Here is a 72,089-nt window from a genome sequence, read left to right on the forward strand (position 1 = left end):
TACTACATGGCAACTCATGTGGGTCTCATACCCATCTCCCTCGATGCATTATCTATCACAACACGTGATAGCCCTTTCGTAAAGGGATCTGCCAAATTCTTAGCCGTATGGACATAGTCCAACGCTATCACTCCGGAGTTTCTTAATTTTCTGACAGCTTTTAATCTCATTCTTATGTGTTTGTTGGACTTCATGTTGTCCTTTGAACTCTTCACCTTGGTGATGACAGTATGATTATCACAGTTCATAAGGATAGCCGGAACCGGTTTATCAACCAATGGCAAGTCCATCAAAAGATCTCGAAGCCATCCTGCTTCAACACCAGATGTGTCTAATGATGTTAATTCTGCTTCCATTGTCGATCTCATTAAGATCGTTTGCTTGCAAGACTTCTAGGAAACAGCGCCACCTCCAAGAGTAAACATATACCCAGTTGTGGCCTTCATCTCATCAGCATCAGAGATCCAATTCGCATCACTATACCCTTCAAGTACCGACGGGTCTCCGGTATAGTGAAGTCCATAGTTCATAGTACCTTTCAGATAGCGCATAACTCTTTCAACAGCATGCCAATGTACATCACCCGGTTTGGAAACAAACCGCCTTAATTTGCTCACAACAAACGCGATGTCAGGCCTCGTTGCGCTCGCTAGGTACATCAGTGAACCAATAATTTGAGAGTATCTCAATTGATCTTTAGCCGTGCCTTTGGACTTTCGAATCAACACGCTAGGATCATATGGTGTTTGAGATGGTGCGCAGTCCGAATATCTAAAACGATTCAACACCTTCTCAACATAGTGGGATTGCAGAAGTGTAATCCCACCCTCATTATCTCTCAGTAGCTTGATGTTCAAGATAACATCAGCCACACCAAGGTCTTTCATCTCAAAGTTCTGAGATAGAAACAATTTGACCTCCTCAATGACTTTGAGGTTTGTTCCGAATATCAGTATGTCATCAACATACAAGCATAGTATAACTCCTTCGCCCCCACCATGGTGATAGTATACACATTTGTCAGCCTCATTAACAACGAAACCAACAGATGTCAGAGTTGTATTAAACTTATCATGCCATTGCTTAGATGCTTGCTTCAGGCCATATAAAGATTTCAGCAACCTACACACCTTTCTTTCCTGACCATCTATCACAAAGCCATCTGGCTGTTGCATGTAGATTTCCTCGTTTAGCTCTCCATTCAGAAAAGCCGTCTTAACATCCATTTGATGGACGAGAAGACCATGCGAGGCCACCAACGAGAGTAATACTCGAATGGTGGTTAGTCTAGCCACAGGTGAATAAGTATCGAAGAAATCTTCCTCTTCTTTCTGGTCATAGCCCTTGGCCACAAGCCTAGCCTTGTACTTTTCAATCGTACCATCAGGCCTAAGCTTCTTCTTGAACACCCACTTACATCCTAATGATTTGCAACCATAGGGACGGTCAGTGATCTCCGATGTCCCGTTAGCCATGATGGAGTCCATCTCGCTACGGACCGCATCCTTCCAGTAATCAGCTTCTGGAGAGGCATACACTTCTGAAATAGAAGTGGGAGCATCATCCATGAGGTACACGAAGAAATCACCACCAAAGGTCTTTGCAGTCCTTTGTCTCTTGCCCCTACCAAGGGTTTCCTCGTCATCCTCCTCAGGATTTTCATCATGTGTTTGTTCATAATATTCCATAGGGATGGCAGGTTCAGGAGTCTCCTCAAATTCATGTCTAGAAGTGCGTTGCATATCTCTCATAGGAAAAATATCCTCGAAGAATGTAGCATCCTTAGACTCCATAATCGTACCGACCTTCTGGTCAGGTACCTCAGATTTGACTACTAGAAATCTATAGCCAACGCTGTTCTTAGCGTATCCCAAATTAACGCAGTCCACAGTCTTGGGTCCAAGCTTACGCTTTTTGGGGATCGGCACATTGACTTTCGCCAAACAGCCCCAAGTGCGCAAGTACGAGAGTGTTGTCCTTCTCTTCGCCCATTTCTCATAGGGAGTGATCTCATTATCCTTTGTCGGAACTTTATTCAGGACATGACATGCCGTCAATATAGCCTCCCCCCACCATGCATGCCTTGGATAAACCCGATGTATCTAACATGGCGTTAACCAAATCAGTTAGAGTACGGTTTTTCTGCTTGGCAACCCCATTTGACTAGGGTGAATAGGGAGGCATCCTCTCATGAATAAGGCCGTGTTCCGCACAAAAGGAATCAAACTCACTCGAGAAGTACTCTCCACCACGATCTGATCGGACTCGTTTAATTTTCTTTTCAAGTTGATTCTCAACTTCTGCCTTATAGATTTTAAAGTAGTGTAGAGCCTCATCTTTAGTATTTAACAGATACACATAGCAATATCTGTTGGGGAACGTAGTAATTTCAAAAAAATTCCTACGCACACGCAAAATCATGGTGATGCATAGCAACGAGAGGGGAGAGTGTTGTCCACGTACCCTCGTAGACCGACAGCGGAAGCGTTATCACAATGCGGTTGATGTAGTCGTACGTCTTCACGATCCGACCGATCAAGTACCGAACGCACGGCACCTCCGAGTTCTACACACGTTCAGCTCGATGACGTCCCTCGAACTCCGATCCAGCCGAGTGTTGAGGGAGAGTTTCGTCAGCACGACGGCGTGGTGACGATGATGATGTTCCACCGACGCAGGGCTTCGCCTAAGCTCCGCAACGGTATTATCGAGGTGTAATATGGTGGAGGGGGGCACCGCACACGGCTAAGAGATCTCAAGGATCAATTGTTGTGTCTCTGGGGTGCCCCCCTGCCCCCGTATATAAAGGAGCAAGGGAGGAGGAGGCCGGCCCTAGGAGGGGGCGCACCAAGTGTGGAGTCCTACTAGGACTCCCTAGTCCTAGAAGGATTCCACCTCCCATATGGAATAGGAAAAGAGGAAGGGAAAAAGAGAAGGAAGGAAGGGGGCGCCCCCCTTCCCTAGTCCAATTCGGACCAGACCAAGGGGAGGGGTGCGGCCACCCTTGAGGCCCTTTTTCTTCTTTCCCGTATGGCCCAATAAGGCCCAATACGTATTCCCGTAACTCTCCGGTACTCCGAAAAATACCCGAATCACTCGGAACCTTTCCGAAGTCCGAATATAGTCGTCCAATATATCGATCTTTACGTCTCGACCATTTCGAGACTCCTCGTCATGTCCCCGATCTCATCCGGGACTCCGAACTCCTTCGGTACATCAACATACATAAACTCATAATAAAACTGTCATCGTAACTTTAAGCGTGCGGACCCTACGGGTTCGAGAACTATGTAGACATGACCGAGACACGTCTCCGGTCAATAACCAATAGCGGGACCTGGATGCCCATATTGGCTCCCACATATTCTACGAAGATCTTTATCGGTCAGACCGCATAACAACATACGTTGTTCCCTTTGTCATCAGTATGTTACTTGCCCGAGATTCGATCATCGGTATCTCGATACCTAGTTCAATCTCGTTACCGGCAAGTCTCTTTACTCGTTCCGTAACACATCATCCCGCAACTAACTTATTAGTCACAATGCTTGCAAGGCTTATAGTGATGTGCATTACCGAGTGGGCCCAGAGATACCTCTCCGACAATCGGAGTGACAAATCCTAATCTCGAAATACGCCAACCCAACAAGTACCTTTGGAGACACCTGTAGAGCACCTTTATAATCACCCATTTACGTTGTGACGTTTGGTAGCACACAAAATGTTCCTCCGGTAAACGGGAGTTGCATAATCTCATAGTCAGAGGAACATGTATAAGTCATGAAGAAAGCAATAGAAACATACTAAACGATCGGGTGCTAAGCTAACGGAATGGGTCAAGTCAATCACGTCATTCTCCTAATGAGGTGATCTCGTTAATCAAATGACAACTCATGTCTATGGCTAGGAAACATAACCATCTTTGATTAACGAGCTAGTCAAGTAGAGGCATACTAGTGACACTCTGTTTGTCTATGTATTCACACATGTATTATGTTTCCGGTTAATACAATTCTAGCATGAATAATAAACATTTATCATGATATAAGGAAATATATAATACTTTATTATTGCCTCTAGGGCATATTTCCTTCAATATCTAGTGGAATCATCTATCAATGTCATGAAGTATTTCTTTCCACCTTTAGTCAACACACCATTCATCTCACAAAGATCAGAATGTATGAGTTCTAATGGTGCCAAGTGTCTCTCCTCCGCGGCCTTGTGAGGCTTGCGAGGTTGCTTAGCTTGCACACATGAAAGGCACTTAGAACCTTTGGCTAAAGTGAAACTCGGGATTAAATCCAACTTAGCTAGCCGTGTCATAACACCGAAACTAATGTGACAAAGACGTGAATGCCAAACTTCAGATTCATTAACATTCGAATGAATATGGTTCACGACTTTATTACAGAAATCTGCGAGGGAAAGGCGGAACATCCCTCCGCTCTCATAACCTTTTCCAACAAAGAGTCCATATTTCGTAACAACTAATTTATTAGACTCAAAAACCAACTTAAACCCTTCTCTACATAGAAGGGAGCCACTAACGAGGTTCTTCTTGATGGCGGGGACATGCTGCACGTTCTTCAGCTGCACGATCCTTCCTAAAGTAAACTTCAGATCGACCGTGCCAACACCATGAACAGAAGCACTCGCGCCATTCCCCATCAATACGGACCCGTGTCCTGTGATCTGGTAAGAAGTGAACAATGAAATGTCAGCACACACATGAACACCTGCACCTGTGTCCACCAACCAATCGGTAGGCTGAAACACTGAAAAGGCAGTAAATAAATTACCATACCCAGATGCACCATTCTCATTGTTGCCCACAATCATGTTGACAGACTTGGAGTCCTGTCCTGACTTCTTGTACTTGTTTGGGCACTTGTTGGCCCAATGTTCAACCGAACCACAAGTAAAGCAGCCCTCGTCCTTCTTGTTCTTCTTGAAGGTCTTCTTACCCTTCTTCTTAAAGTCGGTATTGTGTTGGACACCGTTCTTTCCCTTGGACTTGTGGGAGTTATGGTTCCTCTGGTTCACCATGTTGGAAAAAAATTTCCTTCGACCCCTTTTCCATGCGAGTCCTTTGCCCTTGAATTCTACTCAACACTCAGATGGCCAATGACATCCTCTACAGAGAATTCACGCCTCTGATGTTTCAGAGTGGTGGCAAAGTTCCTCCAAGAATTAGGGAGCTTAGCGATTATGCAGCCCGCGACAAACTTGCCCGGTAACTCGCACTTAAGAAGCTCAAGTTCCTTAACAATGCATATTATCTCATGAGCCTGCTCCAATACAGGACGGTTTTCAACCATCTTGTAATCATGGAACTGCTCTATAATATACATCTCGCTCCCTGCATCGGCGGCCCCGAATTTAGATTCGAGCGCCTCCCACAAGTCCTTGGCGACATGCACATGTAAATATGCGTCGACCAGTTTATCTCCGATCACGCTAAGAACTGCTCCGAGAAACACAACAGTAGCCTCCTTGAACGCCTTCTCCTGTTCAGGAGCAATCGTTCCCGTGGAGACACCGGTGACCCAGAACACGTTCATAGCCATGAGCCATAACGTGGTCTTAGTCTGCCAACGCTTAAAGTATGTACCGGTAAACTTATCCGGTTTCAGTGTGCTACCTCTTGAGCACTGCGTTGGTTTTCCCTTGAAGAGGAAAGGGTGATGCAGCAAAGTAGTGTAAGTATTTCCCTCAGTTTTTGAGAACCAAGGTATCAATCCAGTAGGAGGCCACGCACGAGTCCCTCGCACCTACACAAACAAATAAATCCTCGCAACCAACACAATAAAGGGGTTGTCAATCCCTTCACGGTCACTTACGAGAGTGAGATCTGATAGATATGATAAGATAATATTTTTAGTATTTTTATGATAAAGATGCAAAGTAAAGAAAGCAAAATAAAAACGGCGCCAGAAATAGCTTGTTGTCGGGAGATTAAATAAGATGGAAAATTGACCCGGGGGCCATAGATTTCACTAGTGGCTTCTCTCAAGAGCATAAGTATTACGGTGGGTGAATAAATTACTGTTGAGCAATTGATAGAATTGAGCATAGTTATGAGAATATCTAGGTATGATCATGTATATAGGCATCACGTCCGAGACAAGTAGACCGACTCCTGCCTGCATCTACTACTATTACTCCACACATCGACCGCTATCCAGCATGCATCTAGAGTATTAAGTTCATAAGAACAGAGTAACGCTTTAAGCAAGATGACATGATGTAGAGGGATAAACTCATGCAATATGATATAAACCCCATCTTGTTATCCTCGATGGCAACAATACAATACGTGCCTTGCTGCACTACTGTCACTGGGAAAGGACACCGCAAGATTGAACCCAAAGCTAAGCACTTCACCCATTGCAAGAAAGATCAATCTAGTAGGCCAAACCAAACTGATAATTCGAAGAGACTTGCAAAGATAACCAATCATACATAAAAGAATTCAGAGAAGATTCAAATATTGTTCATAGATAAACTTGATCATAAACCCACAATTCATCGGTCTCAACAAACACACCGCAAAAGAAGATTACATCGAATAGATCTCCACGAGAGAGGGCGAGAACATTGTATTGAGATCCAAAAAGAGAGAAGAAGCCATCTAGCTAATAACTATGGACACGAAGGTCTGAGGTAAACTACTCACACATCATTGGAGAGGCTATGGTGTTGATGTAGAAGCCCTCCATGATCGATGCCCCCTCCGGCGGAGCTCCGAAAAAGGCCTCAAGATGGGATCTCACGGGTATAGAAGGTTGCGGCGGTGGAATTAGGTTTTTGGCTCCGTATCTGGTAGTTTGGGGGTACGTAGGTATATATAGGAGGAAGGAGTACGTCGGTGGAGCAACAGGGGGCCCACAAGGGTGGAGGGCGCACCCCCCTACCTCGTGCCCTCCTGGTTGATGTCTTGACGCAGGGTCCAAGTCCTCCGGATCACGTTCGTTCCGAAAATCACGTTCCCGAAGGTTTCATTCCGTTTGGACTCCGTGTGATATTCTTTTTCTGTGAAACTCTGAAATAGGCAAAAAACAACAATTCTGGGCTGGGCCTCCGGTTAATAGGCTAGTCCCAAAAATAATATAAAAGTGTATAATAAAGCCCAATAATGTCCAAAACAGAATATAATATAGCATGGAGCAATCAAAAATTATAGATACGTTGGAGACGTATCAAGCATCCCCAAGCTTAATTCCTGCTCGTCCTCGAGTAGGTAAATGATAAAAACAGAATTTTTGATGTGGAATGCTACTTGGCATAATTTCAATGTAATTCATCTTAATTGTGGTATGAATATTCAGATCCGAAAAATTCAAGACAAAAGTTCAATATTGACATAAAAATAATAATACTTCAAGCATACTAACTAAGCAATTATGTCTTCTCAAAATAACATGGCCAAAGAAAGTTATCCCTACAAAACCATATAGTCTGTCTATGCTCTATCTTCACCACACAAAGTATTTAAATCATGCACAACCCCGATGACAAGCCAAGCAATTATTTCATACTTTTGACATTGTCAAACTTTTTCAATCTTCACGCAATACATGAGCGTGAGCCATGGACATAACACTATATGTGGAATAGAATGGTGGTTGTGGAGAAGACAAAAAGGAGAAGATAGTCTCACATCAACTAGGCGTATCAACGGGCTATGGAGATGCCCATCAATAGATATCAATGTGAGTGAGTAGGGATTGCCATGCAACGGATGCACTAGAGCTATAAGTATATGAAATCTCAACAAAAGAAACTAAGTGGGTGTGCATCCAACTCGCTTGCTCACGAAGACCTAGGGCATTTTGAGGAAGCCCATCATTGGAATATACAAGCCAAGTTCTATAATGAAAAATTCCCACTAGTATATGAAAGTGATATCATAAGAGACTCTCTATCATGAAGATAATGGTGCTAGTTTGAAGCACAAGTGTGGTAAAAGGATAGTAGCATTGTCCCTTCTCTCTTTTTCTCTCATTTTTTATCTGGGCCTTTTCTCTTTTTTATGGCCTCTTTTTTTTTTGTTATTTAGTCCGGAGTCTCATCCCGACTTGTGGGGGAATCATAGTCTCCATCATCCTTTCCTCACTTGGGACAATGCTCTAAAAATGATGATCATCACACTTTTATTTACTTACAACTCAACAATTACAACTCAATACTTAGAACAAAATATGACTCTATGTGAATGCCTCCGGCGGTGTACCGGGATATGCAATGAAACAAGAGTGACATGTATGAAAGAATTATGAACGGTGGCTTTGCCACAAATACAATGTCAACTACATGATCATGCAAATCAATATGACAATGATGGAGCGTGTCATAGTAAACGGAACGGTGGTAAGTTGCATGGCAATATATCTCGGAATGGCTATGGAAATGCCATAATAGTAGGTATGGTGGCTGTTTTGAGGAAGGTAGATGGTGGGTGTATGATACCGGCGAAAAGTGCGCGGTATTAGAGAGGCTAGCAATGGTGGAAGGAGGAAAAGTGCGTATAATCCATGGACTCAACATTAGTCATAAAGAACTTATATACTTATTGCAAAAATCTACAAGTTATCAAAGCAAAGTATTACGCGCATGCTCCTAGGGGGATAGATTGGTAGGAAAAGACCATCGCTCGTCCCCGACCGCCACTCATAAGGAAGACAATCAATAAATAAATCATGCTCCGACTTCATCACATAATGGTTCACCATACATGCATGCTACGGGAATCACAAACTTTAACACAAGTATTTCTCAAATTCACAACTACTCAACTAGCATGACTCTAATATCATCATCTCCATATCTCAAAACAATTATCAAGCATCAAACTTCTCATAGTATTCAACACACTCATAAGAATTTTCTTTTTTCTTTACTAATCTTGAATGCCTATTATTGTTAAAGCAAACTACCATGCTGTTTTGTAGGAATCTCAAAATAATCTAAGTGAAGCATGAGAGAACAATAGTTTCTATAAAACAAATCCACCACCATGCTCTAAAAGATATAAGTGAAGCACTAGAGCAAAAACTATATAACTCAAAAGATATAAGTGAAGCACATAGAGTATTCTAATAATTTCCGAATCATGTGTGTCTCTCTCAAAAGGTGTGTACAACAAGGATGATGGTGGTAAACTAAAAAGCAAAGACTCAAATCATACAAGACGCTCCAAGCAAAACACATATCATGTGGTGAATAAAAATATAGCTCCAAGTAAAGTTACCGATGGAAGTAGACGAAAGAGGGGATGCCTTCCGGGGCATCCCCAAGCTTTGGCTTTTAGGTGTCCTTAGATTATCTTGCGGTTCCATGGGCATCCCCAAGCTTATGCTCTTGCCACTCCTTGTTCCATAATCCATCAAATCTTTCACCCAAAACTTGAAAACTTCACAACACAAAACTCAGCAGAAAATCTCGTAAGCTCCGTTAGAGAAAGAAAACAAAAGACCACTTCAAGGTACTGTAATGAACTCATTATTTATTTATATTGGTGTTAAACCTACTGTATTCCAACTTCTCTATGGTTTATAAACTATTTTACTAGCCATAGATTCATCAAAATAAGCAAACAACACACGAAAAACAGAATCTGTCAAAAACAGAACAGTCTGTAGTAATCTGTAACAGAACAGTCTGTAGTAATCTGCGTTGGTTTTCCCTTGAAGAGGAAAGGGTGATGCAGCAAAGTAGTGTAAGTATTTCCCTCAGTTTTTGAGAACCAAGGTATCAATCCAGTAGGAGGCCATGCACGAGTCCCTCGCACCTACACAAACAAATAAATCCTCGCAACCAACACAATAAAGGGGTTGTCAATCCCTTCACGGTCACTTACGAGAGTGAGATCTGATAGATATGATAAGATAATATTTTTGGTATTTTTATGATAAAGATGCAAAGTAAAGAAAGCAAAATAAAAACGGCGCCAGAAATAGCTTGTTGTCGGGAGATTAAATATGATGGAAAATTGACCCGGGGGCCATAGGTTTCACTAGTGGCTTCTCTCAAGAGCATAAGTATTACGGTGGGTGAACAAATTACTGTTGAGCAATTGACAGAATTGAGCAAAGTTATGAGAATATCTAGGTATGATCATGTATATAGGCATCACGTCTGAGACAAGTAGACCGACTCCTGCCTGCATCTACTACTATTACTCCACACATCGACCGCTATCCAGCATGCATCTAGAGTATTAAGTTCATAAGAACGGAGTAATGCTTTAAGCAAGATGACATGATGTAGAGGGATAAACTCATGCAATATGATATAAAACCCATCTTTTTATCCTCGATGGCAACAATACAATACGTGCCTTGCTGCCCCTACTGTCACTGGGAAAGGACACCGCAAGATTGAACCCAAAGCTAAGCACTTCTCCCATTGCAAGAAAGATCAATCTAGTAGGCCAAACCAAACTGATAATTCGAAGAGACTTGCAAAGATAACCAATCATACATAAAAGAATTCAGAGAAGATTCAAATATTGTTCATAGATAAACTTGATCATAAACCCACAATTCATCGGTCTCAACAAACACACCGCAAAAGAAGATTACATCGAATAGATCTCCACGAGAGAGGGGGAGAACATTGTATTGAGATCCAAAAAGAGAGAAGAAGCCATCTAGCTAATAACTATGGACCCGAAGGTCTGAGGTAAACTACTCACACATCATCAGAGAGGCTATGGTGTTGATGTAGAAGCCCTCCGTGATCGATGCCCCCTCCGGCGGAGCTCCGGAAAAGGCCCCAAGATGGGATCTCACGGGTACAGAAGGTTGCGGCGGTGGAATTAGGTTTTTGGCTCCGTATCTGGTAGTTTGGGGGTACGTAGGTATATATAGGAGGAAGGAGTACGTCGGTGGAGCAACCAGGGGCCCACGAGGGTGGAGGGCGCGCCCAGGCGGGGTAGGCGCGCCCGCTACCTCGTGCCCTCCTGGTTGATGTCTTGACGTAGGGTCCAAGTCCTCTAGATCACGTTCGTTCCGAAAATCACGTTCCCGATGGTTTCATTCCGTTTGGACTCCGTTTGATATTCTTTTTCTGCGAAACTCTGAAATAGGCAAAAAAACAGCAATTCTGGGCTGGGCCTCCGGTTAATAGGTTAGTCCCAAAAATAATATAAAACTGTATAATAAAGCCCAATAATGTCCAAAACAGAATATAATATAGCATGGAGCAATCAAAAATTATAGATACATTGGAGACGTATCACAGTGCAGCGGCAAAGCCACTTGCCGAAAAATTTCTACACATAATAGGTTTTTGGATTGTTGAGTAAATTGGCAATTTCTCGATTAATTAATCCACGAGTAAATCAGTAGCATGGCATTGACACAAATAAACGCATACTGATACTCAGTCAAGCAAGCACATACTACACTAATTGCAGAAAGATCTACGTATAACGCTAGCATGGCTAAAACAGAAAACAGTAGGAGCGGGATAAACAAGTTATACCCTCCAGTAGGCCATGCAGAGGCCGCGGCTTTGGTGGCAGCAGCGGCGTCCTCGGCGGCCTTCTTGTCGGCTTCAGCTTTCTCGGCGGCGGCACGTTCGGCGTCGGTGGACATGGTGATGATGAGGGCGACGCGGGCGTAGAGGAAGTAGACGATCGGAAGCGAGCAGTCGCGTAATCGCTGCCCAAACAGCTATTCGCCCCTCACCCCGTACAGGAACCAGAAGGGCGTGGTTTCGGAGACCTGCTCTCCCGTCGACCGTGTACGCGGCGGACGGGATGGAGTCACCGGCGGCAGCAGCAGCAAGGGAACGATGGTGGGCGTGCGCGTGGAGCAGATGTGATCTGTTCGTAGCGGCTAGGGTTAGGAGACACCACACACTTATATAGGCGCAACAAGCAATGACAAAGGGATGATGCATTACGAAACGAGTAATGCACATCACTATAAGCCCGGCAAGCAATGTGACTAATGAGTTAGTTACAGGATGATGTATTACGGAACGAGTAAAGAGACTTACTGGTAACGAGATTGAACTAGGTATTGAGATACCGACGATCGAATCTCGGGCAAGTAACATACCAATGACAAAGGGAACAACGTATGTTGTTATGCGGTTTGACCGATAAAGATCTTCGTAGAATATGTGGGAGCCAATATGAGCATCCAGGTTCGGCTATTGGTTATTGACCGGAGATGAGTCTCGGTCATGTCTACATAGTTCTCGAACCCGTAGGGTCCGCACGCTTAACGTTCGGTGACGATCGGTATTATGAGTTTATGTGTTTTGATGTACCAAAGGTAGTTCGGAGTCCCGGATATGATCACGGACATGACGAGGAGTCTCGAAATGGTCGAGACATAAAGATCGATATATTGGAAACCTACGTTTGGACATCAGAATGGTTCCGGATGAGTTCGGGCATTTACCGGAGTACCGGGAGGTTACCGGAACCCCCCGGGGAGTATATGGGCCTTATTGGGCCTTAGTGGAATAGAGGAGAGTAAGAGAAAAGGTGGAGGGCGCGCCCCCCTAGCCCAATCCGAATTGGGTGGGGGGCCGCCCCCCCTTCCTTCCCTCTCTCCTCTCCTTCCTTCTCTCCTCCTCCTACTACTTGGAAGGGGGGGATCCTACTCCCGGTGGGAGTAGGACTCCTCCAGGGCGTGCCATATAGAGGGCCTGCCCTCCCCCTCCTCCACTCCTTTATATACGGGGGAGGGAGCACCCCATAGACACACAAGTTGATCATTGATCTCTTAGCCGTGTGCGGTGCCCCCCTCCACCATAATCCACCTCGGTCATATCGTTGCAGTGCTTAGGCGAAGCCCTGCGCCGGTAGCTTCATCATCACCGTCATCATGCCATCGTGCTGACGAAGCTCTCCCTCGACACTCAGCTGGATCAATAGTTCGTGGGACGTCACCGAGCCGAACGTGTGCAGATCGCGGAGGTGCTGTACTTTCGGTACTAGGATCGGTCGGATCGTGAAGACGTATGACTACATCAACCGCGTTGTCATAACGCTTCCGCTTACGGTCTACGAGGGTACGTGGACAACACTCTCCCGCTCATTCCTATGCATCACCATGATCTTGCGTGTGCGTAGGATATTTTTGAAATTACTGCGTTCCCCAAGTGTGGCATCCGAGCCAGGTTTATGCGTAGATGTTATATGCACGAGTAGAACACAAATGAGTTGTGGGCGTAATTGAAGGAAATATGCCCTAGAGGCAATAATAAAGTTATTATTTATTTCCTTATTTCATGATAAATGTTAATTATTCATGCTAGAATTGTATTAACCGGAAACTTGATACATGTGTGAATAAATAGACAAAACAGAGTGTCACTAGTATGCCTCTACTTGACTAGCTCATTGATCAAAGATGGTTGAGTTTCCTAACCATAGACATGAGTTGTTATTTGATTAATGGGATCACATCATTAGGAGAATGATGTGGTTGACTTGACCCGTTCCGTTAGCTTAGCACTTAAGTTTAGTTTACTGCTATTGCTTTCTTCATGACTTATACATGTTCCTATGACTATGAGACTATGCAACTCCCGATTACTGGAGGAACACTTTGTGTGCTACCAAACATCACAACGTAACTGGGTGATTATAACGGTGCTCTACAGGTGTCTCCGATGGTACTTGTTGGGTTGGCATAGATCAAGATTAGGATTTGTCACTCCGATTGTCGGAGAGGTATCTCTGGGCCCTCTCGGTAATGCACATCACTATAAGCCTTGCAAGCAATGTGACTCATGAGTTGGTTGCGGGATGATGCATTACGGAACGAGTAAAGAGACTTGCCGGTAACGAGATTGAGCTAGGTATTGAGATACCGACGATCGAATCTCGGGCAAGTAACATACCGATGACAAAGGGAACAACGTATATTGTTATGCGGTTTGACCGATAAAGATCTTCGTAGAATATGTGGGAGCCAATATGAGCATCCAGGTTCCGCTATTGGTTATGACTGGAGACATGTCTCGGTCATGTCTACATAATTCTCGAACCCGTAGGGTCCGCACGCTTAACGTTCGGTGACGATCGGTATTATGAGTTTATGTGTTTTGATGTACCGAAGGTAGTTCGGAGTCCCGGATGAGATCAGGGACATGACAAGGAGTCTCGAAATGGTCGAGACATAAAGATCGATATATTGGACGACTATATTCGGACATCGGAAAGTTCCGAGTGATTCGGGTATTTTCGGGGGTACCAGGGAGTTACGGGAATACGAGGAAGAAGCAATGGGCCTCATGGGCCAAGTGGTGGAAGAGAGGAGGCAGGGCGCGCGGCCCCCCTAGCCCAAACCGAATTGGACTAGGGGGCCTGCCCCCCTTTCCTCATTTTCCTCCCTCTCCTTCCTTCTCCTTCTCCTCCTTCCTTTCCTCCTCCTAGTAGGAGTAAGAAAGGGGAGTCCTACTCCTACTAGGAGGAGGACTCCTCCTCCTGGCGCGCCCTACAGGGGCCGGCCGGCCTCCCCCTTGCTCCTTTATATACGGGGGCAGGGGGCACCCTAGAACACACAAGTTGATCTGTTGATCTCTCTTAGCCGTGTGCGGTGCCCCCCTCTACCATATTCCACCTCGGTAATATCGTAGCGGTGCTTAGGCGAAGCCCTGCGTCGTTAACATCATCAACACCGTCATCACGCCGTCGTGCTGACGGAACTCTCCCGCAAAGCTCTGCTGGATCGGAGTTCGTGGGACGTCATCGAGCTGAACGTGTGCTGAACTCGGAGGTGCCGTATGTTCGGTACTTGGATCGGTCGGATCGTGAAGACATACGACTACATCAACCGCGTTGTGCTAACGCTTCCGCTTTCGGTCTACGAGGGTACGTGGACAACACTCTCCCCTCTCGTTGCTATGCATCACCATGATCCTGTGTGTGCGTAGGAATTTTTTTGAAATTACTACATTCCCCAACAGTGGCATCCGAGCCAGGTTTATGCGTAGATGTTATATGCACGAGTAGAACAGAAGTGAGTTGTGGGCGATACAAGTCATACTGCTTACCAGCATGTCATACTTTGGTTCGGCGGTATTGTTGGATGAAGCGGCCCGGACCGACATTACGTGTACGCTTACGCGAGACTGGTTCTACCGACGTGCTTTGCACACAGGTGGCTGGCGGGTGTCAGTTTCTCCAACTTTAGTTGAACCGAGTGTGGCTACGCCCGGTCCTTGAGAAGGTTAAAACAACATAACTTGACAAACTATCGTTGTGGTTTTGATGCGTAGGTAAGAACGGTTCTTGCTCAGCCCGTAGCAGCCACGTAAAACTTGCAACAACAAAGTAGAGGACGCCTAACTTGTTTTTGCAGGGCATGTTGTGATGTGATATGGTCAAGGCATGATGCTATATTTTATTGTATGATATGATCATGTTTTGTAACCGAGTTATCGGCAACTGGCAGGAGCCATATGGTTGTCGCTTTTTATTGTATGCAATGCAATCGCCCTGTAATGCTTTACTTTGTCACTAAGCGGTAGCGATAGTCGTAGAAGCAATAGTTGGCGAGATGACAACGATGCTACGATGGAGATCAAGGTGTCGCACCGGTGATGATGGTGATCATGACGGTGCTTCAGAGATGGAGATCACAAGCACAAGATGATGATGGCCATATCATATAACTTATATTGATTGCATGTGATGTTTATCCTTTATGCATCTTATTTTGCTTTGATTGACGGTAGCATTATAAGATGATCTCTCACTAAATTTCAAGACAAAAGTGTTCTCCCTGAGTATGCACCATTGCCAAAGTTCGTCGTGCTGAGACACCACGTGATGATCGGGTGTGATAAGCTCTACGTTCATCTACAACGGGTGCAAGCCAGTTTTGCACACGCAGAATACTCAGGTTAAACTTGAGGAGCCTAGCATATGCAGATATGGCCTCGGAACACTAGAGACCGAAAGGTCGAGCTTGAATCAAATAGTAGATATGATCAACATAGTGATGTTCACCATTGAAAACTACTCCATCTCACGTGATGATCGGACATGGTTTAGTTGATTTGGATCACGTGATCATTTAGATGACTAGAGGGATGTCTATCTAAGTGGGAGTTCTTAAGTAATATGATTAATTGAACTTCAATTTATCATGAATTAGTCCTGGTAGTATTTGCATATCTATGTTGTAGATCAATAGCTTGCAATGTTGTTCCACGTTTATTTTTGATATGTTCCTAGAGAAAACTAAGTTGAAAAATGTTAGTAGCAATGATGCGGATTGGATCCGTGATATGAGGATTATCCTCATTGCTGCACAGAAGAATTATGTCCTTGATGCACCGCTAGGTGACAGACCTATTGCAGGAGCAGATGCAGACGTTTTGAACGTTTTGACAAAAGCACGGTATGATGACTACTTGATAGTTTAGTGCACCATGCTTTACGGCTTAGAACCGGGACTTCAAAAATGTTTTGAACGCCACGGAGCATATAAGATGTTCCAAGAGTTGAAATTGGTATTTCATACTCATGCCCGTGTCGAGAGGTATGAGACCTCTGACAGTACTTTGCCTACAAGATGGAGGAGAATAGCTCAACCAGTGAGCATATGCTCAGATTGTCTGGGTACTACAATTGCTTGAATCAAGTGGGAGTTAATCTTCCAGATAAGATAGTAATTGACAAATTTCTCTAGTCACTATCACCAAATTACTAGAACTTCGTGATGAACTATAAATATGCAAGGGATGACGAAAATAATTCCCAAGCTCTTCGTGATGCTAAAATCGGCGAAGGTAGAAATCAAGAAAAACATCAAGTGTTGATGGTTGACAAGACCACTAGTTCCAAGAAAAAGGGCAAAGGGAAGAAGGGGAACTTCAAGAAGAACATCAAGCTAGTTGCTGCTCAAGTGAAGAAGCCCAAGTCTGGACCTAAATCTGAGACTAAGTGCTTCTACTGCAAAGGGACTGGTCACTGGAAGCAGAACTACCCCAAGTATTTGGCGGATAAGAAGGATGGCAAAGTGAAAAAAGGTATATTTGATGTACAAGTTATTCATGTGTACTTTACTAGTGTTTATAGCAACCCCTCAATATTTGATACTGGTTCAGTTGCTAAGAGTAGTAACTCGAAACGGGAGTTGCAAAATGAACAAAAACTAGTTAAGGGTGAAGTGACGATGTGTGTTCAAAGTAGTTTCAAGATTGATATGATCATCATCGCACACTCCCTATACTTTCGGGATTAGTGTTGAACCTAAATAAATGTTATTGGGTGTTTGCGTTGAGCATGAATATGATTTGATCATGTTTATTGCAATACGATTATTCATTTAAATTAGAGAATAATTGTTGTTCTGTTTACATGAATAAAACCTTCTATGGTCATACACCCAATGAAAATGGTTTGTTGGATCTCGATCGTAGTGATACACATATTCATAATATTGAAGCCAAAAGATGCAAAGTTAATAATGATAGTGCAACTTATTTGTGGCACTGCCGTTTAGGTCATATTGGTGTAAAGCGCATGAAGAAACTCCATGCTGATGGGCTTTTGGAATCACGTGATTATGAATCACTTGATGCTTGCGAACCATGCCTCATGGGCAAGATGACTAAAACTCCATTCTCCGGAACAATGGAGCGAGCAACTGACTTATTGGAAATAATACATACTGATGTATGCGGTCCGATGAGTGTTGAGGCTCGCGGAGAGTATCGTTATTTTCTGACCTTCATAGATGATTTGAGCAAATATGGGTATATCTACTTGATGAAACACAAGTCTGAAACATTTGAAAAGTTCAAAGAATTTCAGAGTAAAGTGGAGAATCATCATAACAAGAAAATAAAAGTTTCTACGATATGATCGCAGAAGTAAAATATTTGAGTTAACGAGTTTGGCCTTCAGTTAAAACAATGTGAAATAGTTTCACTACTCACACTACTCACACCACAGTGTAATGGTGTGTCCGAACGTCGTAACCGTACTTGATTAGATATGGTGCGATCTATGATGTCTCTTACCGATCTACCACTATCGTTTTGGGGTTATGCATTAGAGACAACTACATTCACGTTAAATAGGGCACCATCTAAATCCGTGGAGATGACACCGTATGAACTGTGGTTTGGCGAGAAACCTAAGGTGTCGTTTCTGAAAGTTTGGGACTGCGATGCTTATGTGAAAAAGTTTCAACATGATAAGCTCGAACCCAAATTGGAGAAGTAAATCTTCATAGGATACCGAAAAGAAACTGTTGGGTACACCCTCTATCACAAATCCAAAGGCAAGATATTCGTTGCTGAGAATGGATCCTTTCTAGAGAAGAAGTTTCTCTTGAAAGAAGTGAGTGGGAGGAAAGTAGAACTTGATGAGGTAATTGTACTTTCTCACGAATTGGAAAGTAGCTCATCACTGAAATCAGTTCCAGTGATGCCTACACGAATTAGTGAGGAAGTTAATGATGATGATCATGTAACTTCAGATCAAGTTACTACCGAACCTCGTAGGTCAACCAAAGTAAGATCTGCACCAGAGTGGTACGGTAATCCTGTTCTGGAAGTCATGTTACTAGACCATGACGAACCTGCGAACTATGAGGAAGCGATGATGAGCCCAGATTCCGCAAAATGGCTTGAGGCCATGAAATCTGAGATAGGATCCATGTATGAAAACAAAGTATGGACTTTGGTGGAATTGCCCGATGATCGGCAAGCCATTGAGAATAAATGGATCTTCAAGAGGAAGACAGACGCTGATAGTAGCGTTACTATCTACAAAGCCCGAATTGTCGCAAAAATGTTTTCGACAAGTTCAAGATGTTGAATACAATGAGATTTTCTCACTTGTATCGATGCTTAAAAGTCTGTCCAATCATGTTAGCAATTGCTGCATTTTATGAAATTTGGCAAATGGATGTCAAACCTGCATTCCTTAATGGATTTCTTGAAAGAAGAGTTGTATATTATGCAACCAGAAGGATTTGACGATCCTAAAGGTGCTAACAAGTGTGCAAAGCTCCAGCGATCCATGTATGGACTGGTGCAAGTATCTCGGAGTTCGAATATACGCTTTGATAAGTTGATCAAAGCATATAGTTTTATACAGACTTACGGTGAAGCCTGTATTTACAAGAAAGTGAGTGGGAGCACTACAGCCTTTCTCATAAGTATATGTGAATGACATATTGTCGATCGGAAATGATGTAGTATTTTCTGGAAAGCATAAAGGAGTGTTTGAAAGGAGTTTTTCAAAGAAAGACCTCGGTGAAGCTTCTTACATATTGAGCATCAAGATCTATAGAGAAAGATCAAGACGCTTGATAAGTTTTTTCAATGAGTACATACCTTGACAAGATTTTGAAGTAGTTCAAAATGGAACAGTCAAAGAAGGAGTTCTTGCCTGTGTTGCTAGGTGTGAAGTTGAGTAAGACTCAAAGCCCGACCACGGCAGAAGATAGAGAGAGAATGAAAGTCATTCCCTATGCCTCAGCCATAGGTTCTATAAAGTATGCCATGCTATGTACCAGACCTATTGTATACCCTGCCCTAAGTTTGGCAAGGGAGTACAATAGTGATCTAGGAGTAGATCATTGGACATTGGTCAAAATTATCCTTAGAAGACTAAGGAAATATTTCTCGGTTATGGAGGTGATAAAGAGTTCATCATAAAAAGTTACGTCGATGCAAGCTTTGACACCGATCTGGATGACTCTGAGTCTCAATCTGGATACACATTGAAAGTCGGAGCAATTAGCTAGAGTAGCTCCGTGAAGCGCATTGTTGACATAGAAATTTGCAAAATACATACAGAGATGAATGTGGCAGACCCGTTGACTAAACTTCTCTCACAAGTAAAACATGATCACACCTTAGTACTCTTTGGGTGTTAATCACATAGCAATGTGAACTAGATTATTGACTCTAGTAAACCCTTTGGGTGTTGGTTACATGACGATGTGAACTATGGGTGTTAATCACATGATGATGTGAACAATTGGTGTTAAATCACATGACGATGTGAACTAGATTATTGACTCTAGTGCAAGTGGGAGACTGAAGGAAATATGCCCTAGAGGCAATAATAAAGTTATTATTTATTTCCTTATTTCATGATAAATGTTTATTATTCATGCTAGAATTGTATTAACCGGAAACTTGATACATGTGTGAATACATAGACAAAATAGAGTGTCACTAGTATGCCTCTACTTGACTAGCTCGTTGATCAAAGATGGTTGAGTTTCCTAACCATAGACATGAGTTGTCATTTGATTAACGGGATCACATCATTAGGAGAATGATGTGATTGACTTGACCCATTCCATTAGCTTAGCACTTAATCATTTAGTTTACTGCTATTGCTTTCTTCATGACTTATACATGTTCCTATGACTATGAGATTATGCAACTCCCCATTACCGGAGGAACACTTTGTGTGCTACCAAACATCACAACGTAACTGGGTGATTATAAAGGTGCTCTACAGGTGTCTCCGATGGTACTTGTTGGGTTGGCATAGATCAAGATTAGGATTTGTCACTCCGATTGTCGGAGAGGTATCTCTGGGCCCTTTCGGTAATGCACATCACTATAAGCCTTGCAAGCAATGTGACTAATGAGTTCGTTGCGGGATGATGCATTACGGAACGAGTAAACAGACTTGTAGGTAACGAGATTGAGCTAGGTATTGAGATACCAACGATCGAATCTCGGGCAAGTAACATACCGATGACAAAGGGAACAACGTATGTTATTATGCGGTTTGACCGATAAAGATCTTCGTAGAATATGTGGGAGCCAATATGAGCATCCAGGTTCCGCTATTGGTTATTGACCGGAGACGTGTCTCGGTCATGTCTACATAGTTCTCGAACCCGTATGGTCCGCACGCTTAACGTTCGGTGACGATCGGTATTATGAGTTTATGTGTTTTGTGTTGGAAATATGCCCTAGAGGCAATAATAAATGGTTATTATTATATTTCTTTGTTCATGGTAATTGTCTATTATTCATGCTATAATTGTATTGTCCGGAAATCGTAATACATGTGTGAATACATAGACCACAACCTGTCCCTAGTAAGCCTCTAGTTGACTAGCTCGTTGATCAACAGATAGTCATGGTTTCCTGACTATGGACATTGGATGTCATTGATAACGGGATCACATCATTAGGAGAATGATGTGATGGACAAGACCCAATCCTAAGCATAGCATAAAAGATCGTGTAGTTTCGTTTGCTAGAGCTTTTCCAATGTCAAGTATCTTTTCCTTAGACCATGAGATCGTGCAACTCCCGGATACCGTAGGAGTGCTTTGGGTGTGCCAAACGTCACAACGTAACTGGGTGACTATAAAGGTGCACTACGGGTATCTCCGAAAGTGTCTGTTGGGTTGGCACGGATCGAGACTGGGATTTGTCACTCCGTGTGACGGAGAGGTATCTCTGGGCCCACTCGGTAATGCATCATCATAATGAGCTCAATGTGACTAAGGCGTTAGTCACGGGATCATGCATTGCGGTACGAGTAAAGAGACTTACCGGTAACGAGATTGAACAAGGTATTGGGATACCGACGATCGAATCTCGGGCAAGTAACATACCGATTGACAAAGGGAATTGTATACGGATTGATTGAATCCTCGACACCGTGGTTCATCCGATGAGATCATCGTGGAGCATGTGGGAGCCAACATGGGTATCCAGATCCCGCTGTTGGTTATTGACCGGAGAGGCGTCTCGGTCATGTCTGCATGTGTCCCGAACCCGTAGGTTCTACACACTTAAGGTCCGGTGACGCTAGGGTTGTAGAGATATATGTATGCGGAAACCCGAAAGTTGTTCGGAGTCCCGGATGAGATCCTGGACGTCACGAGAGGTTCCGGAATGGTCCGGAGGTGAAGAATTATATATAGGAAGTCCAGTTTCGGCCACCGGGAAAGTTTCGGGGGTTACCGGTATTGTACCGGGACCACCGGAAGGGTCCCGGGGGTCCACCGGGTGGGGCCACCTATCCCGGAGGGCTCCATGGGCTGAAGTGGGAGGGTAACCAGCCCCTAGTGGGCTGGGGCGCCCCCCATGGGCCTTCCCCCTGCGCCTAGGGTTGGAAACCCTAGGGTGGGGGGGCGCCCCACTTGCCTTGGGGGGCAAGTCACCCCCCCTGGCCGCCGGCCCCCCATCCAGATGGGATCCCTGGCCGGCGCCCCCCTCCCAGGGGCCTATATAAAGGGGGGGGGAGGGAGGGCAGCAAAACAACAGCCTTGGGCGCCTCCCTCCTCCCCTGCAACACCTCTCTCTCTCTCTCTCTCTCGTAGAAGCTCGGCGAAGCCCTGCACGAGACCCGCTACATCCACCACCACGCCGTCGTGCTGCTGGATCTCCATCAACCTCTCCTTCCCCCTTGCTGGATCAAGAAGGAGGAGACGTCGCTGCACCGTACGTGTGTTGAACGCGGAGGTGCCGTCCGTTCGGCACTCGGTCATCGGTGATTTGGATCACGGCGAGTACGACTCTGTCATCCACGTTCATTGGAACGCTTCCGCTCGCGATCTACAAGGGTATGTAGATGCACTCCCTTCCCCTCGTTGCTAGTATACTCCATAGATGCATCTTGGTGAACGTAGGAAAATTTTAAAATTATGCTACGATTCCCAACAGTGGCATCATGAGCCAGGTCTATGCGTAGTTACTATGCACGAGTAGAACACAAAGCAGTTGTGGGCGTTGAGTTTGCCAATTCTTCTTGCCGCTACTAGTCGTTTCTTGTTTCGGCGGCATTGTAGGATGAAGCGGCCCGGACCGACCTTACACGTACGCTTACGTGAGACTGGTTCCACCGACTGACATGCACAAGTTGCATAAGGTGGCTAGCGGGTGTCTGTCTCTCCTACTTTAGTAGGAACGGATTCGATGAAAAGGGTCCTTATGAAGGGTAAATAGAAATTGGCAAATCACGTTGTGGTCATACGTAGGTAAGAAACGTTCTTGCTAGAAACCTACAAACCACGTAAAAACTTGCAACAACAATTAGAGGACGTCTAACTTGTTTTTGCAGCAAGTGCTATGTGATGTGATATGGCCAGAAGATGTGATGAATGGTATATGTGATGTATGAGATTGATCATATTCTTGTAATAGGAATCACGACTTGCATGTCGATGAGTATGACAACCGGCAGGAGCCATAGGAGTTGTCTTTATTATTTTGTATGACCTGCGTGTCATTAAATAAACGCCATGTAAATTACTTTACTTTATTGCTAAACGCGTTAGCCATAGAAGTAGAAGTAATCGTTGGCGTGACGACTTCATGAAGACACAATGATGGAGATCATGATGATGGAGATCATGGTGTCATGCCGGTGACAAAGATGATCATGGTGCCCCGAAGATGGAGATCAAAGGAGCATGATGATATTGGCCATATCATGTCACTATTTGATTGCATGTGATGTTTATCATGTTTTTGCATCTTATTTGCTTAGAATGACGGTAGCAAGTAGGATGATCCCTTATAATAATTTCAAGAAAGTGTTCATCCTAACTGTGCACCGTTGCGAAGGTTCGTTGTTTCGAAGCACCACGTGATGATCGGGTGTGATAGATTCTAACGTTCGAATACAACGGGTGTTGACGAGCCTAGCATGTACAGACATGGCCTCGGAACACACGCAATACACTTAGGTTCACTTGACGAGCCTAGCATGTACAGACATGGCCTCGGAACACGGAGGACCGAAAGGTCGAGCATGAGTCGTATAGAAGATACGATCAACATGGAGATGTTCACCGATCTTGACTAGTCCGTCTCACGTGATGATCGGACACGGCCTAGTCGAATTCGGATCATGTTTCACTTAGATGACTAGAGGGATGTCTATCTGAGTGGGAGTTCATTAAATAATTTGATTATATGAACTTAATTATCATGAACTTAGTCTAAATCTTTACACTATGTATTGTAGATCAAATGGCCCACGTTGTCCTCAATTTCAACGCGTTCCTAGAGAAAACCAAGCTGAAAGATGATGGCAGCAACTATACGGACTGGGTCCGGAACTTGACGATCATCCTCATAGCAGCCAAGAGAGATTATGTCTTAGAAGCACCGCTAGGTGAAGCACCAATCCCTGAGAACCAAGACGTTATGAACGCTTGGCAGCAGCGTGCTGATGATTACTCCCTCGTTCAGTACGGCATGCTTTACAGCTTAGAACCGGGTCTCCAAAAGCGTTTTGAGAAACATGGAGCATATGAGATGTTCGAGGAGCTGAAACTGGTTTTTCAAGCTCATGCCCGGGTCGAGAGATATGATGTCTCCGACAAGTTCTTCAGCTGTAAAATGGAGGAGAAAAGTTCTGTTAGTGAGCACATACTCAGAATGTCTGGGTTGCACAACCGCTTATCTCAGCTGGGAGTTAATCTCCCGGATGACGCGGTCATTGACAGAATCCTCCAGTCGCTTCCACCAAGCTACAAGAGCTTTGTGATGAACTACAATATGCAGGGGATGGAAAAGACCATTCTCGAGGTATATTCAATGCTAAAATCAGCTGAGGTAGAGATCAGAAAAGAACATCAAGTGTTGATGGTGAATAAAACCACTAAGTTCAAGAAGGGCAAGGGTAAGAAGAACTTCAAGAAGGACGGCAAGGGAGTTGCCGCGCCCGGTAAGCCAGTTACCGGGAAGAAGTCAAAGAATGGACCCAAGCCCGAGACTGAGTGCTTTTATTGCAAGGGAAGTGGTCACTGGAAGCGGAACTGCCCCAAATACTTAGCGGACAAGTAGAAGGCCGGCAACACCCAAGGTATATGTGATATACTAGTAATTGATGTGTACCTTACCAGTACTCGTAGTAGCTCCTGGGTATTTGATACCGGTGCGGTTGCTCATATTTGTAACTCAAAACAGGAACTACGGAATAAACGGAGACTGGCGAAGGACGAGGTGACGATGCGCGTCGGGAATGGTTCCAAGGTCGATGTGATCGCCGTCGGCACGCTACCTCTGCATCTCCCTACGGGATTAGTTTTAAACCTCAATAATTGTTATTTAGTGCCAGCTTTGAGCATGAACATTGTATCTGGATCTCGTTTAATTCGAGATGGCTACTCATTTAAATCCGAGAATAATGGTTGTTCTATTTATTTGAGAGATATGTTTTATGGTCATGCCCCGCTGGTCAATGGTTTATTTTTGATGAATCTCGAACGTGATGTTACACATGTTCATAGTGTGAATACCAAAAGATGTAAAGTTGATGACGATAGTCCCACATACTTGTGGCACTGCCGCCTTGGTCACATTGGTGTCAAGCGCATGAAGAAGCTCCATGCAGATGGACTTTTGGAGTCTCTTGATTACGAATCATTTGACACGTGCGAACCATGCCTCATGGGTAAGATGACCAAGACTCCGTTCTCGGGAACAATGGAGCGAGCAACCAACTTATTGGAAATCATACATACCGATGTGTGTGGTCCAATGAGTGTTGAGGCTCGCGGAGGATATCGTTATGTTCTCACTCTCACTGATGATTTAAGTAGATATGGGTATGTCTACCTAATGAAACACAAGTTTGAAACCTTTGAAAAGTTCAAGGAATTTCAGAGTGAAGTCGAGAATCAACATGACAGGAAAATAAAATTCTTACGATCAGATCGTGGTGGAGAATATTTAAGTCACGAGTTTGGTGCACACTTAAGGAAATGTGGAATAGTTTCACAACTCACGCCGCCTGGAACACCTCAGAGAAATGGTGTGTCCGAACGTCGTAATCGCACTCTATTGGATATGGTGCGATCTATGATGTCTCTTACCGATTTACCGCTCTCATTTTGGGGCTATGCTTTAGAGACTGCCGCATTCACTTTAAATAGGGCACCGTCTAAATCCGTTGAGACGACACCGTATGAATTATGGTTTGGGAAGAAACCTAAGCTGTCGTTTCTAAAAGTTTGGGGATGCGATGCTTATGTCAAGAAACTTCAACCTGAAAAGCTCGAACCCAAATCGGAAAAATGCGTCTTCATAGGATACCCTAAGGAAACTATTGGGTATACCTTCTACCTCAGATCCGAAGGCAAGATCTTCGTTGCCAAGAACGGGTCCTTTCTAGAGAAGGAGTTTCTCTCGAAAGAATTGAGTGGGAGGAAAGTGGAACTTGATGAGGTGATAGTCACCTCTTCCGAACCGGAAAGTAGCGCAGCGCGGGAAAATGTTCCTGTGGTGCCTACACCGACTGGGGAGGAAGTTAATGATGATGATCATGAAGCTTCAGATCAAGTTGCTGAACTTCGTAGGTCCACAAGGACACGTTCCGCACCAGAGTGGTACGACAACCCTGTCCTGGAAATCATGTTGTTAGACTACGGTGAACCTTCGAACTATGAAGAAGCGATGGCGGGCCCGGATTCCGACAAATGGCTAGAAGCCATGAAATCCGAGATAGAATCCATGTATGAAAACAAAGTATGGACTTTGACTGACTTGCCCGATGAGCGGCGAGCCATAGAAAACAAATGGATCTTTAAGAAGAAGACGGACGCAGATGGTAATGTGACCATCTACAAAGCTCGACTTGTCGCTAAGGGTTATCGACAAGTTCAAGGGGTTGACTACGATGAGACTTTCTCACCCGTAGCGAAGCTGAAGTCCGTCCGAATCATGTTAGCAATTGCCGCATACTATGATTATGAGATATGGCAGATGGACGTCAAAACGGCATTCCTTACTGGCTTCCTTAAGGAAGAGTTGTATATGATGCAGCCGGAAGGTTTTGTCGATCCTAATAATGCTAACAAAGTGTGCAAGCTCCAGCGCTCAATCTATGGGCTGGTGCAAGCATCTCGGAGTTGGAACATTCGCTTTGATGAGATGATCAAAGCGTTTGGGTTTACACAGACTTATGGAGAAGCCTGTGTTTACAAGAAAGTGAGTGGGAGCTCTGTAGCATTTCTCATATTATATGTGGATGACATACTATTGATGGGAAATGATATAGAATTCTTGGAAAGTATAAAGGCCTATTTGAATAAGTGTTTTTCAATGAAGGACCTTGGAGAAGCTGCTTATATATTAGGCATCAAGATCTATAGAGATAGATCAAGACGCCTCATTGGTCTTTCACAGAGTACATACCTTGACAAGATATTGAAGAAGTTCAGTATGGATCAGTCCAAGAAGGGGTTCTTGCCTGTATTGCAAGGTGTGCAATTGAGCACGGCTCAATGCCCGACCACGGCAGAAGATATAGAACAGATGAGTGTCATCCCCTATGCCTCGGCCATAGGGTCTATTATGTATGCCATGCTGTGTACCAGACCTGATATAAACCTTGCCGTAAGTTTGGTAGGAAGGTACCAAAGTAATCCCGGCAAGGAACACTGGACAGCGGTCAAGAATATCCTGAAGTACCTGAAGAGGACTAAGGATATGTTTCTCGTTTATGGAGGTGACGAAGAGCTCGTCGTAAAGGGTTACGTCGACGCTAGCTTCGACACAGATCTGGATGACTCGAAGTCACAGACCGGATACGTGTATATTTTGAATAGAGGAGCAGTAAGCTGGTGCAGTTGCAAGCAAAGCGTCGTGGCGGGATCTACATGTGAAGCGGAGTACATGGCAGCCTCAGAGGCAGCACAGGAAGCAGTCTGGATGAAGGAGTTCATTACCGACCTAGGGGTGATTCCCAATGCGTCGGGCCCAATGACTCTCTTCTGTGACAATACTGGAGCTATTGCCCTTGCAAAGGAGCCCAGGTTTCACAGGAAGACCAGGAATATCAAGAGTCGCTTCAACTCCATTCGTGAAAGTGTTCAAAATGGAGACATAGATATTTGTAAAGTACATACGGACCTGAATGTAGCAGATCCATTGACTAAACCTCTCCCTAGAGCAAAACATGATCAACACCAGGACGCAATGGGTGTTCGATTCATCACAATGTAACTAGATTATTGACTCTAGTGCAAGTGGGAGGCTGTTGGAAATATGCCCTAGAGGCAATAATAAATGGTTATTATTATATTTATTTGTTCATGGTAATTGTCTATTATTCATGCTATAATTGTATTGTCCGGAAATCGTAATACATGTGTGAATACATAGACCACAACCTGTCCCTAGTAAGCCTCTAGTTGACTAGCTCGTTGATCAACAGATAGTCATGGTTTCCTGACTATGGACATTGGATGTCATTGATAACGGGATCACATCATTAGGAGAATGATGTGATGGACAAGACCCAATCCTAAGCATAGCATAAAAGATCGTGTAGTTTCGTTTGCTAGAGCTTTTCCAATGTCAAGTATCTTTTCCTTAGACCATGAGATCGTGCAACTCCCGGATACCGTAGGAGTGCTTTGGGTGTGCCAAACGTCACAGCGTAACTGGGTGACTATAAAGGTGCACTACGGGTATCTCCGAAAGTGTCTGTTGGGTTGGCACGGATCGAGACTGGGATTTGTCACTCCGTGTGACGGAGAGGTATCTCTGGGCCCACTCGGTAATGCATCATCATAATGAGCTCAATGTGACTAAGGCGTTAGTCACGGGATCATGCATTGCGGTACGAGTAAAGAGACTTACCGGTAACGAGATTGAACAAGGTATTGGGATACCGACGATCGAATCTCGGGCAAGTAACATACCGATTGACAAAGGGAATTGTATACGGATTGATTGAATCCTCGACACCGTGGTTCATCCGATGAGATCATCGTGGAGCATGTGGGAGAAAACATGGGTATCCAGATCCCGCTGTTGGTTATTGACCGGAGAGGCGTCTCGGTCATGTCTGCATGTGTCCCGAACCCGTAGGTTCTACACACTTAAGGTCCGGTGACGCTAGGGTTGTAGAGATATATGTATGCGGAAACCCGAAAGTTGTTCGGAGTCCCGGATGAGATCCTGGACGTCACGAGAGGTTCCGGAATGGTCCGGAGGTGAAGAATTATATATAGGAAGTCCAGTTTCGGCCACCGGGAAAGTTTCGGGGGTTACCGGTATTGTACCGGGACCACCGGAAGGGTCCCGGGGGTCCACCGGGTGGGGCCACCTATCCCGGAGGGCCCCATGGGCTGAAGTGGGAGGGTAACCAGCCCCTAGTGGGCTGGGGCGCCCCCCATGGGCCTTCCCCCTGCGCCTAGGGTTGGAAACCCTAGGGTGGGGGGGCGCCCCACTTGCCTTGGGGGGCAAGTCACCCCCCCTGGCCGCCGGCCCCCCATCCAGATGGGATCCCTGGCCGGCGCCCCCCTCCCAGGGGCCTATATAAAGGGGGGGGGAGGGAGGGCAGCAAAACAACAGCCTTGGGCGCCTCCCTCCTCCCCTGCAACACCTCTCTCTCTCTCGTAGAAGCTCGGCGAAGCCCTGCACGAGACCCGCTACATCCACCACCACGCCGTCGTGCTGCTGGATCTCCATCAACCTCTCCTTCCCCCTTGCTGGATCAAGAAGGAGGAGACGTCGCTGCACCGTACGTGTGTTGAACGCGGAGGTGCCGTCCATTCGGCACTCGGTCATCGGTGATTTGGATCACGGCGAGTACGACTCCGTCATCCACGTTCATTGGAACGCTTCCGCTCGCGATCTACAAGGGTATGTAGATGCACTCCCTTCCCCTCGTTGCTAGTACACTCCATAGATGCATCTTGGTGAACGTAGGAAAATTTTAAAATTATGCTACGATTCCCAACATTTTGATGTACCGAAGGTAGGTCGGAGTCCCAGATGAGATCGGGGACATGACGAGGAGTCTCGAAATGGTCGAGACGTAAAGATCGATATATTGGACGACTATATTCGGACATCGGAAAGGTTCCGAGTGATACGGGTATTTTCGGGGGTACCGGGGAGTTACGGGAATACGAGGAAGAAGCAATGGGCCTCATGGGCCAAGTGGTGGAAGAGAGGAGGCAGGGCGCGCGGCCCCCTTAGCCAAACCGAATTGGACTAGGGGGCCAGCCCCCCTTTCCTCCTTTTCCTCCCTCTCCTTCCTTCTCCTTCTCCTCCTTCCTTTCCTCCTCCTAGTAGGAGTAGGAAAGGGGAGTCCTACTCCTACTAGGAGGAGGACTCCTCCTCCTGGCGCGCCCTACAGGGGCCGGCCGGCCTCCCCCCTTGCTCCTTTATATACGGGGGCTGGGGGGCAACCTAGAACACACAAGTTGATCTGTTGATCTCTCTTAGCCGTGTGCGGTGCCCCCCCTCCATCATATTCCACCTCGGTAATATCGTAGCGGTGCTTAGGCGAAGCCCTGCGTCGGTAACATTATCAACACCGTCATTACGCTGTCGTGCTGACGGAACTCTCCCGCAAAGCTCTGCTGGATCGGAGTTCGTGGGACGTCATCGAGCTGAACGTGTGCTGAACTCGGAGGTGCCGTACGTTCGGTACTTGGATCGGTTGGATCGTGAAGACGTACGACTACATCAACCGCGTTGAGCTAACACTTCCGCTTTCGGTCTACGAGGGTACGTGGACAACACTCTCCCCTCTCGTCGCTATGCATCACCATGATCCTGTGTGTGCGCAGGATTTTTTTTTTGAAATTACTACATTCCCCAACAATAATAGTCATACCAGCATGTCATACTTTGATTCAGCGGTATTGTTGGATGAAGCGGCCCGGACCGACATTACGCGTACGCTTACGCGAGACTGGTTCTACCGACGTGCTTCGCACACAGGTGGCTGGCGGGTGTCAGTTTCTCCAACTTTAGTTGAATCGAGTGTGGCTACGCCCGGTCCTTGTTGAAGGTTAAAACAACACATACTTGACAAAAAATCTTTGTGGTTTTGATGCGTAGGTAAGAACGGTTCTTGCTCAGCCCGTAGCAGCCACGTAAAACTTGCAACAACAAAGTAGAGGACGTCTAACTTGTTTTTGCAGGGCATATTGTGATGTGATATGGTCAAGACATGATGCTAAATTTTATTGTATGAGATGATCATATTTTTGTAACAGAGTTATCGGCAACTGGCAGCTGGAGCCATATGGTTGTCGCTTTACTGTATGCAATGCAATCGCCCTGTAATTGTTTTTACTTTATCACTAAGCAGTAGCGATAGTCGTAGAAACAGTAGTTGGCGAGATGACAATGATGCTACGATGGAGATCAAGGTGTCGCGCCGGTGACGATGGTGATCATGACGGTGCTTTGGAGATGGTGATCAAAGGCACTAGATGATGATGGCCATATCATATCACTTATATTGATTGCATGTGATGTTTATCCTTTATGCATCTTATTTTGCTTAGTTCAGCGGTAGAATTATAAGATGATCTCTCACTAAATTTCAAGGTATAAGTGTTCTCCCTGAGTTTGCACCGTTGCGACAGTTCGTCGTGCCGAGACACCACGTGATGATCGGGTGTGATAAGCTCTACATTCACAAACAACGGGTGCAAGCCAGTTTTGCACACGCAGAATACTCGGGTTAAACTTGGCGAGCCTAGCATATGCAGATATGGCCTCGAAACACTGAGACCGAAAGGTCGAGCATGAATCATATAGTAGATATGATCAACATAGTGATGTTCACCATTGAAAACTACTACATCTCACGTGATGATCGGACATGGTTTAGTTGATTTGGATCACGTGATCACTTAGATGATGAGAGGGATGTCTATCTAAGTTGGTGTTCTTAAGTAATATGATTAATTGAACTTTAATTTATCATGAACTTAGTCCTGGTAGTATTAGCATATCTATGTTGTAGATCAATAGGTCACGATGTAGCTCCCCGTTTAATTTTATATGTTCCTAAAGAAATATAATTTGAAAGATGATAGTAGCAATGATGCGGACTTGTTCTGTGATATAAGGATTTTCCTCATTGCTGCACAGAAGAATTATGTCCTTGATGCACCGCTAGGTGACAGACCTATTGCAGGAGCAGATGCAGACGTTTGAACGTTTTGACAAAAGCTCGGTATGATGACTACTTGATAGTTTGGTGCACCATGCTTTACGGCTTAGAACCAGGACTTCAAAAATGTTTTGAACGACATGAAGCATATGAGATGTTCCAAGAGTTGAAATTGGTATTTCATGCTCATGCATGTGTCGAGAGGTATGCGACCTCTGACAGTACTTTGCCTACAAGATGGAGGAGAATAGCTCAACCAGTGAGCATGTGCTCAGATTGTCTGGGTACTACAATTGCTTGAAACAAGTGGGAGTTAATCTTCCAGATAAGATAGTAATTGACAAAGTTCTCTAGTCACTATCTCCAAGTTACTAGAACTTCGTGATGAACTATAATATGCAAGGGATGACGAAACTAATTCCTGAGTTCTTCGCGATGCTGAAATTGACGAAGGTAGAAATTAAGAAAAAACATCAAGTGTTGATGGTTGACAAAGACCACTAGTTTCAAGTAAAAGCGCAAAGGAAAAGGAAGGGAACTTCAAGAAGAATGGCAAGCAAGTTGCTACTCCCATGAAAAAACCCAAAGCTAGACCCAAGCCTGAAACTGGGTGCTTCTACTGCAAAGGAAATTGTCACTGGAAGTGGAACTACCCTAGAAACTTGGTGGATAAGCAGGACGGCAAAGTGAATAAAGCTACATTTGATATACATGTTATTGATATGTACTTTACTAGTGTTTATAGCAACCCCTCGGTATTTGATACTGGTTCAGTTGCTAAGAGTAGTAACTCGAAATGGGAGTTGCAGAATGAACAGAGACTAGTTAAGGGTGAAGTGACGATGTGTGTTGGAAGTGGTTCCAAGATTGATATGATCATCATCACACACTCCCTATACTTTCGGGATTAGTGTTGAACCTAAATAAATGTTATTTGGTGTTTGCGTTGAGCATGAATATGATTTGATCATGTTTATTGCAATACGTTTGTTCATTTAAAGTCAGAGAATAATTGTTGTTCTGTTTACATGAATAAAACCTTCGATGGTCATACACCCAATGAAAATAGTTTGTTGGATCTCGATCGTAGTGATACACATATTCATAATATTGAAGCCAAAAGATGCAAAGTTAATAATGATAGTGCAACTTATTTGTGGCACTGCCGTTTAGGTCATATTGGTGTAAAGCGCATGAAGAAACTCCATGCTGATGGACTTTTGGAATCACTTGATTATGAATCACTTGATGCTTGCGAACCATGCCTCATGGGAAAGATGACTAAAACTCCGTTCTCCGGAACAATGGAGCGAGCTATTGACTTATTGGAAATAATACATACTGATGTATATGGTCCGATGAGTAGTGTTGATGCTCGCGGCGGGTATCGTTATTTTCTGACCTTCACAGATGATTTGAGAAGATATGGGTATATCTAATTGATGAAACATAAGTCTGAAACATTTGAAAAGTTCAAAGAATTTCAGAGTGAAGTGGAAAATCATCGTAACAAGAAAATAAAGTTTCTACGATCTGATCGTGGAGGTGAATATTTGAGTTACGAGTTTGGTCTTCATTTGAAACAATGTGGAATAGTTTCACAACTCACGCCACCTGGAACACCACAGCGTAATGGTGTGTCCGAACGTCATAACTGCACTTTATTAGATATGGTGCAATCTATGATGTCTCTTACCGATTTACCACTATCGTTTTGGGGTTATGCATTGGAGACAGCTGCATTCACGTTAAATAGGGCACCATCTAAATCCGTTGAGACGACGCCATATGAACTGTGGTTTGGCAAGAAACCAAAGTTGTTGTTTCTTAAAGTTTGGGGCTGCGATGCTTATGTGAAAAAGCTTCAACCTGATAAGCTCGAACCCAAATCGGAGAAATGTGTCTTCATAGGATACCCAAAGGAGACTATTGGGTACACCTTCTATCATAGATCCGAAGGCAAGATATTCGTTGCTAAGAATAGATCCTTTCTAGAGAAGGAGTTTCTCTCGAAAGAAGTGAGTGGAACAAAAGTAGAACTTGATGAAGTAATTGTACCTGCTCCCGAATTGGAAATTAGTTCATCACAGAAATCAGTTCCAGTGATTCCTACACCAATTAGTGAGGAAGTTAATGATAGTGATCATGAAACTTCAGATCAAGTTACTACCGAACCTCGTAGGTCAACCAGAGTGAGATCCGCACCAGAGTGGTACGGTAATCCTGTTCTGCAAGTCATGTTAATAGACCATGATGAACCTACGAACTATGAGGAAGCGATGATGAGCCCAGATTCCGCAAAATGGTTTAAGGCCATGAAATCTGAGATAGGATCCATGTATGAAAACAAAGAATGGACTTTGGTGGAATTGCCCGATGATCGGCAAGCCATTGAGAATAAATGGATCTTCGTGAGGAAGACGGACGCTGATGATAGTGTTACTATCTACAAAGCTCGTCTTGTCGCAAAAGGTTTTCGACAAGTTCAAGGTGTTGACTATGATGAGATTTTCACACTCGTAGCGATGCTTAAGTCTGTCCGAATCATGTTAACAATTGCCGCATTTTATGAAATCTGGCAAATGGATAACAAAACTGCATTCCTTAATGGATTTATTAAAGAAGAGTTTATATGATGCAACCAGAAGGTTTTGTCAATCCTAAAGGTGCTAACAAAATGTGCAAGCTCCAGCGATCCATCTATGGACTGGTGCAAGCATCTCGGAGTTGAAATATACACTTTGATAAGTTGATCAAAGCATATAGTTTTATACAGACTTGCGCCAAAGGCTGTATTTACAAGAAAGTGAGTGGGAGCACTACAGTCTTTCTGATAAGTATATGTGAGTGACATATTGTTGATCGGAAATGATGTAGAATTTTCTGGAAAGCATAAAGGAGTGTTTGAATGGAGTTTTTCAAAGAAAGACCTTGGTGAAGCTGCTTACATATTGAGCATCAAGATATATAGAGATAGATCAAGACGCTTGATAAGTTTTTTCAATGAGTACATACCTTGACAAGATTTTGAAGTAGTTCAAAATGGAACAGTCAAAGAAGGAGTTCTTGCCTGTGTTACTAGGTGTGAAGTTGAGTAAGACTCAAAGCCCGACCATGACAGAAGATAGAGAGAGAATGAAAGTCATTCCCTATGCCTCAGCCATAGGTTCTATAAAGTATGCCATGCTGTGTACTAGACCTATTGTATACCCTACCCTGAGTTTGGCAAGGGAGTGCAATAGTGATCTAGGAGTAGATCACTAGACATTGGTCAAAATTATCCTTAGAGGACTAAGGAAATAATTATCGGTTATGGAGGTGATAAAGAGTTCATCGTAAAGAGTTACGTCGATTCAAGCTTTGATACCGATCCGGATGACTCTGAGCCTCGATCTAGATACATATTGAAAGTGGGAGCAATTAGCTAGAGTAGCTCCGTCCAGAGCATTGTAGACATAGAAATTTGCAGAATACATATGGATCTGAATGTTGCAGACCTGTAGACTAAATCCCACAAGCAAAACATGATCACACCTTAGTCCTCTTGGGTGTTAATCACATAGCGATGTGAACTAGATTTTTGACTCTAGTAAACCCTTTGAGTGTTGGTCACATGGCAATGTGAACTATGGGTGTTAATCACATGGTGATGTGAACTGTCGGTGTTAAATCACATAGCGATGTGAACTAGATTATTGACTCTAGTGCAAGTGGGAGACTGAAGGAAATATGCCCTAGAGGCAATAATGAAGTTGTTATTTATATTTCCTTATATCATGATAAGTGTTCATTATTAATGCTAGAATTTTATTAACCGGAAACTTAGTACATGTGTGAATACATAGACAAACAGAGTGTCACTAGTATGCCTCTACTTGACTAGCTCGTTAATCAAAGATGGTTAAGTTTCCTAGCCATAGACATGAGTTGTCATTTGATGAACGGGATCACATCATTGGTGAATGATGTGATTGACTTGACCCATTCCGTTAGCTTAGCACTTGATCGTTTAGTATGTTGCTATTGCTTTCTTCATGACTTATACATGTTCCTATGACTATGAGATTATGCAACTCCCGAATACCGGAGAAACACTTTGTGTGCTATCAAATGTCACAACGTAACTGGATAATTATAAAGATGCTCTACAGGTGTCTCTGATGGTGTTTGTTGAGTTGGCATAGATCGAGATTAGGATTTGTCACTCCGATTGTCGGAGAGGTATCTCTGGGCCCTCTCGGTAATGCACATCACTATAAGCTTTGCAAGCAATGCGACTAATGAGTTAGTACGGGATGATGCATTACAGAACGAGTAAAGAGACTTGCCGATAACTAGATTGAACTAGGTATTGAGATACCGACGATCGAATCTCGGGCAAGTAACATACCAATGACAAAGGGAACAACGTATGTTGTTATGCGGTTTGACCGATAAAGATCTTCGTAGAATATGTAGGAGCCAATATGAGCATCCAGGTTCCGCTATTGGTTATTGACCGGAGATGAGTCTCGGTCATGTCTACATAGTTCTCGAACCCGTAGGGTCCGCACGCTTAACGTTCAGTGACGATCGGTATTATGAGTTTATGTGTTTTGATGTACCGAATGTAGTTCGGAGTCCCGGATATCATCACAGACATGACGAGGAGTCTCGAAATGGTCGAGACATAAAGATCGATATATTGGAAGCCTATGTTTGGACATCGGAATGGTTCCTGATGAGTTCGGGCATTTATCGGAGTACCAGGAGGTTACCGGAACCCCCGGGGAGTATATGGGCCTTATTGGGCCTTAGTGGAATAGAGGAGAGTAAGAGAAAAGGTGGAGGACGCGCCTCCCTAGCCCAATCCGAATTGGGTGGGGGGCCTCCCCCCCCTTCCTTCCCTCTTTCCTCTCCTTCCTTCTCTCCTCCTCCTACTACTTGGAAGGGGGGGGGGGAATCCTACTCCCGCTGGGAGTAGGACTCCTCCAGGGCGCGCCATAGAGGGCCGGCCCTCCCCCCTCCTCGACTCCTTTATATACGGGGGAGGGGGCACCCCATAGACACACAAGTTGATCATTGATCTCTTAGCCGTGTGCGGTGCCCCCCTTCACCATAATCCACCTCGGTCATATCGTTGCAGTGCTTAGGCGAAGCCCTGCGCCGGTAGCTTTATCATCACCGTCATCACGCCGTCGTGCTGACGAAGCTCTCCCTCGACACTCAGCTGGATCAAGAGTTCGTGGGACGTCACTGAGCCGAACGTGTGCAGATCGCGGAGGTGCCGTACTTTCGGTATTAGGATCGGTCGGATCGTGAAGACGTACGACTACATCAACCGCGTTGTCATAACGCTGCCGCTTACGGTCTACGAGGGTATGTGGACAACACTCTCCTGCTCGTTGCTATGCATCACCATGATCTTGCATGTGCGTAGGATATTTTTGAAATTACTGCGTTCCCCAACAGTGCATACCAAAATACAAGGGTGGTCTAGGTTTTCGGGATATGGAAATTTTTAACCTCGCCCTGCTAGCACGTCAGGCGTGGAGGATCCTTAACGAGCCAACAACCCTTATTGCCCGGATACTTAAATCAGTTCCCCTCCTCAGATATCTTGTCCGCTGAGGAGGGAGGGAGGCCGTCCCAAATATGGAGATTCATTTGTGAAGGAAGAGATATTTTAAGAATTGGTCTAATTAAGAGGATAGGCGACAGAAACGATACAAATATTTGGAATAACAACTATATGAGTAAGATATTTTAAGAAATGGTCCAATTAAGAGGATAGGCGACGGACACGATACAAATATTTGGAATGACAACTGATTGCCTAGGAGTAAGATATTTGGAATGACAACCAGTTGTCAACTCCTATATCAGCAAACCCCTAACACTTGTATCAGATTTGATATCCCATGTGACTAGAACATGGAATGACGAAGCACTGGACTTGCATTTGCTCCCTGTGGACGCTGAGATTGTGAGACAAATTCCCATCAATTACAAAATGCAACCAGACTTCTATGCATGTCAGTATGAGAAGTCAGGCCTTGTTTATGTTCGGTCTTGCTACAAGATGGTGGTAGAGACGAAGCACAGACATGAAGCTTGGTTAAGTGGACGGACTGAAAACTCGGACACAGTGCAGCAGGAAAAGATTGTGGGCGGTGCAAGTGCCTGCCAAACTTCATATCTTTGCTTGGAGATTTGCTCAGGCGTCCCTGCCGACGGGCCAAGAGCATGTGAGGAGGCACATGACAGACGATGCTACTTGTCCGATTTGTTCGGCGGCCTTGGACTCATGGAGGCATGCATTGCTTGATTGTAACATGGCCAAAAGTGTGTGGTCCCTCCGAGATGACGATGCACTACTACCGGTATATGGCGACGAGACACCGGACCCTAAGCTTTGGCTTTTCAGTCTGTGTAACACACTGAGAAAGGATAATTTTGTCTCGGTCCTACCTACGTTATGGGCGATCTGATGGGTGAGAAGGAAGGCCATCCACGAACATGAGTTCCAGAGTCCATTGTCGACACACCTGTTCATTGAGCGGTACTTGCAGGAGCTGCAGGAACATCCCAAGCGGCACGGCAGACGCACATCAAGCGTGGCGCAAGCCCGCGAGGCGCAGCATGGCTACCGCCGAGCTTGGGGGAGGTGAAAGTGAATGTTGATGCAGCAGTTGCTAAATCGTTGAACACCGGCGCCGTTGGGGTGGTTTGTCGAAACGATCGTGGCGTTTTCTTGGGAGCATCCGCGGTTGTTTTCCAAGGTGTGACAGAGCCTGCTACCCTGGAGGTGTGTGCATGCAGAGAAGCACTTGCTCTTGCGGAGGATTTGGCCATCTCTAAAGCACGTATTGCATCTGACTGTCTGAGTCATTAACGACCTGAAGAGCAAGCGACATCTTGGTGAGTATTGCATGATCCTTAAAGATATCGACGATAGAAAGATGAGATTGCATAGTTGCGAGTTTGTCCACGAGCACCACACATGCAATGGTGAGGCATACAGACTAGCTAGATCGTCCACTACACTATGTATTGGTCGTCATGTGTGGCTTAATGGTCCACCGGATCACCTTTGTATTCCTTTAAACCTGAATGAATGAAATAAAGCGTGGTGTTCTTCTAAAAAAAAGAGCAGCGCCCGGTAGCCAGCTTGTTGTGCTAAAAAGTAAAATAAACTAAGAGCTTGTCGTGACAATCAGTTTGTCAGACGCGTAGTCGCACTCACGGAATGTTCCAATCAGCATGTGAGAGTGAATTGCAAAAAACCACCACATTTGAAGTTAAAGCATCCAATTGCCACCACATTTCCAGCGCGTCCCAAAAATCCACCACTTTACTTGTAAATTTTCTCAATAAAAACAAATGACCGGTTTGCCGCAGTTAACCCGATTTCTGACAGGGCTGGCCCACCCGTCAGGTGCCACGTGGGCGAGGCCAGACGGCGAGTGGGTTGATGGCCGTTAGGGCTGTCGGTACAAAACAGAGCCCCCACTCCCCGCCGCTCACACTCCGCTCACACTCCACTCGCTCACTCTCTCACTCTCACTCCTCTGCTCTGTCCCCTGTTGCCGCTGCCGGAGTTTTTCGCCGCCGCCGGAGGCACGGCTCCCTCCCCGCCGTAGAAGATGCCGTCGTGGAAGGATGGAGAGGAGAGCAGCGACGAGGAGGAGCTGGTCGGCATGGATCTGGAGCAGCACTGGGTAAGATATCTGCTTTGCACCTAGGGTTAGGGTTAGTGTTCAAGTGTTCTTCGATTTGAGACCATGTTTGGAGTAGTTGCTATCTTTTCTGCGGTTCACTAGTGTGCTACAATGCAGGCGAACCCTGACACCACTATAGATCCATCCTTCTGTGGTAGAGCTGCAGATGCAAGCATCACATGTAGACTGCACTTGGCCCCATGCATGAAATATGTTGCATTTGAAGGAAAGGACACTGGGAGGAGGTTCTATGGATGTGCTGTTCCTCATGTCAGTGTTATCCAACGAGGGTTTGTGTTAGTGGTAGTTAGTCTGCAGATTGTTGTAATAATTGTTGTCAGTAAATTCAGTTAATTTGGACTGTCTGCAGTTGCAAGAATCAAATGTAAGTTAGTCTGCAGTAAATTTGCAGTGTCTGCAGTAGATTTGGTAGTTAGTATGCAGTAAATTTGGACTATCTGCAGTTGCTGTCAGTAAATTCAGTTAATTGTGTTAGTGGTAGTTAGTCTGCAGTGAATTCAGTAAATTCAGTCAATTTGGACTGTCTACAGTTGATGAAACATGTTTTTCACAGTGATTTTGCAAGCATCAGTTTCTGTCAGTAAATGAAACATGTTTAGGACATTGATTAAGTAAATGAAACATGTCAGTAAATTAAGTAAATGAAACTTGATGCAGGATGGTATTGACTGTGGAGTTGCTCAGTGGGTTGATGCCCCATGGCCTTCTATTCTGCAAAGATGTTTGGAGAAGATATGGGAGATGTTTCATGAGGAGAATCATGGCAGAATGATTGACCATGAGAAGTATAAGAAAGAGTTGGACAAGGTCAACAAGCAGTTGGATACACTTGGGGATCAGTACAGTCAGCTGGTTGAGGAAGTCACCAAGATGTTTGATTGGGCAGATCAGAACAACAGGGTCATGAGTGATGAAGAGTTCAAGCAGAAGCAGATGGATGTGGACAAGGACATGGAGAAGCTAGCTATCAGCAAGGAGAAGCAGAGTGCTGACTTTGGCAAGATGAAGGAGATGGAGAAGCTGGCTCAGGAGCTGAAGGAGATGAAGTGCATTCTTAGGTCTCAGGGGGAGATCATTAGGAACACAAGGAAGGAGAGGGATGAGATGAAGAAAGAGAGGGACATGCTGGTAGAGGAGAAGAAGAAGATGGAGTTTCTGGTGGGTGATCTTATGAAAGCTGGTCATGGCAACAAGGACAAGCTTGCCAAGATCAAGTCAATCCTTGATGAGTGAACAATGATGTTCATCACCTCAGTTATGTTAAGCTAATATGTGGCCTTGGAACAATATAGCTAGCCTTGGGGTTGTATATTTTGGGAATCCCCTAGTTATGTAATGACTGTAATGATTTTCTACAAAACTACCTCCAGTTAAGTTATGTAATGTATGTAATGACTAGCTACAAAACTACCTCCAGTTAAGTTATGTAATGTATGTAATGACTAGCTGCAAAACTACCCCAGTTATGTAATCTTGTTAGCTTTCTATAGTAAGAGCTATGCTATTATGAATCTGCCACCTAAACAAGTAAATTGTTGATGACCAAGGTGGCCAAAATCTTTTAGAATAGAAAATCAAACAAGGCTTGGGCTCAAGGTGGCCAAAATATTTTAGAATAGAAAAAGCATCAAATCAAACAAGTAAATTGTTGATGACACAAACATGTTCTCAACCATAAAAGTTCTCATCCATAACAATTCTCAAACTTAGCATGGTAACACAAACAAGTTCTCAAGCTAAATACTGGTTACACATAGCAGTTCCCAGGCATAGTTTATGAAATACTTAAGGCAGGCAGTTCAAAAGACAACAGCCAAATTGTGCACTGACTAGTTGCCACTGGCATAAAAGTAACCCCTCATCCTGGTGCTCTGGAACCTCTTCCTTTTAGACCCTACTGTTGCTCCCTCTGTTGTAGTTGCAGCCCTAGGTGCCATGTAGGGCCTTCCACCTCTCCTGCTGGCTGCATTGCTTGAACCTGAAGCTCTTGTGGCAGCCTGGGAAGTAGTAGAAGCATCAATGGTGATGCTTGCCCTTGTAGAAGCAGCAGTTGTTCTTCTTGGCCTTGTAGAAGCAGCAGGCTGGGCAGGACCAGTAGAAGCAGCAGTTGATTTTCTTCCCCTGGTAGATGTAGCAGGCTGGGAATGACCAGTAGCAGTTGTTCTTCTAACCCTAGTAGTTGCAGCAGGTGGTGCACTGGTTGCAGGCTGTGCAGTAGCAGTAGAACTTCCCCCAGCTCCATGGTAGTGAGTTCTGGTTGTCTAAGAAAGCACACATCATAGCCCAACAATTAGGATGAATCAAATGATTAAAACAATGAAAAATGGTGAGGCTAGTTGTTTGTGCCAGTTTCATGGTAATAAGTTGAAAACAATGACAACAGTGTGCATATTCCATACCTTGTGCTTGTCCTTTCTTGCCTGCAGATGAGGCTTCAGGGGCTGAGGGCAGTAGGTGTACCTATGTTTCTGCATCTTGCAGTTGCTACAGGTGATAGTTGCCATCCTTGATGTATCCTTCTTTGTTGGGACCTCAAATTGCCCCTTCCTCCTAGCTGTTTGCTTTCTGCCCTTCTTCTCTTTGAACACTGGTGGATCTATGTCAGCAGTTGGTGTCCTAGGCCAACAGTCAGGCCCTGGTACATGGTAGATGATGTGCTTGTATGTTTCCGTATACAATGGTTTTTTGAAGAACTCATGCACATAGTCTTCTGGCTGCCCCTTCACTCTTGTAATGGCAGAAACTGCATGGTTACATGGCCAACCACATAGGTCCCATTTCTTGCAGTCACAGGTCCACTTATCAAGGTTCACACAGTAGGTAGACTCCCCACTAGTGACTTGCCAAATACCAGGACCTGCCATGTATGCAGTGCATTGCCTTGAGTACTTCTTTGACTCCTCCAACTTCTCCATATAAGTGGGTGTTATCTCCCACTTACTCTTCTCTGTCTTCTCTCTAACTGCTTGGTACTTAACCATCAACTTAGTTCTGAATCCATCTACACAGCTCCTTATTGGCTTGTTCCTCACATCTAGTTTCATCTTGTTAAACACTTCACTAAGATTGTTAACTACTAGGTCTGTCTTGCATGTGTGATCCATAGCATGCCTTGCCCAAGTCTCTTTAGGGATATCACAAAGCCACTTCCAAGCATCTTCATCCTCCTTTCTCAGTTCATTCATTGCAACCTCAAAACCATTCTTGGTGTATGAATATGCAGCATTGTCCATATGCTTCTTCAACTCCTCACTCCTGAAGCCAGCTGACTGGAAATTTGCATAGATATGTCTAAGACAATATCTTTGAGGTGAGTGTGGGAACACAGCTTGAATTGCATTCAACAGCCCCTGTTTAAGTCATTATATAGATGGCAGCAAGTATTAATCATATAACTTCATAATTGCATTGTCCATAATGGCAGCAAGTATTAATCATTCAATTGTGAAATGAAAAATATACCTTCTGTCTATCACAGATGATTGTGTATGTGCCCCACTTGTTCCCCTCTCCAATGCAAGCTCTTAATTGGCTAAGAAACCAAGTCCAACTTTCCTTGTCCTCCTTATCAACAATACCAATTGCAATAGGGAATATGTTGTTATTCCCATCCCTACCAGTGGCAGCAAGTATCTGTTGCCCAGTAGAAAGCTTGATAAAGCAACCATCTAAACCTGTATTAAAGCATTGGGTAGTGAAATGAGTGCATTATTAAGTACAAGATATGGGCAATGAATTGGAGTAATTTAGAATGCATATAATACCTATAAAGGGCCTACACCCATTCAAGAAACCTTCTTTTGAAGCATTTAGACAGTAGAACATGTAGTGGAACCTAGGATTTGGGCTAGGATGGAGCTCAAGCTCTCTGGTAGTCACAATGCATCTGCTCCCAGGGTTGGTATCAAGCACAGCTTGAAGATAATCCCTAAACCTTGTGTATTGTCCCTTCATGTCACCTTCCACCACTTAGATGGCCAATGACCTTGCCCTGTAGGCCTTGGTCTTTGGCACTTCCAGCCCATACTTAGTCTTTGTTCTTTTTAAAATTGCATCAACACCAGCCCTTGGATTATCTCTCAGTTGCTGCTCACATGTTCTGGCCATCCAGTCAACTGTCACTTTGGTTTTTTCTCCATGTGCACCACAAGTGTGCAACAACTTCATCTTCTTGATGCAGAATGTCTTCTCATGAGCAATTGTGGATGCAGTCATGAAAAAAGGACACCCATTGTCCCTTTCTTTGCAATGCACAATGATCCTATCCTTGCAGTTCCTATGGTACTGGAAATTTCTAAGGATTCTGATATGAAAATTCCTAAGTGCTCTTCTAAACTGATACACATCAGTGAAGCACATACTCAAGCAAAGTTGGTCATGAGCATCTGGCTTGGTCTCATCATACCAGATCCTAGTCCTGCCCTCTTGGCTTGACTCTTCCTTCCACAGGGCAGTGGTAGACCTGACTCATCATCTGAATCACTAATGCCATAGTCCCCAGGGAAACAAGCAAAATCATCAGATGGAATGAAATCAGGAATTACCTCAATGTCAGCTTCATGGGTGTGATCTTGTAGTGGGGCCTGCTTTGCCTACTTTCTTGAATGTTTGAGGAAGAGGTGTCTCAGGTTCTGTGTCTGAGTCCTCTGCCTCTGGACACATCTCTTCCACTTCTGTGTCTCCTTCAAAGTGATGCATAGGATCCTTTCTCTGTTTCCTTTTCTGCTTCAGCTTCTCAACGATTTCATCTTCCTCCTCATTACCTATGTCATGCTCTTCCTCCTCAATGATTTCATCTTCCTTCTCAATGATTTCATCTTCCTCCTCAGAGCAGTCCTCACAGCAGTTCAAATCAACAAACACTTCATCATCAGAGGGGCCAACATCTTCCTGTAATTTCTCTTTGCCCTTTGCTTTCTTCAAATTCATGCTCTGTTGTGTGTTAATATATGCAGACTCTTCACCTGGCTCTACAACAGCAATAGGCACAACATAGAGCTCTTCAACTGTGTCTTCAACAGCAATAGGGAACAATACTCCTGCCTCATCTATAGAAATAATGTTGGAATCCCCCACATTACTTATAGGCACTTGTTCCTCCACAATATTTGACCTGTTAAACTCTCCTGGATTAGGCTCATTAGCCTTAATTACAGTTATGTTGAGCACCTTCTACTCAGCATAATAGTCTAGCATCTCTTCCACACTATCTTCACTGTCAATAACCTGCATTCCTGCTGCCCCCTTTCCTTCTTCTTTCATATAGAACATGTAGTCAGCTTCAGTATATCCCTCTTCAGTCTCTAGCAGTGCTAACATGTTAATATAAGTAATTTCTGACAGAGAAATGGTCCTCTCCAAGTTGTCTCTCCCTTGAAAATGGTACCTTATTTCCCATATCTCATCATCCAAACTACAGAAAATTGAGGAGAATTAGTGCTTCATTGATTCTGTTTTAATAATGTAACATGTTATTCAGACAAGATATTAGCACTATCTTCACTGTCAATAAGGACTAAACAAAGCATTCATGCATAAAACCATAAACCCAGAGCTATATTTCCTACTGAAACATGTTGTACAGAAAAGATATTAACTATATCAGCTACAACACTTGAGTAAACAAACAATAATCTTCAGTAAACAAAGCACTAAAATCAAACTGCCCTAAAATCTCCTAAAATCTAACAACCCTAAAATTTCCTAAAATCTAACAGCCCATTAACAACCATACTGTAACATGATAGGTTTATATGCAATCTAACAACCCTAAAATTTCCAGTGAATCCAATGAAGAGAGGGGTGGAGGGGGAAGAAATCTTACCACACGCCGCCGAACCCTGAAGCCCACTGATGGCCTTCTCCCACGCCTGAAGCCCTGATCTTGCGTGCTAGGGCCGCCGCCGCACGGCGCTCTATGTCCCACTCCGGCGGTGAGGGGGGCGAAGGGGATCGCTCCGGTGAAGGAGCCCGCTGCGTCGGCAAGCTACTGCTGCCGAACCAGTTGTCCACCTCCGAGAACCCATCACCATCGCCTCTAGTCCCTCCGCCGCCTGCTGATTCGCCGCCGCCGCCGGTAGGTTTAGCCGCCGCCTCCATCGCAGGACAGAGAGAGAGACGGGGGAAAGAGGGGAGAATGGGCCAAGCAGTCAGAGCCGCGACCGCTTTGACCACGCGCGTGCCGTAACGGCCGTCAACCCACTCGCCGTCTGGCCTCGCCCACGTGGCACCTGACGGGTGGGCCAGCCCTGTCAGAAATCGGGTTAACTGCGGCAAACCGGTCATTTGTTTTTATTGAGAAAATTTACAAGTAAAGTGGTGGATTTTTGGGACGCGCTAGAAATGTGGTGGCAATTGGATGCTTTAACTTCAAATGTGGTGGTTTTTTGCAATTCACTCAGCATGTGACCATCTTCTTTCCAGACAAAATACGCGCTGTAAAGTGAGAGAAAAGCGATTTTCCCATGCACGGAAGGTCCAGTGCGTGCATCCATCGCTGGATTATGCTGGAGATCCGAGTGCATGCAAACTATGCTTCGCGTATACGTATAGAGTATGCCATTCGCATTAATATAGCATTGTATCAAATAATAAATATTCTTTTTCAGGCGGTCTACGAGCTGCTGCTCAATCCAGATGGTAATCTTAAAGTGGCCGATTTACCCTCTTTTGCAATGAGTTTCGCGACTGTTATACCTTGTTTTTGTAATGGCCTATCTTCTTTAAAAAGCCGAAAGATAAGGATTTCGCAAAACTTTTGGGCGGGCAGGGGGCCCCACTACTTCTTCATTCAGGGGCGCGAGCCGAGTGACGTAGGTGCACAAGAGAACTTCGCGCCGGTCCACTTAATGCCATGCATGCGTTTCTCTCTCTCTCTGCTCACAAACTATGACACATGCATGGCTGACAACATCTCCTCTCTTCCTCTCAAAATCCATCATTTTTAGTTTCCTTTACAAAATCTAATATCTTTGAAACCAAAATTCCTTTTTTTGGAAGTTTTTATGTATTTGAACTCATCGCATCAAGACCTTTAGAACAAGATCAACCTTGGATAGATTCTAAACACGTTATAATTTCAACCTTTAGAAATTTGTAATGATTAAATCAGTTATTGAAATGATTTTTAATGAGTGCAATACAAATAAAAATTGAGTGAAATTATTTTATTGAAATTAGTGAAATCGTTTTTCTGAATTAAGCAAAATTAGTTTGTTCCAACTGAGTAAAAGCATTGTTTGGAATGTGTAAAGTCAACATTTTGAGATAAGTGATTATTTTAAATGACTAGAATATGCTTTTTAAAATGAGTCAAATCAGTTTTAGAAAATGGGTGAAATATGCTGATGAAATTGAAACTCAATTAAAATATATTCAATATTAACCTTGTTTTAAAGAGCATGTCGTTAGGAATTCAAATATTTTAAAATATTTTAATATGGAATTAATATTCAACATATATTGACGAATTAATATCTCACAAGAAAATAAAATGCTAGCTTTTGTATAGATAGGCTGGTTCCGCACAGGGATGACATTTAATTTGCATTACTGGGCCCATGTGTCACTTAATGTTGATGAATAGTTCTAGATGTATGAATAGGGTATTCTACAAAGAATGCCAACTAGACCATTCACGGGACGTCCCGTGCATGGTAGAAAATCCAGTCTCTTGTAAAGTGATGTATGTTTGGTGGTAATATCTGTTTCTGTTTGGCTCCACCCTTCCGTGACTCCTCTTTGCTGTTACGAGCGCCCGTGCATGGGAACTAGAGCAGATTAAGCTACTGCATGTGGACGGCTGTGACGGACATAATATAATGTGTCGTCCAATTCAAATGGGGGCCATGAGAGCATCTCTAGCGGACCCCTTAAAATCGCAAAATGTAAAACTGAGATATGGGTTGGAAAAAGTGTATTTTAAGGGTTCATTTTAGCTGCGGCCGAACAGATACTGTAAAACAAACTATAAAACTGGAATAAAGAGCTCTTTCCTCCAGTCCGGCCGCTGCCGCCCATTCCCCTAGCCGGCGGTGCCGGCCACGCCGGTCGCGTCCAACCCCGTCGGCCGCGCCCCATCGCCCGCAGGCCATGCCGCGTCGCCCGTCGGCCGCGCCCCGTCGCCCGTCGACCGCGTCCCGCCCTGTCGGCCGCGCCCCATCACCGCGCCGGCGGCGCCCAGCCTCGCGGGCCATGCCCCGTCGCCTCCGTCGTCCGCGCCTAGCCTTGCCGGCCATGCCCCGCCGCCTCGGCCGTCCGCGCCTTGCGCTATTGCCAGCCGAGTCGTGCCCCTTTGCCTGCCGCGCCGGGAGGATTCTGGCGGCCATGCTGAGGTCATGGGAGGCCACGGCTATGTCGAGCTCGTCCAATTCGAACCGGCGGCGATCGATTGCGGCGCCTAGCGGCCTTTTCCGGTGAGCAGTGATGAATTCGGCGAGTTTAGGGCAGATTCCGGCAAACTCCGCGGCGGCGTGTGTGCTCCGACAAGGTTTGACCGGTATCAGGCCCCCCTAGATTCGGCCTTCCAACCTCCAAAGATAAGGGTTTCGGGTGTGCATTTGCGGTGGCCCTTAAAAATTTTACGGGTTGGACCATTTTTACGGTTTCTGTTCTGGACACTTTTTTCATCCAAAACTGTAAAACGCAAAACAATTACAGGTTTGATCACTTATGCGGGGTCTGTTAGAGATGCTGTGAGAGGTGCCCAGTACCAAACGCCCAACCCACAGGGCCTGCTATAAGCCAGCGCTGCTCCTTGCTACCGAGCGGGGCTCGCAGCACTCTCCTCCACCTCTGCCCAGCACAAACGGATCGATTAGCTAGCTAGCATGGACAGACAGGCGGTGTGCATCTCGCTGGTGATCCTCGCGCTTGTGCTGCTCGCTGGCCCGGGCGCGAAGGCGGCGGCGCTCCTCGGCGGCACTGCCAGCGTCGACGCGGCGCAGCAGCTGATGCCGTCATCGTCGTCCATGAGGCTAGAGGACGGCATGGCGCCGGAGCTCGCCGTGGTGTCCACGGTGGTGGACCTCGGGGTGCACCGGCGCGTCCTCGCCGGCATCGACCCGGGGCCATTGAACGGCAACGAGCAAGCCTGCAGGCCCAAGTGCGCGCAGCCCGGACAGCCGAACACCGGCCGGAACTGCCTCAAGATTTACCGCTGCCCACAAGGAAACTGAGCGGGACAACACCACAGACGTCGATCCCCCCTCCTCCGTCCATGGGTGCATGGGTGCGCTCGCGTTCCATGTTCTGCTTTCATTTCCATTTTGCATTTCAGTACCGCGTCATCGTTGCTATCGTTATGTTTCTTGAAATGTAGCTTGGCATCAAGCAGTCTTGTTGTACTATTGCGCAGTGGCAGCTTGATGATGGTCAAAAGTGAATGTTATCTTATAGGCAGTTTGTGAATAAACACAAGTGAAAACAATTTGTAGTCCTCTTTGGCCAAGGATAACAGCACATCAAGCTGGAACGTCGCACTGCTGGTGGTGTTGCTGTAACATAGGCCGGAAGCCCGGAAGGGAGATCATGCATGCTAACGGTCTGTATTCTTTCATTCTCTATTTCTGTTTTTAACACAGTACAATACAAACGTAGATGTTCATACATACGCACATACATTCCTATAAACTCATGCACGCACACCCTATCCCTATAAGCACTTCCGAGAGACCGAGTACATCGTTTTGAATTGATGAAGTTGCCACAGACGCCTTTGTAGTCGATGGGAGCGTCTCCTCCCACTGAACGCACATTGCTGGAAGGCCTGAAATAAATCCAGGAAAATGCAAGCACCAGTGTCAAGTCTAGGACTTGAACTCTGGTGGGCTATGGATACCACTGTCCTCCTAACCATCCTACCACATGTTAGTTCGCTCTATTTCTACCTAGCGGGACTCGCAACACTCTCCTCCATGGCCGCCCAACACAAACGGACCGATTAGCTAAGCTTGTCATCATGGACAGAAAGGCCGTGTGCATCTCGCTTGTGATCCTCGCGCTTGTGCTGCTCGCTGGCCCGGGCACGAAGGCCGCGGCGCTCGGCAGCGGCACTGGCACTGCCAACCTCGACGCGGTGCGACAGCTGAGGCTGGAGGACGGCGTGGCGCCGGAGCTCGCGGTCGTGTCTACCGTGGTGGACCACGGGGTGCACCGGCGCGTCCTCGCCGGCATCGACCCGGGGCCACTGAACGGCAACAAGCAAGCCTGCAGGCCCAAGTGCGCGCAGCCCGGACAGCCGAACACCGGCCGGAACTGCCTCAAGATTTACCGCTGCCCAGGAGGAAACTGAGCGGGACAGCACCCGGACGTCGATCCCCCCTCCTCCGTCCATGGGTGCATGGGTGCGCTCGCGTTCCATGTTCTGCTTTCGTTTCCATTTTGCATTTACCGCGTCATCGTTGCTATAGCCATGTTTCTTGAAACGTAGCTTGGCATAATGTACCTCCCGCTTGATGATGATCAAAAGTGAACATTATCTTACATCCAGTTTGTGAATAAACACATGTGGAAAAAGGTCGAAAGAGATGGGTTTTGAATCATGCGAGCCGTTGGGGGCGACTCTGGGCGTCGCGGGCGGCGCCCTCGCTTTCCCCGGCGATCTCGGTGCGGCTGATGTGTGGGTGCAGGTGGGGCTGGGCCCCAGCGAGTCTCCGGTGTGTCCTGCCTCGGTGTGCCCCACTGGGTCGGGGCGGGCGGCGTGCGGTGGCCGGTTCTGGGCCTTGGCGGAGGACGGGTCCGACGAGGAGGATGGGACCTCCTCGCCGCGGTTGGCCCCCCTCCGGCGGGGGCGACGCTGGGCGACTTCATTCAGGTGGCGGCGGAGGGCGGCGCCGGTCGGGGAGACCGTCGCAGACGCTTTGCTCCGGGTGGTGGTGGCTCGCGTGCGACGCCGGTGCAGTGCTGGAGACCACTGTCAACCTCGGATCCGTCCTCGCGGGGGGTTCGCCCTGCGGCCCCTGTGCCTCTGCCGGGATCTGTCCCCGTGGCGGCTACGGCGACGCCTGAGGAGTGGCCTGCGCTCCCATCCTTGCCCTCTCCGACGTCGGTGGCGGCGGAGGAGGCGCGGGTGGCGGAGACGGCTGACGCGCTAGGGTTGGCCCTGACGTTCAACGCGCCTCCCCTGCGGCTGGTGGCGCCCGTTGGGCCTGGGCCGGCCTCGGTCTGTCCTGGTGCTCAACTGCCCCCGGGGTGGGGCCCTCTGCGGCTGCGGATGGGCACTTGGGCTCCTGTGTTGGGCCTGGCACAGCCTTGACTCGTGCCTCTTGGCCTGCCCCGGGAGGGGCTCGTGAGCTCGGGCGGCCGCGCTATATATGGCTGCGCAGGGGATCGCGCGACCCGTCACTAGGGTTTCCGGCTCGTCCCAGCGAGGTGCGGCGCTTCAGTCTCTTCGCCAGATCTCTCTCCCCCTTACTCCTCCTCCCCCTCTCACCCTATCCTTCGCCGCGATGACGGCCATGGGTGACAGGCGCGCGGATAAGCGGCCAATGAGGCTCCGGTCCCCGAGGAGGAGCGGAAGCGTGAGAAGGCGTTGCGGGAGCAGGCGAAGCGCGGTCAGCGGGCCAGGGCGGCGGGTCGAGATGATGGCGGCGGTGACTTTGAACAAGGACAAGGTGGCGGCTTCGGTCATGGCTATGGAGGCAGCCATGGCCAAGGTTTTGGATCTGATTCCCACGGGCGCGAGGGGGATTGGGGTCGTCCTCCCCCTTGGTGGGGTCAGCAAGGGAGGAAGAAGAAGCGCAAGCAAGGGCAGCGGAGGCGCGAGCTGGAACGCAAGCCGCAGGAGCATCCCCTTTGCGGTGGGGGCCATGGGGATCCGCTGGCCAAGAAGCCGCGGGCGTCGGCTGCCCCTCCGGCGGTGGCCTTGCCGGAGGCGCCGCGGGGGTCGGTGGACGCACCCATTCCGGTTGAAGAAGAGGGCGGGGAGTGCTTCAAGTGCGGCCGGACTGGGCATTTTTCAGGCCAAGTGTATCTTTCCTCCCCTCTGTGTGATCTGTAGCAGGAGGGCCACACCTCGGCCTATTGCCCGTCGAGGGGCAAGCATATGCACCTCCAGGTCATGGGCAGTGCCATTCCGGGCGAAGGCTTCTTTTGCATGGAATTCAAAGAAGAAGATGAGGTGGAGGGTGCTGTCCTTAAGGCTGCTAACGGCGCTATCCTGTCGGCGGAGCCAGGGAGGCTCTCGCTGCGTACGCTCAAGCAGGAGTTGAAGCACATGGTGGCTGGCGATTGGGACTGGCAGATTACTCAGGTCGGTGACAATGACTTTGCGGTGTTTTTCCCTTCCGCAGATCTGTTACATATGGCCAAATCAAGTGGCAAGCTCTTCCTCTCCATCAATGACATTACGGTGCTGGTGCGTGACTCAATCGATGAAACGATTGTACCCCTTTCCATGCCGGAGGTGTGGCTTCGCCTTCATGGCATCCCTAAGAAACACCGTCGCGTTGACCGTCTGATGGAGGGGCTCAAGATGCTGGGAATGCCTATCGTGGTGGATGAGCTTTCCCTCATCCGGGTGGGAACGGTGAGGATGAAGTTTGGCTGCAAAGCCCCTGACAAGTTGAACGGTTTCGTGCAAGTCTGGTTTAATCATGAGGGCTATGATATCAAGGTTGAGGTGGAAAGGCTCCCGAAGCACATTAGAGATGGGCCTGCGGTGCCTGGTTCTGGTAACGCACCCTCCCGCCCTGGCGACAAGAGCGCTGGTCCGCCTGGTTCGGGAACCGGGGGGCCGGCAGGACAGCAGCATGCTGACCCCGGGGCTCAGGGAGGGCAGGACAATGTCAATGGTGGCCAATCTAAGGATGTGGAGATGTCCTGCCACGAGGAGGAGCCTGAGGACAGTATGCCGGATACGTCGGTCGACACAGAGACATGGAATCAACTGGGCTTCAAAGAGCTCGCTCTCGATGAGGATAAAGATGGCGCGGAGCCTGGGTCGCTTGCGGTTTTGGACACGGCTGGTAGAAGTCCGCCACTGTCCCGCGCTCTGGTGGGGGTTTTCAACCAGGTTGGTATGCACGCGATGTCTGGCGCTGGCCGTGGTGTTTCTTCGGTCGCCTTGGCCTCCCCCAGTCTGCTGGGCTCTGACACGGGAGTGGTTCTCAACGAACCTTCCATCCGCACCCCTCTGTCAAGCCGCCGCAGCTCGGGGGGCTCTGGGCGTGCCCCCAAGAAGACGGCTGGGCGGAAGCCTTCGACCAACCTCGCAGTTCTGTCCCTCCCTTCGCCTGTTGCGTCGGCGAGCGTGGACCTGCAGGCTGCGCTGGGTTCCGCGGGTGATACGTCTCCAACGTATCTATAATTTTTGATTGTCCCATGCTATATTATATTCTGTTTTAGATGTTTATTGGGCTTTATTATACACTTTTATATTATTTTTGGGACTAACCTATTAACCGGAGGCCCAGCCCAAATTGCTATTTTTTTTGCCCGTTTTAGTGTTTCGCAGAAAAAGAATATCAAACCGAGTCCAAACGGAATGAAACCTTCGAAACATGATTGTCGGAACAAACGTGATCCAGAGGACTTGGAGTCTACATAAAGCAATCAACGAGGAAGGCACGAGGTAGGGGGTGCCCCTACCCCCCTGGGCGCGCCCTCCACCCTCGTGGGGCCCACGTTGCTCCACCGACGTACTTCTTCCTCCTATATATACCCACGTACCCGGAAAAACATCAGAGACGGAGCCAAAACACTATTTCCACAGTCGTAACCTTCCGTACCCGTGAGATCCCATCTTGGGGCCTTTTCCGGCGCTCCGCCAGAGGGGGCATTGATCACGGAGGGCTTCTACATCAACACCATAGCCTCTCCGATCATGTGTGAGTAGTTTACCTCAGACCTTCGGGTCCATAGTTATTAGCTAGATGGCTTCTTCTCTCTCTTTGGATCTCAATACAAAGTTCTCCTTGTTTCTCTTGGAGATCTATTCGATGTAATCTTCTTTTCGGTTTGTTTGTCGAGATCCGATGAATTGTGGGTTTATGATCAAGTTTATCTATGAACAATATTTGAATCTCCTCGGAATTCTTTTATGTATGATTGGTTATCTTTGCAAGTCTCTTCGAATTATCAGTTTGGTTTGGCCTACTAGATTGATCTTTCTTGCAATTGGAGAAGTGCTTAGCTTTGGGTTCAACCTTGCGGAGTCCTTTCCGAGTGACAGCAGGGGCAGCAAGGCACGTATTGTATTGTTGCCACCGAGGATAAAAAGATGGGGTTTATATCATATTGCTTGAGTTTATCCCTCTACATCATGTCATCTTTCTTAATGCGTTACTCTATTCTTTATGAACTTAATACTCTAGATGCATGCTGGATAGCGGTTGATGTGTGGAGTAGTAGTAGTAGATGCAGAATCGTTTCGGTCTACTTGTCGCGGAGGTGATGCCTATATACATGATCATACCTAGATATTTTCATAACTATGCTCAATTCTATCAATTGCTCGACAGTAATTTGTTTACCCATCGCAATACTTATGCTATCTTGAGAGAAGGCACTAGTGAAATCTATGGCCCCCTGGTCTATTTTCCATCATATTAATCTTCCAACACTTAGCTATTTCTATTACCGTTTATTTTACTTTGCATCTTTATCATAAAAATACCAAAAATATTATCTTATCATCTCTATCAGATCTCACTCTCGTAAGTGACTGTGAAGGGATTGACAACTCCTTTAGCGCGTTGGTTGCGAGGTTCTTGTTTGTTTGTATAGGTGCGTGGGACTCGCGCGTGGTCTCCTACTGGATTGATACCTTGGTTCTCAAAACTGAGGGAAATAGTTACGCTACTTTGCTGCATCACCCTTTCCTCTTCAAGGGAAAACCAACGCAGTGCTCAAGATGTAGCAAGAAGGATTTCTGGCGCCGTTGCCGGGGAGTCTACGCACAAGTCAAGACATACCAAGTACCCATCACAAACTCATCTCCCTCGCATTACATTATTTTCCATTTGCCTCTCATTTTCCTCTCCCCCACTTCACCCTTGCCGTTTTATTCGCCCTCTCTTCCGTTCGCCTCTTTCTCGCTTTCTTCTCGTGTGCTTGTGTGTTGGATTGCTTCTTTGTCACGATGGCTCAAGATAATACTAAATTGTGTGACTTCTCCAATACCAACAATAATGATTTTCTTAGCACTCCGATTGCTTCTCTTAATGATGCCGAATCTTGTGAAATTAATGCTGCTTTGTTGAATCTTGTTATGAAAGATCAATTCGCCGGCCTTCCTAGTGAAGATGCCCCTACCCATCTAAATAGCTTTGTTGATTTGTGTGACATGCAAAAGAAGAAATATGTGGACAATGATATTGTTAATTTGAAGCTATTTCCGTTTTCTCTTAGAGATCGTGCTAAAACTTGGTTTTCGTCTTTGCCTATAAATAGTATTGATTCTTGGAATAAGTGCAAAGATGCTTTTATCTCTAAGTATTTTCCTCCCGCTAAGATCATCTCTCTTAGAAACGATATTATGAATTTTTAACAACTTGGTCATGAACATATTGCACAAGCTTGGGAGAGGATGAAATTAATGATACGTAATTGTCCTATCATGGTTTGAATTTGTGGATGATTATACAAAAATTTTATGCCGGATTGAATTTTGCTTCTAGAAATCTTTTAGATTCGGCCGCGGGAGGCACTTTTATGGAAATCATTTTAGGAGAAGCTACTAAACTCCTAGATAATATTATGGTTAATTATTCTCAATGGCACACCGAAAGATCTACTAATAAAAAGTTCATGCGATAGAAGAAATTAATGTTTTGAGTGGAAAGATGGATGAACTTATGAAATTATTAGCTACTAAAAGTGTTTCTTCTGATCCTAATGATATGCCTTTGTCTACTTTGATTGAGACTAATAATGAATCTATGGATGTGAATTTTGTTGGTAGGAATAATTTTGGTAACAACGCGTATAGAGGAAACTTTAATCCTAGGTCGTTTCCTTGTAATTCCTCTAATAATTATGGTAATTCCTACAACAATTCTTATGGAAATTATAATAAGATGTCCTCTGAATTTGAGATTAGTGTTAAGGAATTTATGAATTCGCAAAATAATTTCAATGCTTTGCTTGAAGAAATATTGCTTAAGGTTGATGAATTGGCTAGGAACGTTGATAGAATTTCTCGTGATGTCGATTCTTTGAAACTTAGATCTATTCCACCTAAGCATGATATCAATGAGTCTCTCAAAGCTATGAGGATCTCCATTGATGAGTGCAAAGAAAGAACCGCTAGGATGCGTGCTAAGAAAGATTGCTTTGTGAAAGCTTATTCTTCTAGTTTCTATGAAAATAAAGATGAAGATCTAAAAGTTATTGATGTGCCTCCTATTAAATCTTTGTTTTGCAATATGAATCTTGATAATGATGGGACTGGAGATGAATCACCTTTACCTAGAAGGCGTCCCAAAAATTCAGAGTTTTTAGATCTTGATGCAAAATTTGGTAAAAGTGGGATTGAAGAAGTAAAAACTTTAGATATCAATTAACTCACTATTTTGAATTTCAAGGAATTTAATTATAATAATTTCTCTTTAATAGCTTGTATTTCCTTGTTGCAATCCGTGCTAAACTCTCCGCATGCTTATAGTCAAAATAAAGCTTTTACTAAACATATTGTTGATGCTTTAATGCAATCTTATGAAGAAAAACTTGAGTTGGAAGTTTCTATCCCTAGAAAACTTGATGATGAGTGGGAACCTACTATTAAAATTAAAATTAAAGATCATGAGTGTTATGCTTTGTGTGATTTGGGTGCTAGTGTTTCCACGATTCCAAAAACCTTGTGTGATTTGCTAGGATTCCGTGAATTTGATGATTGCTCTTTAAACTTGCACCTTGCGGATTCCACTATCAAGAAACCTATGGGAAGAATTAATGATGTTCTTATTGTTGCGAATAGAAATTATGTGCCCGTAGATTTCATCATTCTTGATATAGATTGCAATCCTTCATGTCCTATTATTCTTGGTAGACCTTTCCTTAGAACGATTGGTGCAATTATTGATATGAAGGAAGGGAATATTAGATTCCAATTTCCGTTAAGGAAAGGCATGGAACACTTCCCTAGAAAGAAAACAAAATTACCATATAAATCTATCATGAGAGCTACTTATGGATTTCCTGCCAAAGATGGCAATACTTAGATCTATCCTTGCTTTTATGCCTAGCTAGGGGCGTTAAACGATAGCGCTTGTTGGGAGGCAACCCAATTTTATTTTAGTTTTTTGATTTTTGCTTCTGTTTAGGAATAAATAATTTGTCTAGCCTCTGGTTAGATTTGTTTTTGTGTTTTAATTAGTGTTTGTGCCAAGTAAAACCGTTATGATAACCTACGGTGATAGTTATTTGATCTTGCTGCAGAAAACAGAAACTTTGTGCGCACGAGATTAGTTTTCATAAATCATAGGAACGTGATTTTCAGTTGATTCTTTTTTCAGTAGATCAATAAACAAATTATCTAAAAATTCCTAATTTGGTGGATTTTTTTGCGTTCCAGAAGTTTGCGTTAGTTACAGATTACTACAGACTGTTCTGTTTTTGACATATTCTGTTTTTCGTGCGTTGTTTGCTTATTTTGATGAATCTATGGCTAGTAAAATAGTTTATAAACCATAGGGAAGTTGGAATACAGTAAGTTTAACACCAATATAAATAAAGAATGAGTTCAATACAGTACCTTGAAGTGGTGTTTTGTTTTCTTTCGCTAACGGAGCTCACGAGATTTTCTATTGAGTTTTGTGTTGTGAAGTTTTCAAGTTTTGGGTAAAAGATTTGATGGATTATGGAACAAGGAGTGGCAAGATCCTAAGCTTGGGGCTGCCCATGGCACCCCAAGATAATCTAAGGACACCAAAAAGCCAAAGCTTGGGGATGCCCCGGAAGGCATCCCCTCTTTCGTCTTCGTCCATCGGTAACTTTTACTTGGAGCTATATTTTTATTCACCACATGATATGTGTTTTGCTTGGAGCGTCTTGTATGATTTGAGTCTTTGCTTTTTCGTTTACCACAATCATCCTTGCTGTACACACCTTTTGAGAGAGAGACACATGATTCGGAATTTATTAGAATACTCTATGTGCTTCACTTATATCTTTTGAGCTATATGTTTTTTGCTCTAGTGCTTCACTTATATCTTTTAGAGCACGGTGGTGGATTAGTTTTATAGAAACTATTGTTCTCTCATGCTTCACTTATATTATTTTGAGAGCCCTACAAAACAGCATGGTTATTTGCTTTAATCATGAAATTATCCTAATATGCAAGGTATTCAACATTAGTAAAAAATTCTCTTATGAGTGTGTTGAATACTAAGAAAAGTTTGATGCTTGATGATTGTTTTGAGATATGGAGGTAGTAATATTAAAGTTGTGCTAGTTGAGTAGTTGTGAAATTGAGAAATACTTGTGTTGAAGTTTGCAAATCCCGTAGCATGCACGTATGGTAAACGTTGTGTGACAAATTTGAAACATGATATGTTCTTTGAGTGTCATCCCTTGTGTGGAGGTCGGGGGCGCGCGATGGTTAACTCCTACCAACCTCCCCCCTAGGAGCATGCGTGTAGTGCTTGGTTTTGATGACTTGTAGATTTTTGCAATAAGTATGTGAGTTCTTTATGACTAATGTTGAGTCCATGGATTATACGCACTCTCACCCTTCCATCATTGCTAGCCTCTTCGGTACCGTGCATTGCCTTTTCTCACCTTGAGAGTTGGTGCAAACTTCGCCGGTGCATCCAAACCCCGTGATACGATACGCTCTATCACACATAAACCTCCTTATATCTTCCTCAAAACAGCCACCATACCTACCTATTATGGCATTTCCATAGCCATTCCGAGATATATTGCCATGCAACTTTCCACCGTTCCGTTTTTCATGACACGTTTCATCATTGACATATTGCCTTGCATGATCATGTAGTTGACATCGTATTCGTGGCAAAGCCACCATGCATATTATTTCATACATGTCACTCTTGATTCATTCCCGGTACACCGCCGGAGGCATTCATATAGAGTCATACTTTGTTCTAGTATCGAGTTGTAATCATTGAGTTGTAAATGAATAGAAGTGTGATGATCATCATTCATAGAGCATTGTCCCAAAAAAAGAGAAAGGCCAAAAGAAAAAAAAGGGGCCCAAAAAATAAATAAATAAAAAGGGGCAATGCTACTATCCTTTTCCATACTTGTGCTTCAAAGTAGCACCATGATCCTTATGATAGATAGTCTCTTGTTTTGTCACTTTCATATACTAGTGGGAATTTTTCGTTATAGAACTTGGCTTGTATATTCCTACGATGGCTTCCTCAAATGCCCTAGGTCTTCATGAGCAAGCAAGTTGGATGCACACCCACTTACTTTCTTTTGTTGAGCTTTCATACATTTATAGCTCTAGTGCATCTATTGCATGGCAATCCCTACTCCTCACATTGATATCTAATAATGGGCATCTCCATAGCCCGTTGATACGCCTAGTTGATGTGAGACTATCTTCTCCTTTTTGTCTTCTCCACCTAACCCCCATCACTATATTCTATTACACCCATAGTGCTATGTCCATGGCTCACGCTCATGTATTGCGTGAAAGTTGAAAGAGTTTGAAAATTCTAAAGTATGAAACAATTGCTTGGCTGAAACCGGGGTTGTGCATGATTTGAGTATTTTGTGTGATGAAGATGGAGCATAACCAAACTATATGATTTTGTAGGGATGAACTTTCTTTGGCCATGTTATTTTGAGAAGACATAATTGCTTAGTTAGTATGCTTGAAGTATTATTACTTTTATGTCAATATTAAACCATTATCTTGAATCTTTCGGATCTGAATATTCATACCACAATTAAGAGGGTTACATTAAAAATTATGCTAAGTAGTATTCCACATCAAAAATTCTATTTTTATCATTTACCTACTCGAGGACGAGTAGGAATTAAGCTTGGGGATGCTTGATACGTCTCCAACGTATCTATAATTTTTGATTGTTCCATGCTATATTATTATATTCTGTTTTGGATGTTTATTGGGCTTTATTATACACTTTTATATTATTTTTGGGACTAACCTATAACCGGAGGCCCAGCCCAAATTGCTGTTTTTTTGCCCGTTTTAGTGTTTCGCAGAAAAAGAATATCAAACGGAGTCCAAACGGAATGAAACCTTCGGGAACGTGATTTTCGGAACAAACGTGATCCAGATGACTTGGAGTCTACGTAAAGCCATCAACGAGGAAGGCACGAGGTAGGGGGCGCGCCTTCCACCCTCGTGGGGCCCAAGTTGCTCCACCGACGTACTTCTTCCTCCTACATATACCCACGTACCCGGAAAACATCGGAGACGGAGCCAAAACCCTATTTCCACCGCCGCAACCTTCTGTACCCGTGAGATCCCATCTTGGGGCCTTTTTCGGTGCTCCGCCGGAGGGGGCATTGATCACGGTGGGCTTCTACATCAACACCATAGCCTCTCCGATCATGTGTGAGTAGTTTACCTCAGACCTTCGGGTCCATAGTTATTAGCTAGATGGCTTCTTCTCTCTCTTTGGATCTCAATACAAAGTTCTCCTTGTTTCTCTTGGAGATCTATTCGATGTAATCTTCTTTTCGGTTTGTTTGTCGAGATCCGATGAATTGTGGGTTTATGATCAAGTTTATCTATGAACAATATTTGAATCTCCTCGGAATTCTTTTATATATGATTGGTTATCTTTGCAAGTCTCTTCGAATTATCAGTTTGGTTTGGCCTACTAGATTGATCTTTCTTGCAATTGGAGAAGTGCTTAGCTTTGGGTTCAATCTTGCGGTGTCCTTTCCCAGTGACAGCAGGGGCAGGAAGGCACGTATTGTATTGTTGTCATCGACGATAAAAAGATGGGGTTTATATCGTATTGCTTGAGTTTATCCCTCTACATCATGTTATCTTTCTTAATGCGTTACTATGTTCTTTATGAACTTAATACTCTAGATGCATGTTGGATAGCGGTTGATGTGTGGAGTAATAGTAGTAGATGCAGAATCGTTTCGGTCTACTTGTCGCGGACGTGATGCCTATATACATGATCATACCTAGATATTCTCATAACTATGCTCAATTCTATCAATTGCTCGACAGTAATTTGTTTACCCATCGCAATACTTATGCTATCTTGAGAGAAGCCACTAGTGAAATCTATGGCCCCCGGGTCTATTTTCCATCATATTAATCTTCCAACACATAGCTATTTCTATTACCGTTTATTTTACTTTGCATCTTTATCATAAAAATACCAAAAATATTATCTTATCATCTCTATCAGATCTCACTCTCGTAAGTGACCGTGAAGGGATTGACAACCCCTTTATCGCGTTGGTTGCGAGGTTTTTGTTTGTTTGTGTAGGTGCGTGGGACTCGCGCGTGGTCTCCTACTGGATTGATACCTTGGTTCTCAAAACTGAGGGAAATACTTACGCTACTTTGCTGCATCACCCTTTCCTCTTCAGGGGAAAACCAACGCAGTGCTCAAGAGGTAGCAGCGGGCGCGTCGGTCAAGGCAAGGCGCTCCTGGGCCTCCCCGGTCTCTCAGCGTGCTCCAAGTGCTAGGGCCAAGGCGGCGTTGGGAGACCTGTCTTCCATGGAGAGTGCGTAGCTTCGCCTGGCGGATAAGAATCTCGAGACCTTAGGTAATCCCCCTCCCTCCTTTAAGATTCTGAATGCTTTTACAAATCCGCAACTTGTTTCGATCCTAAACGATAGCGGCTTTGAGGTAGGTGCGGAGAGTGGTGATCTTGTCTCTCTTATTCGTGCTCGCGAGGATGCCCAAGCGGCTCTGGCTGAGGCAGCCACTGTGGCCAAGGCCAGGGAGGCCAACGCCACGGCCCTATCTGTCCCTGGCTCTGCAGGGATTGTGGCTAACTCTAGCCCGTTTGTCCTGTCGGATGGGGGTGCTGAAACTAGGGAGGTTCAGGCAACTCACCCGACGAGACGTGCCCCGGCTAAAAAACGTGTGGCAAAACCGGTGACCTCCAGAGGGGTGTGCCTACGCAATCGTATTATTTGATGCACTACTTGTTCTGGAAAATTCGGGGTTGCGGTCATTCAGGTCGCCGCACAACTCAAAGAGTACATTGCTCGGGAACGGATTGACGTCGTGGCGCTTCAAAAAACGATCAAATCTGATTTTACTTATAGAGACCTTGCGGCCTACAACCCTCTTCATCGTTTTGTGTGGGGCTGGGTTCCCTCCTGTGGCCACTCGGGCGGCCTTCTTCTGGGATGTAATAGTGATGTATATGATGTTGTAAGTTGGGACGTGGGCTCGTTTTTCATTTCTGTAATGATTAAACATAGAATTACCTTAGCTTCCTGGGCGATTGTATGTGTTTACGGCCCAGCGGACCACTCGCGCGCGGCGGATTTCCTAGTAGAAATCCAAAACTTGGTTGGGGCCAAGCAAGCCGCAGATATCCCCATAGTCCTTGGGGGAGATTTTAACCTTATATGCTCGGGAGCGGATAAGAACAACCGCAATATTGACTGGCCTAGAGTTACTCTTTTCAACAATGCTATTGCGGCTTGTGCCCTGCGGGAAATTTCTAGGACTGGCGCTAGATATAGGTGGACTAACAAGCAACTCGCTCCGGTGCGTAGCGTCCTTGACCGAGTCTTTGTTACGGCAGATTGGGAAGTGCTCTTTCCCATGTGTACGTTGGTCGCGGAAACGCGCATCAGGTCGGACCATGTTCCGTTGATCTTGGCCTCCTGGGAGGATAGGATCAAGCGAAGCCCGCGTTTCTACTTTGAAACTGGGTGGTTCGAGGTAGATGGGTTTGGACCCATGCTCATTGCTCGCTAGGAGCAAGCAAGGGCTGCGGCTGGCCGTTCCAGGGGCCCTGTCGACACTTGGGTTACGGCGGCCGGTGCTCTTCGTGGTTTCCTCTGCGGGTGGGGTGCAAACCACGGGAGTGAAGCTAAACGCGCAAGGGAAGCTATCATCGAATAAATAAAATCCCTAGACGTGCAAGCTGACTCCAGATCTTTTTCAGAAGCAGAATAGGCTAACCGTTATCCCCTCAAAAACCAGGTGCTTGCCATCCTCAGGAAAGAGGAGGAATATTGGCGACATAGGGGCGGCGTCAAGTGGATTACTAAGGGTGATGCGAATACGGGCTATTTTCATGCCTTTGCCAACGGCCGTAAACGGAAGTGCATGATTTTGAGACTACAATCCGAGCACGGGCTGTTGGTTAGTCAAGCAGAGATTTCAGCCCACATTTATGGTTTCTTCCTTAACCTGTTGGGAACAGCAGAGGAGAAACCCTTGCGCCTACGTGGTGACTTTTGGGGGCAAGAAGCCCGTGTGTCGCAAGCCGAGAACAATTCCTTGGCCCTGTCCTTCTCCACGGCGGAGATTGACGAAGCGGTTGGCTCGATGAAGATAGATACAACACCTGGCCCGGATGGCTGGCCGGTTGCTTTCTTTCGCCGTTTTTGGCCTGCGCTCAAAGACATTTTTTACGATATTATCAATGGCTTCGCGCTAGGTACGGTAGACATTTCGCGCCTCAACTTCGGGGTCATCAGTATCATTCCTAAAATTAAAGGGGCCGACTCTATCAAGCAATATCGCCCCATCACTCTTATTAACATGCCGTTCAAAATTTGCTCGAAGGCCTACTCGGCGAGGCTTGCCCCGGTAGCGCAGCGAGTGATTGACTGTAGCCAGTCAGGTTTCCTCAAAGGCCGCAACATTCTCGAAGGGCCGGTAGTGTTGCAAGAGATTGTCCACGAGCTTAAACGCACGCGGCAGCCGGCCGTGCTTCTCAAGCTCGACTTTGAGAAAGCCTACGATCGAGTGAACTGGGAGTTCATTCGCGAGCTACTGATTCGGAAGGGATTCAAATCAGGTTTTGTTCATCGTATCATGCATCTGGTCTCGAGGGGCCAGACTGCGGTGTCGATTAACGGAGAAGTTGGGAACTTCTTTCACATCAAACGAGGTCTCAGGCAGGGAGATCCTTCCTCGCCTTTGATCTTTAACTTTGTTGCGGACGCCCTCTCAGCCATGGTGCACAAGCCTAAGGGGGCCGGTCACATCCGCGGAGTTGTTCCCCACCTCATCCCCGATGGGATGACGCACCTTCAATATGCGGACGACACCTTGTTGCTCTTCGAGCCTGCTGATCATAGTGTAGCCTCGATTGAACTCATTCTCCTCGCTTTCGAGATTATATCAGGCTTGAAGATCAACTTTCTCAAGAGTGAGGTGATAGCCATTGGGATGGACTCACCCCTCGCCGCCCGTATTGCCAACCTGCTCAATTGCAAGCGAGGGAGCTTCCCAATTAAGTACTTAGGTCTACCTATTTCGGATAAGCACATCTCTATTCTAGAGTGGGAACCTCTGTACGGCAAGGTGGCGAACCGGGTTAGCCCTTGGCGCGGCCGGTTCCTCTCCTCGGCTGCCAGGTTGATCCTGACAAATACTAGCCTCTCCTCGTTACCCATGTTTACTATGGGCATGTTCCTGCTGGCTGATGGGGTTCACGCCAAGCTCGATACACCTTGTTCCAAGTTTTTTTGGGAAGGAACTGGGACAAAAAAGAAGTACCACTTGATCAAGTGGGCAGCGCTGTGCCGTCCCAAGAAATTTGGTGGTCTAGGGATCCTAAACTCCAAACTCATGAATGTTGCGCTCCTCACCATGTGGATTTGGAAACTTGCCCAGAACGAACAAGGGCTTTGGGCGGATATCCTACGTGCTAAATACTTTCCCGGTGGGAATTTCCTCACTTCTAAGGCTAAGGGGTCGCCTTTCTGGAACGGGATCCATGCCATAATGCCAGCCTTCACGTTAGGAGCCAAGTTCAGCGTCAATAACGGCACCTCCACGAGGTTTTGGCTCGACCATTGGCTTGGCTCGGAACCACTTTGGCGCAGCCATTTCGCCATTTACCAATTAGTCACTAACGTTGATATTCTCGTGGCCGACGCGCTTAGATCCAGCCCGCCCGTCATTTCTTTCAAAAGACCACTCCTCGCTCACGAACGGGCCTGTTGGGACGGGCTATTAACTGCTTTGCATGGAGTGGCTCTCCGACCCGAGGCCGACACGGTCTCTTGGGCCCTCACGAGCTCCGGGAAGTTTTCAGTTCAGTCTTTATACAACAAGCTGACTGAGGGACCGACCCTGGACATAGCTAGGGGGCTATGGAAAGCGTCTATCCCCTTGAAGATCAATGTTTTCCTATGGCAAATGTTTCGTGACCGCCTCCCTTCCTCTAACAACATCGCTAAAAGGAACGGGCCTTCCGATGGTTCATGTGCGCTGTGTGGTGAGCACGAAGATGCTAATCACATCTTCTTCAAATGCCACCTTGCCCGCTTTGCTTGGAGTGCTGTGCGGGAGGCGTTTGGGCAGAATTGGAACCCGCTTTCGGCTTCGGACCTTCGTGGGATTCTAATCGCTCATAGGGGTAGTTTTGGGCGTGTTCTTTGGAGATGTGTAGGAGCGCTGTTGTGGGCCCTATGGACTACTCGAAATAAGATGACTATTGAGCACAAATTTCGTACTCACCCTGCTTACATTATTTTCAAATGTCACTTGTTCCTTCAGACATGGACACCGTTGGGGAAACGGCGTGACGCAGACCGGATGACGGAGGCCATGGAGCAGAATCGTATGATTCAGATTGATGCCCGTCACTAGTTTGCTGTTGGCTGCTTTGTTTTGGACTGGCTGCTTGGGAGCTGTAGTTTCTTTTCTATCTCATTCAGGCTCAGGCCGGTTGCATGTATCGTACTTTGGCTGCGGCCATTGTCTTTTTTGTTTTATTGCGTTGAACCTATTGGATGCTGCCTATTGGTGGGCTTTATTAATTTTAAAGCCGGACGCTTCCTGCGTCTTTGTTTTAAAAAAAATAAACACATCTGAAAACAAATTTGTAGTCCTCTTTGGCCAAGGATAACACCACATCAAGCTGGAACGGGCATCGCACTGCTGCTGGTGTTGCTGTAGCATAGGCCGGAAGCCCGGTAGGGAGATCATGCATGCATGCTGAGGTCACTCATAATTTGACCTAAAGAAAAAACAAGAAAAACCCACATTTTTTGTCAAATAGTTGTCGGCATAGTCTGTATTCTTTCTTTTTCTATCTTTATTTTTTAACACAGTACAGTACAAATGCAGATGTTCATACATATGCACATACACTCCTATAAACTCACGCGCGCATACCCTACCACTATGAGCACCTCCGAGAGACTGAGTACATCGTTTTGAATTGATGAAGTTGCCACAGACGCCTTTGTAGTCGATGGGAATGTCTTCTCCCACTGAACACACATTGCTAGAAGGCCTGGAATAAATCCAGGAAATGCGAGCACTAGTGTCAAGTCTAGGACTTGAACCCTGGTGGGTTGTGGATACCACTGTCCTCCTAACCATCCAACCACATGTTAGTTTGCTCTATTTCTACTTTTCTGGGTACGTGCACACGCAGACTTTTTGTACTGCTCTGTTACTAAGGTTGGTCATAGTGGTCAGTAAGTTAGACTAATAACATGTTACTATTTTCATAATGGGTTGTGTCATATGTGTGATAACATAGATAATTCAATTTGAAATTTCCCCACCAGGTTTTAGGCCCTAACTCCTCCAACCAATCATCAACATCTTTGTTTCGAACTAGTAACATTTTGTTCATGTTCTCCCTCCCTTTGACCATAAGTAGTACTTCCAGCACACCTCCATACTGATTTTTCCAGATACCTCCTTTAAAAAGTTTATTAAAATTCCGCCATATATGTCTCACAAAATATCTGGTTCAAATCACTAAAAAGTTCTCTGACTAACTTCATTAAAACCTTGCAATGAACAAATATTTAAAGACAAAATATTCTGATCCATTCTCTTTGTAAATGGTTCAGCTCCATTAGAAAAGAACAAAAATTTGGACCCATTAGCATGCTCATCAATTACATATTGTTGTCTCAGTAAATGCTGGATGTGTGGAGTTCATCTTGACCTGAGATTCCAGTGCTGATCTGGACATTACAACAAGACTTCTTGCATAGCAAGTTGGTGGTGGTAACACATGGGACTTCGGCTATGGTGGTGCTCTTCAAGTATCGGGTCTCGAGTTCCAGGATGAATACCCTAGCTCTGATCTTTAGCTGTTATACCTGAAAGTAGCGATCTAGTTTACACTCCCTTGTTGAAGGCACCTTCTGGAGTTTTGCTCGGACTTTCTCTCGTGGGTGAAAACCCATGATCTGAGCTATGTGGTTGGATCTGATTCATGCACCGTTTTCTTGTAGTGTTGGGGAGCCTTCTCGTAATCTGGGTAATGTAAAAAAGCAAGGGTAATTGTTGATGTTTTGCTACAGTGCGTCATTCGTCTTGGCTAAACCTTTACGGATCCTTCTCTTGTCTTTCCTTTTTTCCCCTTGTTTGATGTGTGTATTCTAATCGTTCAGGCTGGGTGTGTACTTGTTATGTTTGTATCCTCTTGATGTGACAGTATGAATTGATAAAAAAACACTGTCAAAGTTATAAGCTAAAATATTTCAAAGTGTTGCATATCATGCGAATAAAAGTCAGATTATATTTTTAGTGATAGAGATTGACAATATACTTGTCACTTTGGGGGTCACACACGTCTATGTTATACTCGGCGTTTTACTTATTTACATAAAACAATTACTTTCAAGGTTTAACACATGGCAATGGCATCAATTTGTCAGATGCGTAGCGGCATGAGCGGACTCTTCCAAGCAGCATGTGACTACTGAACGTACGTGTTGCCATATTGCGAGATAGCTAGCTGGTGCTGCATGTCTGGTGGTCTCATCTGTTTCTGTTTGGCTCCATCGTTCTTCGACACTTTCACCATCGATGTCTTGGTTCTGCATGCTCGTGTAGCACCACCATCGATGTCTCTTATGTGTTACCACCGCCACTTTTCCGCGATCTCAGCAACTATATGCGATGTGAGACCGCCGCCGCTGCACAACCATACCTTCACGTCAAATCGTCATTCATAGTTTGCATCTCCCCGCCGAACACAACCACCGGATCTGGAGCGAGCAACCCTTACAAAGCCCTTTAGGTGGTCACCGCAATTCTTGACGAGTCCACCGCCGCAGGCCGGAGTGGCATAGATGATGATGAAGCCGCCATATCTGCCATTAATTGCATATGCTTTTGAGCGCTCCAAAATCAACACTGATGAGAGGCGCACCACTACCGTGGATCAGCACTCCAGCACACCATCGGAGCCGTGACGTCAGGCAACACACTAATGCCTTCACTGAAATCTTCTACAGCGCAGCCATAGATCAGCCCCATGCCAATTGCCCCATGCACCGCTGGATGGTGGTGCTTCGTGCTGGAGTTGAAGATATCATGTCCACCTCACCTTACACCACTTCGACATGGTGAGCACGCTCCATGGATGGCTCCATTTTGAGACAACTGGGAGAGGACGCATCATCCGTGCTGCGGCTGTTGAAGATCAACATTGGGTGATCTGACAAGCCGCTTGGACAGAGACACCGCCGCCGGGGAGAGTCAACCACGAGAAAAATAAAAGAGGTAGCGTCTGCCACCGGTGGCGGTGGCGGTGGCGGCGGTGAGGAGCATTGAAGGTGGCGGGCTGGCGGTGATGGGGATTGAACGGGGAGCCACCCATGTCGCCCAGTTGAGCGACGCGGGGGCGATCCGATATTTCCTCGCGTTTCCCTCCTGTTCTGCTGATTGCATCGTATCCGTTCCTCTTGGTAAATCGAGATGAACGGTTCGTCTTGGTTTAACCTTTACAAATCCGCTTGTTTCCTTTATTGGTTGTGTGTATATTAATCATGCAGATACTGAAGATGTATTCATTGTGTTTGTATCCTCTTGATCAAGGTTAAAAAGCAATTTTATCAAAAATATAAACTAATAGATTTCAAGTTTTACATCTCGTGTGTCAAAGTCAGATGATAACATTAGTTATAGAGACTGAGAGTATACTTGTCACTGTGGTTCAAGCCAACTCCACCGCGCGACCCCATCCCGTCCGGGTGCATCCGTTTGGGGTAAAACGGACGAACCAGACGGCTCAGCGCGCGGGAGCAAACAGACTTTTGTCTGTTTTCTGTCCGCTTTCGACCCATTTCCCGCCCAAGTTTGCGCTGCTTTTGGGTTGAAACGGACAGCGCGCGGACGGGCGGAACGTGCGCGCTTGTCCTCCCCTGGCCCGCCTGTCGGTGGCACAAAGCAAAAACCCCCCGCGCACCATTTGACGCCATTTCCCCCGAACCCTCCCACGTCCCGCCGCCCCCTCCCTCCCCCGTCCATGGTCGACGCCCAGCCCCTCGACCTCAGACGGTGAAGTCTCTGTGCTTAAGTGTCATCCCTGGATCGGTATGCTGACACACACAGTACTCGAGGATTTATAACAGAGGTAATCACATGTATAAAATAACGTAAATACTATTACCTCAATCCAAATAGCGGAAGTAACAAGGTTGTGGATTCCCATCAACACCAACAGCAAAATTGAGTGCAGAAATTGTAACCCTAACGTATCACTTACTCGTCGTAAGATTCCTACAACATGAGACATTGCAGCCACAAAGGGTCAGTACATTGAATGTACTGGCAAATTCACACCATAGGATAATGATGGATAATAACTATCATTACATGCATATATGGCTGGTGGAAAAGCTCTATGGCTATAATGTTTTTGCGAAAAGCCAATTTTTCCCTACTGCAAAGAAATACATTTTATTTAACTACAAAGTTTGTTGAAAACATTGAGAATGGTAAACCCCATCTCAATCCCAATTAAAAAGTAATTTAACAACCCAACAAATTTAATATATAGAGTGATGAGATCAACATGATAATCCAAGAACCAGATACTCAAGATGTCCATAACCGGGGACACGGCTAATCATGATTAGTTTGTACACTCTGCAGAGGTTTGCGCACTTTTCCCCACAAGACTCGATCTCCTCCGTTGGATTTCTCGCACTACATGATGTTTGAGAAACGGATGACCGAGACACAGTCTTTCCGAAGAGGTCCCCTTAACCGATAGATAGACCTGTACACCTACAATCCCCTACATCTGCTAGCCCATCATGGAAAGGTTTCACACAACTTACTCAACTATGTTAGAGCCCATAATGGCATGTGGCTGCACACGGAAGTTTCTAGCATGAATAACCTTATGATCTCTTTGAGCCTGGGTGGCAGTCCATAGGAGAATCACACGGTACCCTGGGATTTCCAAAAATACAGGCAATCACTGGATACCCCAGGTGCCTCAATCCACCCAGATGTGTATTAAAGTTGCCACCTTAAGTTAACCATTAATTAAGAATACTCACATATGTCATGAATACACTCAAACCCAAACACGTCTACGAGCATAGCATAGCAATATAAGCAACATGGAAGTAACTCCCAAGGGTTTGATAATAAACAGGTGAATAGGTACTACCTCATCTACTTCCCAAAACGCACAATTTAATTAGATCCTAACCATGCAAGTGTTTGAGGATTGATCTAATGCAATAAAATTGGGTAGTAAAGAGGTATGATCAAAGTGTGAACTTGCCTGTACTGTTGATGAAGATGATTCGCACTCAAAACTCTTGATAGTTCTACTTGTCACACTCCGGTCAATCTATCGTAAGCAAAGCAATAGTAACCACACATAAGCAATCACTCAAAAGATCAGAAAGATCGAAAAAGACAATTTGGAAAACATCAAAACCAAGAAAATAACTCTCGCAACATAAAACAATTTCTAACAGTACCAAAATGTGTATTTGGCCTTATCAGAAAGTTTAGGTCAAGAGCTTCGATTTGCAAAAAGAATCAACTAAAACGGAGTTACGAAACTCAAGTTACGATCAAGCTATGTTCAAATACAAAACTGGTTGAATTCAAATTTTAAAACTTTTAAAAACATGTTCAAGTTGATTAACTGGATAGAGGGGATCATAATGAAGAAGTGGGTGTTGGTTTCGTTGGATTTGGACAAGCGAGTAAAAAGTAGCGAAGGTTTGAAAACCAGGGGCTAATCTGTAAAATAATTTATTCACAAGCGGGTCCCTGACAGAAATTAAAAAGAAAAAGAAAAAAATACTAAGCAACGAACGTTCGTTACAGAACCTTACAGAACGAAAACTGTTTGCTGCGAAGACCTAACCTAGTGAACATTTGCTAAATAACTAACCGATCGGTTTCTAAAAGAAAAACCTATTCTAATAAAAAAAGGAAAAACCGGGTGGTGGTTTTACTGGTTCGCGACGGTTCGAAGAAAACCGGCGGGTTGGGCGGACCGGGGCGGCGGATCGGGTTTCGGCCGGCAGAGCAGATCCGGCCGGCGGCGAACTCCGGCGCGGGCGTCTGGGCGGCGGCGGCGTCCGGCGATGCGGCGCGGTTGCGCGGCGGCGAGGCGAGCAGGCGGCGGCGCGGCTGGCTGCGGTCTGGCCTTGGGCCGGCCAAGTCGGCGAGGGGAAAAATCTTTTTTAAAATAAGATAAAATAGTATATAGGCCTATAATATATCAAAATTTTCAGAAAAAGATTTCCTACAAGATGAACATTTTTCTAGCTTCAAATAAAATCCACAAAAATTCAAATAAAGCAAAGAGTGCTACCGTTGCAATAAAACCTCACAAAAATCATTTTAAAAATACCAAAATGATTTCAAATTTATTTCTCTCCAATTTTCTGATGTAGGGAATCATTTTAGCCTATTTTCCATGTATTTTATTTTTTTGGAGAAAAATAATTTGAATAAAAGTCAAATAACTCCAAATTGAAAATAACTTCAAAAGGACTTTGAATTTAATTATTTTAAATCTTCCAACTCATATTTCACATATTTTGAAGAAGTCATATTATCTTCTCTCGTGAAAATCATTGAGTTGCTTAAAGTTTCTGAATTTGTAATATTTTCAAATGAAATTCAAATGTTTTCAAAAATCCTTGTCATTTAAATAAATGGAAGAAGTCATGTCATCTTCTCTCCAGGGTTTTGTGATGAAAAAGAATTTGAATTCATGGAGATCAAAATGCAAAAAGGTGAAAGTTTGGGAAAGTCCTTTTATTCCCTCTCATTTAACTTTCAAAAAGTTTCGAATATCACTCACTTTAAGTCAATCAATCACACAACAATCAAACAATCAAATCAAATCTATCTATTTATTAGAACAGCAAAATTTAGAATTTTGGGATGTTATAGGCGCCAAGGAAGCCGCGGTCGGAGTGCACGCCGGAGGACCTCGCCAAGTTGGACGCGGAATCGGCGAAGAGGAGGAACCGGAGGGCGGTCATCAAGGGCAATGCCGCCGCGGCCAAGTTCGCCGCCGAGCTCGATGCGATGGAGGCCGCACGGCGCAAGGCCGAGGTCGAGGAGAAGGAGGCATTCGTCAACAAAGCGCACGCCCTCCTCATGCTTGGCATTTGTCGTCCGGCGGGTTTCTGTGCAGCGGCCGTCGGCCCGACGAGCACAGACTCG

General features: G+C 45.3%; 3 protein-coding genes across 3 annotated transcripts; 2 read left to right on the top strand and 1 right to left on the bottom strand.

The window, feature by feature from the left end:
* The first annotated feature begins 39,429 nt into the window (after window positions 1-39,429).
* Window positions 39,430-40,860, top strand: LOC109783561 (uncharacterized). Its single transcript, XM_020342158.4, has 3 exons — window positions 39,430-39,552; window positions 39,670-39,822; window positions 40,231-40,860. Exons 1-3 carry the CDS (start codon window positions 39,478-39,480, stop codon window positions 40,804-40,806), a joined length of 804 nt encoding a protein of 267 aa, XP_020197747.3. The 5' UTR covers window positions 39,430-39,477; the 3' UTR covers window positions 40,807-40,860.
* Window positions 40,861-42,295: 1,435 nt separating this feature from the next.
* LOC141020788 (uncharacterized) lies at window positions 42,296-43,680 on the bottom strand. The gene is made up of 5 exons (XM_073495729.1): window positions 43,559-43,680; window positions 43,368-43,459; window positions 43,036-43,247; window positions 42,454-42,923; window positions 42,296-42,353 (listed from the first exon to the last, which is right to left on the bottom strand). The coding sequence occupies exons 1-5, from the start codon at window positions 43,678-43,680 to the stop codon at window positions 42,296-42,298; spliced, it is 954 nt and encodes a 317-aa protein (XP_073351830.1).
* A 4,672-nt stretch (window positions 43,681-48,352) lies between these two features.
* Window positions 48,353-48,966, top strand: LOC109783562 (uncharacterized). Its single transcript, XM_020342159.4, has one exon. It carries the CDS (start codon window positions 48,402-48,404, stop codon window positions 48,747-48,749), a length of 348 nt encoding a protein of 115 aa, XP_020197748.1. The 5' UTR covers window positions 48,353-48,401; the 3' UTR covers window positions 48,750-48,966.
* Window positions 48,967-72,089: the final 23,123 nt, after the last annotated feature.

This window comes from Aegilops tauschii, chromosome 3 (genome assembly GCF_002575655.3).
Source record: "Aegilops tauschii subsp. strangulata cultivar AL8/78 chromosome 3, Aet v6.0, whole genome shotgun sequence".
In the NCBI taxonomy this organism is placed as follows: Eukaryota; Viridiplantae; Streptophyta; class Magnoliopsida; order Poales; family Poaceae; genus Aegilops; species Aegilops tauschii.

Excerpts from the sequence above, each read along its gene's own strand:
- LOC141020788 (XM_073495729.1), bottom strand. The coding sequence starts at position 43,680 with ATGGCCAGAACATGTGAGCAGCAACTGAGAGATAATCCAAGGGCTGGT. Across the intron at positions 43,248-43,367 it reads TCTAAATGCTTCAAAAGAAG|GTTTAGATGGTTGCTTTATC; the intron begins GTTTCTTGAATG and ends GCTTTAATACAG. Across the intron at positions 42,354-42,453 it reads GAGTCAAAGAAGTACTCAAG|AAATGGGACCTATGTGGTTG; the intron begins GCAATGCACTGC and ends TGTGACTGCAAG.
- LOC109783561 (XM_020342158.4), top strand. The coding sequence starts at position 39,478 with ATGCCGTCGTGGAAGGATGGAGAGGAGAGCAGCGACGAGGAGGAGCTG. Across the intron at positions 39,553-39,669 it reads TGGATCTGGAGCAGCACTGG|GCGAACCCTGACACCACTAT; the intron begins GTAAGATATCTG and ends GCTACAATGCAG. Across the intron at positions 39,823-40,230 it reads ATGGATGTGCTGTTCCTCAT|GATGGTATTGACTGTGGAGT; the intron begins GTCAGTGTTATC and ends AACTTGATGCAG.
- LOC109783562 (XM_020342159.4), top strand. The coding sequence starts at position 48,402 with ATGGACAGACAGGCGGTGTGCATCTCGCTGGTGATCCTCGCGCTTGTG.